General features: G+C 36.2%; 2 protein-coding genes and 2 pseudogenes across 3 annotated transcripts; all 4 read left to right on the plus strand.

Annotated features, from left to right (window-relative positions):
• Positions 1-2,656: 2,656 nt before the first annotated feature.
• On the plus strand, positions 2,657-10,149 carry ube2t (ubiquitin-conjugating enzyme E2T (putative)). Of its 2 annotated transcripts, none has more exons than XM_056449972.1 (7): positions 2,657-2,739; positions 2,912-3,025; positions 3,117-3,186; positions 7,697-7,802; positions 7,962-8,060; positions 8,189-8,272; positions 8,408-10,149. In XM_056449972.1, exons 2-7 carry the CDS (start codon positions 2,917-2,919, stop codon positions 8,522-8,524), a joined length of 585 nt encoding a protein of 194 aa, XP_056305947.1. In that variant the 5' UTR covers positions 2,657-2,739; positions 2,912-2,916; the 3' UTR covers positions 8,525-10,149. The 2 variants fall into 2 exon arrangements, with proteins under 2 accessions (XP_056305947.1, XP_056305946.1); XM_056449971.1 differs by having other exon boundaries at positions 2,663-2,752.
• Positions 10,150-11,667: 1,518 nt separating this feature from the next.
• LOC130217557 (uncharacterized) lies at positions 11,668-22,854 on the plus strand (annotated as a pseudogene).
• Positions 22,855-35,197: 12,343 nt separating this feature from the next.
• LOC130216823 (ubiquitin-conjugating enzyme E2 T-like) lies at positions 35,198-43,989 on the plus strand (annotated as a pseudogene).
• A 142-nt stretch (positions 43,990-44,131) lies between these two features.
• Positions 44,132-56,006, plus strand: zgc:194242 (uncharacterized protein LOC100005854 homolog). The gene is made up of 3 exons (XM_056449441.1): positions 44,132-44,300; positions 49,507-49,944; positions 54,187-56,006. The coding sequence occupies exons 2-3, from the start codon at positions 49,509-49,511 to the stop codon at positions 54,381-54,383; spliced, it is 633 nt and encodes a 210-aa protein (XP_056305416.1). The 5' UTR covers positions 44,132-44,300; positions 49,507-49,508; the 3' UTR covers positions 54,384-56,006.
• The last annotated feature ends 401 nt before the right edge of the window (positions 56,007-56,407 follow it).

Consider the following 56,407-nt stretch of genomic DNA (forward strand, 5'->3'; position numbering starts at 1 on the left):
AAATTTGCACCCATTACTGTCCTTGTCCTCAGCCCAATTGAACCAATACATCTACAATTGTTTTGTTATGCAAAAAATTGTTATTTAGAAAAAACAAAAAACTTAGTAGTAAGTAGTAAATTGTAAGTAATAGCAAGTTTAAGTTGTTATCGTTTACGTCAATTGATTTAAAAACATGAAATTATAAATAAATTCTACAAATAAATACTATTTTATAATTGTCCCCATGTTTCTGTCAGTCCTGTCACATTTTGCATTAAATTTAACATAAAATGCGTTACATGTTAAAGGATATGACTCAGAAGTGACATCATTTAATGAATGGGAAGCTGACCGTCATCAAGGATGCATTCTATTCATTAAATTGTATTTTATGCTTGTTTTTGTATGACTTTTTGAGGATGACAAGCTTAAGTCAGGCCCTATCACATTTTCTATAAGTGAAAATGTACGTTTCTGGTAGAATGTGCTCTTAAATCTCAGCAAAAACACACTTACACACACACACACACACACATAAATAAATAAATAAAAAACAGTAAAAAAAAAAAAAAAAAGGCCTGGCCTCTGGGAGTGAGCTACAATCTTCATTATGAGAAAATCGCATTTAGGTGAACCATTGTAAATATTTGGTCTTAAATGTGTGTACTATACATTTATGAATGGAAGTACCTGTAAAATCTTTCCTTTAGTAAGTCAGCCTGCCCTCTAGGAATATACTACGACATTTAAAATGAAAAAAGTACATTTAAAAAAATTACTGAAAATAATGTAAATAAATGGGAGATGGTAAAATAAAAGAGAGATGATAATGAAATCTTACCTGTAGTAAGTTAGTCAGGGAACTAGAAAACAATTTTTAACCATATTGAGATATTTAAAATTCAAATCTAAAACTAACTTTACCAAGCTTTATGTGGCCAAAGATTACAGTGTAGGCCAAGGCTAATTTTACCATATGGGCTTTTTTAGATACAAACGAGTGTATGGTAACAGACATGGCCAATAATAATTCAAACAGCCAGTTATGCCTTCACCACATGATTAAAAAAAATGGAATACTATCATAAAGGAAATTCACGCTAAATGTAAACCTAAAATTGTGTTATTTCATTCATTCATTTTCCTTCAGCTTAGTCCCTTTATTAATCAGGGGTTGCCACAGCAGAATGAACCGCAACTTACCCAACATATGTTTTACACAGCAGATGCTCTTCCAGCTGCAACCCAGTACTAGTAAAATCCATACACACTCATTCACATTATAATCATTACATATACTCTGGCCAATTTTGTTTATTTAATTCACCTATAACACATGTCTTTTGGACAGTTCTGTGTGAACTCCACGCAGAAATGCAAACTGACCCAGCCGGGACTCGAACCAACAACCTTCTAGCTATGAGGCGGCAATGCTAACCACTGTGCCACCGTGTCACCAATTGCTATTTTTACAAACGAAAACCCACAGCAAATGTGGAAAGTTATTGCGTATCATATTTAAAGTCCCCATGAAATCAATACTAACCATATGATTTTGTTAACTCACATTTTTGTGGTAAACAATTCATCTTTACATGTAATTAAAAGAAAAAAAAAGTTTGCCCTTGTAATCTTTAATGGAAATCTAAAAATGCAATTCCTGTTTTTTATTTATTTATTCATTTTTTTTTTTTTTTTTTTTACAGTTAAATAGTCAGATTATGTAGGGGGAGTCCGGTTATAATAACTCCCCAAACTGATCTTTCTGAACGAAATGCCTACATCCACTTAGCTTGCAGTAGAAAAAAACAAGCCACGCCTACTGTTTTCTCATTTAATATTCCATTTCTCTAGGAACTGTGCCACAATAAATAAATAAATGCTTGCAGCTTAGGCAGCTTGATGGCCCAGTGGGTAGCGCTGTCGTCTCACAGCAAGAAGGTCGTTCGAGCCTCGGCTTGGTCCGTTAGCATTTCTGTGTGGAGTTCTCCCTGTGTTTGTGTGGGTTTCCTCCAGGTGCTCCGGTTTCCCCCACAGTCCAAAGACGTATGCGCTATAGGTGAATTTGGTAAGCTAAATTGTCCATAGTGTATGTGTGTGAATTGGAGTGTATGAATGTTTCCCAGTGATGGGTTGCGGCTGGAAGTGCATCCGCTGTGTTACATATGCTGGATAAGTTGGAGGTTCATTCCGCTGTGGTGACCACACATTAATAAAAGGACTAAGCTGAAGAGAAAATGAATGAATGTTGTTAGCAGCCAGTTCATTTAGAATTTAACAAACAGTTTACCCCAAATTTAATGTAATTTTGCTCTCATGGATAATTGAATATTACTCAAATTATGTCATTACACTGAGGTGACGTTACCCTGTCCTTTACAACCATAGACATCATAAGGTCTAAAAACAATCTCAAGCACACACAGCGATCTCAGAACAGTTCATCCAGATAGTCTGATTATATCTTTACATCTCATTTGCAAATTTGTTTAAAGAAACAGATTAACCAGAGATTAGATATCAATCAAGTTTAAAAGATCAAGGATCTGCCAAATATCTTAGAATGTTTAAGCGACGTACCCAAGGTGTCAACAGAGAAAATAAAAAATAGAGGCACTTAAAAAACTACGATACCCATAAAGCATCTGGATACACCTCCGGCGCACAATGACGTGGAACATTTCGCGGGCAGGATCAAAACCACACAATTCAACCAGCGGGAGTTTTCAAGCAAAGCTACGCGGTGATAACATATAAGTAAGATATTAAGGTAAATACCTCATACAGCGTTGCATGAAATAATTTACTAAGTCGAACGTCGATTAGTATTGTTCTGCTAGTCATTATTAATGTGTATTGTGGATGCGACTAAATATTTTGAAATATTGTTAATAAATAATCTTGTGGTGCTGATGTGCACATTGCACAGTCGCCATGCAGAGAGTCAGTCGTCTGAAGCGAGAGATGCAGCTCCTCACCGCTGAACCTCCACCAGGAGTCTCGTGCTGGCAGACAGAGGGACGCCTGGATGAACTACAAGCACGTCAGTTTCTGTTTCTCTTTGTCGTCTCTTACTGAAACTAAATATGTCCAAATCTGACGCCCCCTGCTTTACTTCTGTGTTTGAAATATAGAAATTGTTGGAGGTGCAAACACTCCTTATGAAGGTGGTGTGTTCAAACTGGAAATCAACATACCTGAGAGGTGGGAATTTCACCTTCTTAATTTAGTTTCAGAGCAATAATCTTTGCCAGTTTTAAATAGGGAAATCATATTAGCAGCCAATGACTATCAAAGCACAACATCGTTCACAGTAAAATTACATGCCATTTCATACTTGATATTAAAAAAGCAGCGCTGTAAACAACACAGGTAGAGTTGTAACAATAAGACATTTGTCAAGCTATGATAATCGTGCCAGAAAAAAAAAAAAAAACACACACACACAAAAAACAAGGTTTCTGGTTGTATTAAAATTTTCTATCAGTAACAACGTCCATTAAAAGAATAATAATAAGTTTTTTTAGTGAACAGACTGTTGATCATTACAAACTTGAACAATTTTATTTAAAGTAATAAAGCCTTCCTGCTAAAACGTTTATTAAAATAAAAAAAATAGATTATTTATTATATGAAAAAAAACTACATCTCCCATAAAAAAACAAACATTTAGCTGACAAGGTGCCAAATAGTAGTATCATTGACCCATGATAATCTATTCTACATATAACTCTCAGTATGTTTGTGTGTGTTTTTATACAGTTTCTATTCTAATTTGTAGGTTAAGTAGAATTAAAGTCGAAATGTGGTATATGTACACAGAATTTTCATTTTTAGCCAGCATCAGGGCTTCTGGTGAACTATCTTTCCCTTTTAAAACTGCAATATTTAAGATCTGATTTCTTTAAAAATCTGTGATCTTCCCTCCCTGATAGAAAATGTAGTAGGTCTGAGACCGGAAAAGAAGCACTGCATTAAATTCCACTTTTCCCCACTTTAATATATATTTTTAATATATGACAATTTATTTTACCCCAGTATTTTCACTGGAATTTCTGCGCTAGCCTGCTGGTACTGACGACTCTAACATTTGTCTTCTTTCATCTCGTTTTACACTTGTACAACTAAATTAACGCTTACAGTATCAATGCTGTAAAAGGAACCTTATGACATTGGAAACGGTCACATTAAGATTTCACTGGAAGTTTATCATTGGTTGAAAAACACTAGATGTGCATGCAAACATAGACATGCAAAGTCAAAGTGTAAATGGCAGTAGTGAACAAATAGATTTTCCCTACCAGCAAATATTAATCCAGGTAAAAAAAAGACAAAATATAAAAGCGTGTCTGCTATTTTGAGCTATAACTTTGTCACTAATGACTAAATCTCTGAGGAGTACAGGGACATGAGGGTTTTGAATGACTGAAAAATAGTGCAGTTTCAGTATATGGATCACAAGTGCCCATAATTTACAGTTTGTGGTCTTATATGTTTCGTTCTGTTGATTTTTGTGATCCAAATATTTGTAGCTTGTAACGGATGGAAATTTGACCACTTTGTGCTGCGTTTCAATGGAGCTAGAATTTTTTTTTTGCTTACCAGGGGCCTCATGTATCAACACTGCTTACGCACAAAAACTTAATGTACGCCAGATTTCATGCTCACGTTTGGATTTACTAACGATGAAATTAACATGAGAATGTGCGTTGGTCCAAGCCAACTTCATGTCTGGCATACGTGCATTTCTTGTGTGTGTTTTGTTTTATTTCCATTGGCGAATCCTAGAGGCAAGTATGTTAAATTGCACACTACAAAGTCTCTTTGAGCCATGCAATGGCAGCTGTATGGGACGGGATCATCTGCATAATTATCAGGTATATAAGGTTTACATACCATGCTGTTGAACCGCGGTAAAGTTAGTTTGACGTTTGAAATTCATCAGACATTCGATTTTAAACCAATTAAATTCTTTGCTCATGTTAGTTTCAGCCAGAAATAGGTCAGATAGGCATAAATATATGCCCTTTATGTTGCACAAGGCTTAATTTCTCGATTAAAAAAAAAATGAACATACGAATGAATTAAACAATTCAACTATATGAAATTATACAATAAAACAACTTGAAGCAACTCTCTCCTCAAAGGGTGTTAGTTCAGCATCCCCTGTTTTCCCGCCTGTTCGGTCCACACTTTGATGGTGCGCCGCTGTTCTCCTCTTAACCTGCACCTTTACATCGGACGATTTCTTTTTTAATTCGTTCACAGTGCGATGTTCAGACCCCACTGCGTTAAATGCGTCAGCTAAACTCTCCCACTCTATTTTTTTCTTTTGTTATTAATTCCGGAGGACATACTTGCAAATAACAGGTTTTCTCCGGTCTACTTCTGATAGGAGCACCTCCAATTCACATTCTGTTAAATTTAGCTTCTTGCTTGCTTTTGCTATTGCTTTTTCGTTTGGTTTTGCCAAAGTAGAATCACTACCATATTTATTAGGGGGAGGAGGCAGGGAGGGGTTTTGCGCGCGTGCGCTCAGTTTTACGTTAATTCAGATGTACAAAGGGAATATGTGTGGGATTTCGCATACGCGGTGTTTCATACATCTGAATTTTTTACTGCATTGACACATTTACAGCTTTGTCCGTATGCAATGTTTTAGTATGAATTCAACGCAAGTCTTTGTACATGAGGCCCCACGTCTCCGCACAGGTCATGTGACTGACAACTATCAAGTATCAGGGCATAGATATATACACTAGATATTGCATACAGACCCTGAGCATGCATCAATGCCACCGGCATATTGTTCACTGCTCCCAGGAGTCAGGACAAAAGTCATTCACTAGTCAAAACTAAAACCAAACTGAAGATGCTGGACTTTTTACGCTGCATACGGGTGTAATAACGAGCAAACAGAGAAAACAAAGCTTAAAGGCATTACATTTTATAGGTAAGATTTCGTTTTTTTACGTTTTTGTATGTTACAAACGCTCAACAAGTAACCTTGTTCAGGATAATACAGTCACTTACTGCATTGACCATAAGGCAAGTAGCAGCTAAATTCTAGACCTATGCTAGTTTTGTTGAATAAAATCAGCAAACGATGTAAATAAAATGACAACAAGATGCTGCGGAGCCAGATACAAACTTGTATTATTGTCGGCTAAGTGGCATAAAACGGCTAGTTTTTGAAGTAACTTGATACCTGATCACATAACATAATAAGTGCCTGCACCTCAATGTGTATACTTTCCACCCTAAATTATTGACAATTAAAAATGTTATACCATCTAGATCATAAAGGTGGATATGCACATTGAGACGCAGGCATATCGATGGTTCACATGCATGAATCGTTCATAACGGAGATCATTCACTAAAAAATTGCTCCCTCCGCTAGAATTAGAAGTGAAAGCTGGAGAGGGAGAGGGGATGTTTCTGGACACGGATTCGATTTAACAGGGAAGGTGGACATTACATTTCCATGCACATAAACACACCCACTTTGTCGGCAATGCCCGTGCGGCCACTTGTCCATTGATGTAGAATAGTGATGTAAAGTTATAATTTTTGTAAATAGAATTTATTAGATGTTATTATTGATCACAATATCTTTTTATTTTATTTTATTATACTTAAAGTATTAAAATAATATAAAGTTATTATTATTAATACAATAAACGTTTTGATGACTTAAAAAGCTAATTCGTAGATGGTTCCTCACAGTAATGATGTAGTCGTAACCTCGCATGTTTATCGACTGTTTTAAAACAGTTAAATTTAAAACTATTTTTGAAACTGTTTTAAAACAGATATAATGTAGCCCTCTACAATGAAGTCACTGTGAAAGCATAACTTGAATATTGGAATATTGTTGTATTTATCATTAAGGATTTACATGTGCATATTATATATTTTTTTTAATGAATGCTTTCTTGTAAACTTTAATCAAAATGACTGGGCTGTATGCATGGGGCCTTTTCAGGGATGACAGTGTAGTATAATGAGAATCTATCATATGATGTAATTATATCACAGTATCATAATGTAAGATTGCCATTTTTCCAAATATCAGCTGTCAAGCAATCCAAGTGGTCTTAGCAATGTGAATTAAATAAACAAAAAAATAATAATCATGATTGTTGTTTCATGACAATTTTAAAATGAAACTAGCAATAATCATCTAACTGATAAATAAAAAATCTTCAAATTCAAATTTTATGCTGGTATCATATGTTATCAATATTATTATTATTGCACACCAGAGTACACCACAGTAGAGGATTATCATGTCTTAAAAAGACATTTCACTTTAAAAATGTGCTGCAAATATTCCTGTATCAGTTTGGCATAATACTCTGGCAAGAGTGCTGTTTTCCTGATACATCACACGCATGGTTCTACAAACAGTAGTTCAACAAAGTTCATATTTATTTAGTCATTTTACATAATGTTGTCTCTTTCCTCTATTTCACCATTGAAAATTGTTCCATATGAATCTGGATTTTTGTCTCAGAGTAAAGCTGTTTCTGAATCAATCTTTTGATTTAATAATTTGATTCAAAAATGCTAAATATAATAATTTATTTGTATATATTTATGGAAAATAATTTTTTCCTATGTAAGCCATTTTCAAGAATTTTATTGAAGAAGTTTAAATGATTATTTAATGATTTGAATGCCTGTTTAACATTTTTTAAAACTGTTTAAGGTATCCATTTGAACCTCCAAAAATGCGTTTCCTGACTCCCATTTATCACCCCAACATTGATAATGCAGGACGCATTTGTCTTGATGCTCTGAAACTGCCACCAAAGGTAGACGCTTAAAACAACAACACTCTAAATTTGCATTCTGTTTTGAAATATTTTGTTATTTTTAGTTGTATTAACTTAATAGACCTTTTTACACCTTTGTTGTGGTTGTAAAGTATTGATCTGTCACATGCCGATATTCATAAGCATTGTTTTTTAAAGGGAGCTTGGAGGCCCTCGCTCAACATTTCAACAGTACTCACATCCATACAGCTATTGATGGCTGAACCAAACCCTGACGACCCTCTCATGGCTGATATAGTGAGTTTTAGTTCAGTTACCCCTCAGTTTTTAAAAGTTATGTTTGTAACTTCTCAAATTATTATTATAATGTATTTGCATTTGTTTGCTTTTTACATATTCATCACAATTAATTGAATAACTTTCAGTCCTCAGAATTTAAATACAACAAACCACTATATCTTGAAAAGGCAAAGAAATGGACAGCTGAGCATGCAATTCAGAAGAACAAGGTAAAAGTTGGGGATATTGGGACTGTAATTTGTTCAAAATACACTTGTCTCATACACTTTTGAGCCACTGAGGGGAGACATTGTTATGATTATTATTATTAATCACAGCTTTCACTTTCTCTCTTATGTTTGAAGGGTTGCGTGGAGACGGATGGAAAGACTCCTGAGAATAAAAATCTGAAAACCTCACACAAGAGAGAAGCACTTAGTGCGCAGGAGAATTTAGAGCACACCAAAAAAGTGTGCTTGTAGCAACCCTATATTTCACTAATGACTGACACACACTTTTAAGTTGTTGTTTATTGTATTAATTGTTTCTCTTTGACTTAATTATTTTTCTTGTTTATAATTGATGTTGATGTAATAAAATATTTAAAATGGCAATTTAAAATATCAATAATTAGGTTGCAGGCTAATTACCTGTTTTCTTCGGCTCATATAATCCTTAATCAGAAAAAAGTTTGGACTGTGGAAAATGCAAAAAAATATAAAGCAATGATTTCTAAATTTACTTAGACTTGTATTTCATTGTAAACAATACAACAAACATTCTTTAATGTGTACCTTATGATTTTTTTTCTAAAATAAATACTTTCATTTCATTGTTGGTTCTTGCAACACATTTAAAAAATACAAGTTGGAAGAGTAAAGCGTTAATCACTTTGTAGTGTTGCCATTAATTTTTACAACACTTAAAAGACGTTTAGGGACTAAAGACACCAAGTGATAAGTGTAATTTTGTCCCAATTTTCCTCCAAACAAGTCTTAAAGTGGACAACAGCATGGGGATTTCGTTGTCACATTTTGCACTTCGAAATGCACCACACATTCTCTATTGGAGACAGGTCGGGACTGCAGACAGGCCAGTGAAGAACTTGTATCCTTTTCATCCGCTGCCAGGACTTTGCAGTGTGTGCAGAATTTGGTTTTCCATTGTCTTGTTGAAATATGCATGGACATCTCTTGAAAAGAAGACAACATATTGTGCTTTAAATTCTCTATGTACTTTTCAGCATGTCATAACTTTTCATGGTGTAATCACAAAAGTACTGACTAACCTCATACCATGACAGACCCTGGCTTTTGACTTTTCTGGTAACAGTCTGGATGATCCTTTTCTTCTTTGGTCTGGAGCACATGGAGTCCATTTCTTCCATAAATACATGAAATACTGAGTAATCTTACCACATTATAGGTTTCCATTGTGTGATAGTCCATCCCAGATTCCTCTGAGCCCAGAGAATTTGCTTCTGGAGACTGTTAACACAGGGCTTCCTTTTGGCACAGTACAGGTTTTATTGGCATTTGTGGATGAAACTATAAATTGTGGTACTTAACAAAGGTTTGCCAAAGTAGTCTTTAGTCCACATGGTTATATTGTTTAAAGATGAATGCCGATTCTTGGAGCAGTGGCGCCTGAGGAATCTGATATCATTGTAGTTCAGCTTAGGCTTGCGCCCTTATCCTTTACGCACTGAAATTCCTTTATATTCCATGCTTCTTTTAACTGTTATGCAGCCTTGAATGTGAAATATCCAAATCTTTCTTTGAGGAACATTGTTTTTAAACATTTCAATATTTTTTCCCCATGTATTTGTTGGCAAACTGGCAATCTTTGGTCCATCTTTGCTCCTAGAGGACTATTGTACTATCCTAAAGGACCTTTCTTGGATGCTGCTTTTGTTCCAAATCACCTGTTTGACAATCACCTGTTGACATCTTCTCTTTTAAATAACATCATTATTTAATCATTTTACCTGATTACCAGCCTTAACTTGTTCCTGTCCCAACTTTTTTTTAGAATGTGTTGCAGGTCTGAATGACAGAAAAGAATGTATGTTTACAAATAAAATGAAATTGACCAGACAAAACATGAATTTTTTTGTGTTCTTGTTTTGTGCAATGAAATAAAAGTCCAAGTAAATTTGGAAATCACTACTTTATTTTATTATTTTTTATTTGCACTGTTCATGCTGTCCCAACTTTATCTGATTTGGGGTTGTATTTATAATCTTTAAAGGAATTATTTAATAGTTTAATCAATGTTGTAAATGCTATAGGCTAGTTGAAAATATTTAACAAGGCCCTTAAATTAAGGCAATTCATTCTAACTTATATTCCAGCTTTGTTTCAGGCTGTATCACCAAGTGCTAAACGGATGCATGTGAAAACGTGAAAAAGATGCATGTAAAAAAAACAAAACATGTAATTTAACGATATGTATTTCATTTTGTTTGATAAGTGCTTATAGGTTATGGAAATTCAGGGAATTTGACATTTGTTTTGGGAACCCAGAGTTTACACACAGCTGATTTTTTTAAAAATAACCTAACCCCCTGTGAAAATATTTTTTAATACTGCATGGTATATGGTCTACTTTCTCTCTTTGTAATTGCTGTCCTTGATTGTTATTCTTGAGTCCCTTGTTTGATCTAAACCGTTATACTGACTGCTGTTCTTTAGAAAAATCCTCCATGTCCTGCAGATTCCTCAGTTTTCCAGTATGTCAACCCTCTGTGTGTTCACAAAGGACAATTAAGGGACTCAAAACTATTTAAATAAGTTCAAATGCTCAGTAGTCCCCAAAAAGGAAACACAATGCATTAAGAGGCATGACTGGATGCTTGGATGTGGTTATCCAAATTTGACTTATTTTGTTAATATATGAAGAGTTTAGATGCAAAATCCTCTAAATGCCGTCAGAATTTTCTCCTAAAATGAGCATTTTTTTTCAGCCTGTTCAGGGTATGTTCAGTTATTTCACTTTAAAGACAATGAAAATAACTTATTCTCACTATAAAAGTAAAATTACTCAGCATAAACACAGGAGTCTGAGAAGAAAGTTTAGAGGAAAATATCAAATGGCATTTAGAGGTTTTTGCATCTAAACGCTTCATATTTTGTAATGTATATAAACATGCATAGATACATATTGTCAGGGTTCTGTCTTATGTTTATTTAATTCTTAGCTTGTGACAGAACTCTGACACTCTTTTTGTTTTCTTTTCGTGAGTGCATTGGTTTGAGTTTGCTTGAACCATGTACTCTTTTCTGTGTTGTGAATGCAACAGAAGCAACTTGCATGTTTTCTGGAAGACAAATTAATGGCAATTGATTTTCAAATTCAAAAACTTTGAAATTTGTATATTTTTTTTATAAAAACTTTTTTTTTTTTATCTTCAGTGTTCAACGTCTTGTAAGTGAGCCCTTTTTACTTGTTCTGTAATGACCCCTTAAAATGTGTACTTTAGGGACACCCCTATGGGCTTACAGTCTTCAGAATAGGCTATAACATCTGATTCTAGTAGATTTTAGAATATAATTAAATAGTGTTCCATTTGTAGATAATCCACCCACTGGCAGCCTTTAGAATGGGTTTCATTGTGTGTGTTTTGAATGCAAGTCAGAAAGTATTTCACCCAGAGGGAGGAATTTGCACACGGTCCCTTATTACACAACTGCCGACCAGTAGCTACAACTAGCCTCAGCGCAGGCAGTAATAAGTTACAGGTAGGGTGGTTGTTTTTGAGTAAATCGGTTATGTTCGCGATACTGTAGGCTACCTGTGTTTTTGTTATACAATCATGCCATGTTATTACTTTCTAAGGAAGAATGGGGCAGCATGAAATGGTTAATCTGGGACAGTCATGAAGTGGGCGAAATGTGCATTTAAATACTTTATAAGTTTAATGACAAGGGTTAATATATGCCATAATGAGAAATAGGTATTAATGTGGACTGCTGGAGGTAATAGCATAAGTACATATTAGATATAAGCTATAAACCAGCTAGCTACAGAGATGGTACAATGTTCTGTACACAAACTCTCTCTCACACACATACATTCTCACGTACACACTTGTCAATCAATAGGCTCTCCTGGAAATTGGATGATAAGGTCAATGATAGGATTCTGACTAATGTTAAGGACATAAACCTGTCCTAAATGAGACAATGTTCCCATTTATTTTAAATTATGGTTATCTATTTGAGGAACAAAATATGTATTAAGTGTTGAAAATGTGTTTTAGAATTTTTTTTTCTTTCAAATATTTTTTTGTTGTCCCACAGTATTAAATATTTTTGAGAATATGGGGCAGTGCTCAAGTGGGAGAAATATGCATGGGAAAATTGCGAAAGTGTCCCAGATTGCAGCTTGTTGATTTAATTCTTGTTTCATATGTTGGTCCATACAAAGACCTACTGTAGCTCCACTGTCCTTTTTCAGTTATCAGAAATTTGTCATTTATCTGATTTCATGTTAAGCTTTTGCTTTGACATTCCTTTATTGTAAAGGAAGTGTAAAACCTAAATAGACAGTAAATAGATTAATCTACTTAATTTAGTGAGCGTATCATGATTGCCAACATGTTGTTAAACCCATAACACTTTACAATAACAGTACATGAATAATGATTTACAGTACTAATATGTAAACTAAACATTACTTTATTATGAACTAATAATGAGAAGGTGTGCGCTAATCAAGAACTAACTTTATCTACAATATGAGTTCATGTGTGAATAATGCAACCTTATTCAGTCCTGTAGCCAGCTTCTTTTTTTTCTATTTTGCCATTATTTGCCTCATTTTCTATTTAATTATGATGTTTAAATACTTATTTTAGTGATATTTTAAGCACAAACTCACTTTTTGATGAACCAAAAATATTTCCTACCATTTTGCCAAATTACTTTCCATACTATTTGATGTGTTCATTTACAAGTGTGCATTTAATTTGTAAGTTTTATATAACAGTTTTATAAATAGTTGATATTTTAAAATTTAGAATAAAGCAATATGAAAGGATTCTTATTTTTACATTAAATACAATGTTATTATAATCTATCATTAAATTGTTTTGGGGATCTTTTAAAACTTGTTTTAAATCAAAAACTGAAGCCTATACGCAAATAATAATCTGGCCAGTGCATTCAATTTGCCTCAGTCAGAATTTGGCCATTTGAATAATTCACATAATATTCAAACAAAATATTAATCCAACAGAAGATTCCTCTTGTTTTTAAAGCCTTTGATTTGTTAGTTTTAACAATTTATGATAGCTAAGAAATTAAACAATGGATAAATGAGCTTATATAGAGGACCAATTCTGGACCTTTGTCAGTGAAGCGTAGTTCTTTCGAACCACCTGAACCCCCCCTGGCTACAAGCCTGTTACTTGTTAGCAGTGATGTAAGTAAAGGTGCTATAAATCAATGCCTATACTTTATTAAGGAACGAGTAATCAAATGAGCTACTGTTTCCCCGTTATGACAGCAGCAGCGTCTCTCTCAGCCATTGGACCTCTCTTTCTCTGGGGTGTGTGCAGCGTTGCCAGATTGGAAATGTCAAAGTATCATACCAGAACCTCAAAATTATCGTATTTGGAGTAATCGTACACGAGTCAAACGGAGAGTGTACAGCTATTCTATAGACACATAGCGTTTTGTGCAAATTTGTGCAACAATGTGCAAATTACCACAATATGTTAAAAAAAACTAGGCATACCTTAAGCTACGGTCACACTGGGCTTTGTGTGTGCGAAATTCTGTCGTATGGGGCTGCGAAAAGGGGCGGGATTAAACAAGATGATTAGAAATTTAAAAAAGCTAGCGATTGCTTCATGTTTTAAATTTCTGCCCAGAGAGGTCCTGTTTTGATCCTCGATTGATCTCACGCAGTCAAGTGATGTGATTTTGCAGGTCAGAGTTTACCAAGCTTGAACTTTGCACCACAGCAACCTGCGAAACTTGACGCATGACCTTGCATTTCCGGTCTGACGCATTTGCGTGCATATGAATGGAAGTCTATGGGAAGAAAAGTCTAGTGTGACCGCAGCTTCAGTGGCAAGGTTCAAACTCCACCTCTGAGTTGCTGTTATCGAATGTTGCATGTTGAGGGATTCATTTTGCTATACAAATTGGATGCCGTCATGAACTACAAAATAGTGCTGGTTGGCTTGAAAGCAGTGCACCCTCCCAAATTTTGTTTAAAAAAAAAAACACGTTCACGTGATGAATTTGAATGGGAAAAATCAAGAACATCAAGGGAAAACTCCCCTGTCTTTCTCACCTTCCTTTACAGCACTAGTTGTTTTAACATTATTGCTTAAAAGGTCAACCTCAAACTGAAAACTACTGACATAACCACGGGCATGCGCAGCAGGAGCGTTAACTCGTGAGAGAGCCATTCTCCACGTTGATTGGCTGAGAAGAGGTAACATAAGATGAGATAGAAAACGTGCTTAACTCCACCTTTTCCTTACAGACAGTACATAAAAGATGCAGCTAGATCAATAAGAAGCCCGAAGATTACAACAAAATTTTTTTTAAATGCCATAAAATTCTGAAATTGTCGTACATTATAGGATTTTTCTCATTATTGATCGTACAGAGGTTAGAAAAATATCGTACAAATACGATAATTATCGTACATCTGGCAACAGTGTGTGTGCATGTCAGTGTTGCCAGATGTAGCCCATAAACTATCTAAAACCCGCCGAAATGCAAGAAGACCCGCCCAGTCATCTGGAAATCACGCTAAGTGGGGGGTGGGGTGTTGTAACGGTCCCCACGTTACAGGGGTAGGCGTTATGTTGCAAAACCGCCCAATTTTCCTATTGCCTGTGTCATTTTCCTATTGCCTGTGTCATTTTACACCCGCACAATTGTGTTCAAAACTGCCCGTGTGTGTGTGTGTGTTCGGAGTGGGGCAAGACACATAACCAACCAGCAATAATTGGTGTGTTTGTAAATGAGGTGTAACTGAGAACGTGATGATTGGCTTAGATAGAGGAGATTTCCATCATTTGTCAATCAGAGGCAGAGTACTGCCGGTGTTCACACAGACACACAATCAGTCACACACACCAACGACTAGGCATCAGAACGATGGAAAATCCAACAAATTCAAAGGTAGCTTTTGCAAACTGGAAATGTAAGCACTACTTTCTATTCATCTATTGTGTTTTATTGTGCAACTATAGTAGGCCTAATTATAATATTTATAATCATATGTTGAATTTGATGCTTGTCTCTTGCATTGTCCCACAACAACATTAAAATAGTGTAGATTAGTGTACAATGTTTTATATTTATTCTATAGTCATTTGACAAATTAGATTAAGTGATGCAATAGTTACTTCTTTTCTGGTAATTAGTTACTTATATAATTCTGGAACTCAGTTACAATTGTGAGCAGTAACTAGTAACTATATTACTTTAAAGAAACATGCCCAACACTGCTTGTTAGTACATGGTTGTTAATGAATGTATTAATTAACACTAGTTTAAACTGAATGTAACCAACATGAACTCATGAGCTAATAATATATGCTTATGTCTTGACTTTACTTGGAGGGGCACATTAGAATTAACTCATTCTTAACTACTCATGAACTCATTTTGATGTAGACAAAACACTTTTCTATGGACTTTCAATGTAGAAACTTACTAGAAATGTGTGCATACACATGTGTGTTAACACACAGGACTTCATGAATAATCAATGAGGTAATATATCCCAATTAAAGTGATCACAAAGATAACAGGTCATGAGTTCATGTTAGTAACATACCTAAACTTAAAGTGATAATTAAAACATTAGTTAGCAAACGTAACGAAATTAAGGTATTATTCACACATGGACTCATGGGACTCATGTTGTAGTTAAAATTATTTCTTGATTACATTTACATTACATCTCGCAGACACTTTTGTCCAGTGTGATTTACAATTGAGGAGGAATTTAGTGATTCAACAAGAAGAGGCAATGCATACAAGAAGTGCTACTTATACAAAGGAACTGTTTGTGCTCAGAGAATTTAGTGCTAGAGTTTTTTTTTTCTTTCTTTTTTGAGAGCAAGAGTGAGAGAGTATGTGTTTCTACAGGTGGTTTGTCAAGCCCATTCACATGTGTGAAGCACACTTCAAAAATGCCAATGTTTTTTGTGCATATTTATTTATTTTTTTATATGGAGTGATTGTAAAAATGTGTCTTGTGCAAATGTACAAAAAACTGGTGCAAGTGTCTGTTAAATTGTCAGTGGTTAGCACTGTCACCTCTCAACAAGAAGGTCACTGGTTCGAGTCCTGCCATGGCCAATTGGCATTTCACTGTGGAGTTTGTATGTTCTCTTCGTGTTTCCTCCATGCGCTCCGTTTTTCTCCACAGTCCAAAGACATTGATTATAGGTGAATTGGATGAACTAAATTGGCCGTGGCAGTGCAGTGGCGCAGTAGGTAGTGCTGTCGCCTCACAGCAAGAAGATCGCTTGTTCGAGCCTCGGCTGGGTCAGTTGGCATTTCTGTATGGAGTTTGCATGTTCTCCCTGTGTTCGCGTGCGTTTCCTCCAGGTGCTCCGGTATCCCCCACAGTACAAAGACATGTGGTACAGGTGAATTGGTTAGGCTAAATTGTCCGTAGTGTATGAGTGTGTATGGATGTTTCCCAGAGATGGCTTGCAGCTGGAAGGGCATCCGCTGCGTAAAATGTGCTGGATGATTTGGTGGTTCATTCCACTGTGGTGACCCCTGATAAACATGAGACCAAGCTGAAGGAGAATGAATGAATGAATAGCTGCAATACTTTTTTTTGTTTTCAATGGAATGGGAGTGTGGAGTACGAGTAAAGAAATGACAAAATGTGTGTGTTTATTTTCAGTTCTCTACTTATTTCATTGCAGATGTTCTAAAATAATAGTTTTTTTTTCTGTTGTGTGAATAGAAATGCTGCCAAACCAAGTGGGCAAACAATTGGGTCACCCCACATACTCCTTAACTGGATGGTTGGTAAGCAAGTTCTTTAAATGGCATAATCAGGTATTGGAGGAGAATGCGGTTAAATTATGCAACATTGAACCTAATAACACAGTTCTGGAGCTCTGTCATGGGCCAGGATTTGGTCTGCATTACGCCTCGCAGCTTCTCACGGCCCTGAAGGGAAACTGTTCGGTGTGGACCATTCACAATACATGCATGAAATGGCAAGCAAGCGCATGAAGGAGCAGATCTCCAGAGGAAAGCTTGTGCTGTATTGCAGTGATTTGATGTCTATGCGATAGAGGAAAACACTGTTGACAAAGTGTTTCACTGTAATTGTTATTACTTCTGGCCCGATATGAAGCAGGAGCCAGAGTGATTCACAGAGTGATGAAACCAGGTGAGAAACTTTTCTAAGATAAATGTTTTAGACAAAGACAAATTTGTTATGTTAGAGCAGTGTTGGGAACTTGAGAGCTTGCTTAGAGCTCAGTACATTGAGTATGTTTACAGGGACATCAGTACTCCAATTAAGGGTCTATCATGTAAACAGAGATTTTTGATTACCTTAATTCAGCTAATCAAAATTAAAGAGCCCCTACTTGAAATAGGATCATATTTTGGTTGTAAGGGTCTCCAGCAACAGACTAATATGCATGCAAGGTCAAAAACACTTTCATGGTCTTTTAATATGCATTTATTTTACCTAATTATCCCAGCGACTTCCATATAAATCGTTCAGTGATTCATTTGTTCCCAAACCCCTCCTTACCGCGAAGCTAATCTGCGCTGACTGGACCGATGACAGCCTGTTACGATTGGTCGACAGTGTTCAGCGCGAGACAGAGTGAAATGCACGTCTTATCAACAATATTGAAGTAGTCAGAGTGCATAGTGTATGTGTGAGCATACCTGCCACACTCCTGTTTTTCTCGGGAGTCTCCCTTATTTCAGACCCATCTCCAGCCACCCACCCATTTGTTATTATCACGGAATACTCCCGTAATTTCACCCCCCCCCCAACCGAGACACGCTTCATAGTAGTTATTAACACCATAGTACACATTTCCCAGTTCTCAACAGTGTTATCAGGGCCAGCGCGTTCATAGAGGTTACCTAGTTGGCCGCCATGGCCGGCAGAATAACCAGGGCGGCGTCAGCGAATCCCCTCGATCCTCACTTTCATCCGCGGACACCCATCCCCCTCTCTCCCGATCCTCACTTTCATCTGCGAACCGGTCACTTTCTTTTTTACTTTCGGGTTGAGGGCGTTCGCCTAGAGCACCATTTCAGCTGGCTCCGGCCCTGAGTGTTATTCAGACACCTCATCCCGAACCTAACCCCCCAGTCTCCTGGATTTTCAGGGACAGATGTTGGCAGGTATATGTGTGCAGTTAAACACCAGCATATTGCTCTAGTCTTAAGCATGACACACATTTAGTATTAATCCACACAGTGGCAAAAGCTGAACTATTCTGAACCTTGACCGCCGCACATGTGTAAGAACAGCTGACGATAGCCATAGCAACGACAAACAGCAGTGGAACGCAAGCTCACAAACGCATTTAAATTCGTAAACAAAGTGGCACGCGTCGCGTTTTCAACGGGGCGTTAAGACGTGATATGAGAATATAAAGAGTTAACCTGATACAGTACAAGCGGTTACAATTAACAGAACACAGTTAAATACATAATTTAGCAACCATTTTACTCGCACTTACTTACACTTGTGAAATGGAAGAAACTGATCCACTGATCCATGTACTGACAGTCCCTTAAATCAATAACATAAGTCTTATCTGATCCTTCCTTTAACAAACGGCTGATGAATTCTCCATTGTAAGCGTGTAGATTCCAGAAGCACTCGAACAGCACAAGGCTGGGCAATAATGCTGAGGTATTTTTGCAAAAATAAACCTCAACCACTGACTCTTCACAGTTTTATCTGGGTAGAGAAAGTAGCATTAACTTTCCCCTCACACTTCCAGTATATCCAGTTGAGACAGCATTGATTCAACCAGTGTCTGCTGACGTGTGTGTCTAGCCTCTTTTTCTTTGTGTACTGTGCTTGTGGACGGGACCGCAGATTTTAATTTTCCCAGGTTTGCGCACGCAACAACTGGGCAGGGCTTACGTTTCGTATCTACGTCACGCCGAATTGGCTAAAGACTCGTTATGAAGACGATTCATTTGAAGTACTCGGAGTCGACTCCTTTATAAATGAATCAATAGTTTTAAACACTTTCCACTTAAAGATTTAAGCCTTAGCTGGATATTTCACTTCACTTAGAACTGTGTAACACACTAATTGGAAGGTAATTCTCAAAAACCCATAACATGGGCTCTTTAACACAAATTAAGATGTGGAGTATTCCTATGTACACTAACTGACAAAAGGCTTGTCGTCAAGCCCAGTTATAAGAGCAAAAATAATAACTTGTTGATCATTTGGAAAAGTGGCAGAAGGTAGATTTTTTTTGGTTGAATCATCTGTTGAACTGCATCCCAATTATCACAAATACTGCAGAAGACGTACTTGAGCCTGCATGGACTCAAGATTCTCACAAATATCAGTCATGTTTGGTGAAGGAAAAATCATGGTTTTATTCACTATGGGGTGTGCCTAGATCTGTAGCGTGGATGGCAACATTAACAGCCTGAAGTATCAAGACATTTGTGCTGCCCATTACACTACAAACCACAGGAATGGGCAAATTCTTCAGCAGGATAGCACTGCTCTTCATACTTCAGCCTCCACATCAAAGTTCCTGAAAGCAAAGAAGGTCAAGGTGCTTCAGGATTGGCCAGCCCATTCACCAGACATGAACGTTGTTGAGCATGTCTGGGGTAAGATGAAGGAGAAGGCCTTGAAGATGAATCCAAAGAATCTTGATTAACACTGGGAGTACTGTCCTGCAGAGTTTACCTCCAACCCTAATTAAACACACCTGCCTTTAGCGTTCTAGGGATCTTGAAGACACTGCTTGGTGTCTTTGCTCAACACTTGGTGTCTTTGCTCAAAACTCTGTTGGACACCAGCCCTCCAGGGCAAAGTTTGCCCATCCCTGCTTTATATTCTATTAAGTGACAAGATTTTGTCAAAGCAAAGACAGACCTTGCTGTCCTAATTAAATAATTAAAAATCAAGGCATGATCATATTTTATTTTGGTAAAATAAGTCTAATCTAGAGGCCTTTGCTTTTCATAAAAGCCACTTCTGATATCAAATGATCAACTAGAAGTTTTTATTTATTGTTCCTTGCACTTGGATATTAACTTGGATAGGCGACAAGACTTTTGTTAGGTAGTGTACATGTAAGTGTACATGTAAGGTGTAGTGTACACCTTAATCAAACTATTACCATCATGTATGACTTTACCATACTTTTTTGGACATGATACACACATGGTCCACAGCAGTGGTTCGTTGTTTGACTCTGCATTCTCTGCATCTACCAATTCTGTACAGGACTACATCCAGACCGGCATCTCCTAGGCCACAGTATCATACACTATACATCACCAAACAAAGTTTTTAAAATGCTGCCTGGGACATGTGGATCTAAAAGTATAAATAAAAGTATACATCGCCTCTTGTCAGGTTAAAGTTGAGTGAGGTTTTTCATATTCAATAGGTTGTTCTCATCAGTCTTTCATATGAGATGTTAAACCAAGGTCCTGACTCTCTGCAGTTGTTAAAAGTCCAGGATGTCCCTTCGAAAAAGAGTAGGGGTTTATCCTGGCTAAATTTGTCCACTGGCCTCTGTCCATCATGGCCTCCAAACCATCCCCAAATCATAACTGGCTGCATCACTCTGTCTCCTCTCCAATAATCAGCTGGTCTGTGGTGTGCGGGCTGGCACAATATTGCTGCCGTCATGTCATCCAGGTGGATGCTGCACACTGGTAGTGGATGGAGAGATCCCCCCCCCCCCAAAATTTGTAAAGCGCTATCCAGAGTGTGCAGAAAAGTGCAACAAATTTTCCAGCAACAAATCAGAGCATGAGAACAAAAACTGAATTGATGAAACCAAGCTAACATTGATGTCAAGAGGGAACGCAAAGCTGTAATGTTGCATTTTCCAAATATTTGCAAAACATTATCAATTATTAAGGTCAGACATAATAAATAAATATCAAGCATATTTCACAAGCAAAAATCCCTCCATGGTTAGTGTATCTATTTTGAAAGTTGTACTAAAAGCTGCTTTGTTTACAGTTTGAATGTGTGTATCACAATTACAGTTTTCCTTTGTGGAATGAGAAAACAGACTATGCATCATAACCAATTCAGGGACTGGGGCCTTGTTTGACCAACTAGAGCCTTTTTTAGACATTTAAAATATTCTTACATTTTAAATTGCATAGATGGCTAATAAAATGTTTCATACTCAGCATAACATTGACAATGAATGTGTTTTAAGGTTTTATTATACTGTGTTTTGTACAGTCCCAAGCTGCATTAACAGAGAAAATCAAACACAACAAAAAACAGGATTGAGAGTACAAATAATGTCTGAGATTTTAGGACTTTTTTTTTTATATTTTTTGGATTATATAATAAAATAAACAAATAAAACAACTGATGCACAATTTCAAACAACATCTTGATTTTTTTCTTTCCCTCCAGATGGAATTATGGTCACGACTCTCAGGCTGGATAGTCTTAAAAGAACAGTTTCTAGGAGAATTCTCAATGGAAAAAATTTGGAATCCTGAGGTCTACATGGATGCGCTGCAGTCGTCCGGATTCACAGATGTTCGATTGGACGACAAAAGAGACAAACTAATCAATTTTCAAGCTATTTTTGCCACTGCTAAGGAAGTAATTTTTATTAATCAGGGCTTAAAATTAGCCTTGTCCAGAACAAGCTAATATTTTGGACAGGGGAGGTGAATGAAATCAGATAAATAACTTGATAAAATAGTGATTTGAAAAATAGTGAATAATAGTTATTTCTCATTTACTATAATCCCTCCAGGGCGGCATGTTCGATTGGACTACAAAAGAGACAAACTAATCAATTTTCAAGCTATTTTTGCCACTGCTAAGAAGTAAATTTTTATTAATCAGGGTTTAAAATTAGCCTTGTCCAGAACAAGCTAATATTTTGGACAGGGGAGGTGAATGAAATCAGATAAATAACTTGATAAAATAGTGATTGAAAAATAGTGATAATAGTTATTTCTCATTTACTATAATCCCTCCAGGGCGGCACGTGGGCTCAGTAGTTAGCACTGTCACCTCACAGCAAAAAGGTTGCTGGTTCCAGCCCTGCCTGGGCCACTTGGCATTTTTGTGTGGAGTTTGCATGTTCTCCCCGGGTTGGCGTGGGTTTCCCCCACAGTCCAAAGACATGCGCAATAGGTGAATTGAATAATGGGCTGTAGTGTATGAGTGCCTGCTTGATGTGAGAGTGTATGGGTGTTCCCAGTACTGGGTTGCAGCTGGAAGGGCATACGCTGTGTAAAACATATGCTGCAATAGTGGGCGGTTCATTCTGCTGTGGTGACCTCTGATAAATAAGGAACTAAGCTGAAGGAAAATAAATGATTGAATATGATCCCTCCCTCCAACAAATACGATCTTTACTGTCCGATTAGTTTCCTGTCGGGGTGAATGAGGCGAAAGGTTGGTTATTTATTATGCTTGTCAATCTTATGCTTAAATCAGCAGGAAACAGATGCAAGTGCTTTTACAGATATGTATGTATGTACATATTCTTGTTAATATGTCATTACAGGGCTATCTGGAATCCTTGATTCTGTTTGGTCAGTTAGTGAAATTCTATGGTATGTTCTTTCGATATTGCAACCACTGAATAACCCAAGCTCACCCGGGTACTACAAATGATCTTGATCATTAGTGGATATGTTTCACATATACACTGTAAAAATAATGCTGGTTCCACACAATCGATTTGTGTTAGGACAACATGAAGGAAATTAGCGTTACCTTATTAGTTTTTACAAATTTAAGTGCATTGAAACATAAACAACAAAAAGTTGTCGCAAAAAAAAAAAAAAATGTTTCAGTTCTTTTTAAATAAGTAGTTTGAACAAACAGTAAACATTATTTTTTGAGTGTGTTTGTCCTGCAGCAGTTTTTGACTGCTGGGCACCATCTGTGACTGAATAGTATGTAGGCTAATTTAGTGAATCCATCAGCTCTATTCAACCACAGGAATTATACTTGTTGAAGAAAAAAAAAAAAAACATTGATTCAAGTTAAGTACTAATATTTCAATGTTTAATCAACATCATCTGTTCATGTTAAATCAAGGTTTCAGCCAATCAAGGTTTAACATCCTCCAGTGTTGAGATAATGTGGTGTTATCACATGGAACTACTGTCCAGAATTAAATCATGTTTAACTATGACTATTTTGAATGCACTTACTGAGCTGCTTATATAGCAATTAAACAAAGTATTTTGATTTCTGTCATGTAGTTTGCTTCATTTTTTGTGCCATTCTCACAGTGCATTATGGGTATTTTCTATACTTTATATACTAAATTAATTTGGAAAGAGCTGTGCTGTTCTAGGAGGATGTTTATGGATTGTTGTGACCAAACAGAAGCTTTAGAAGGCATTTTAGAATGACACAACAACATTCAGATGTTTTACAATGTGGACGCTGATGGTACGCTGATTTGTCCATTAATGCTGTCCCATTGTGCCCATTATTTTTGTAAATCACATGCTTTTTGATCGCATGCTAGAATTTATTCTGTGTGTCCATTTAGTTTTTACCTTATTGGATAAGTATTATCCTACTTTAAAATTTTTGCACATCTTGGCGTTACACAAAGGAATATAAAATTAAGTAGCTACTGTGTGAATTAAGTACTAGTATCTAATGAGCAGTATTGGGAAAGTTACTTTGAAAGTAATACACTACAATATTGAGTTACTCTCCAAAAAAGTAAACTAGTAGCATTACTTAGTTACTTTTATGGAAAGTAATGAGTTACAATAATTTTGAGTTACTTTTTTCTACCTGCCTCTTTTTATTTTTTTATATTTTTTATATTGGAGCTCTGCATTTAACGACACAATGTATAACATACACCTTCATACCTTTTTAAAAAATTCTAATAATAAAAATAGAATAATGTTACCTTCTGAGAACTTTCTGACGCCATACATGCTGTATATACAGATTAATGAAGTTGATAGCAATGTTTTTGCTACAGTAAGTTTGTATGTTGTCTTATTAGTTCAGTAAAATTACTGTCCATTGAGACAATCCCCTTTTCTTCCATGTGTTCAAATAATGAGAATACTTCCATCACAGAAATGAAAAGCTCTGCCGTCTTGGTTTCTGTCTTTCCCACATGCAACTCATTCTCTCATGAGTGTGCTGCAACATGATTACACTAATTGATTTGCCATATTACCCATTTGACAAACAAGAACAATTATGCAAAATCCAACAGCCAGGTGATCACATTTAGTTTGTATTTTGTACTTTCCAGTGCTCAGAATTTAAATACCAAAACCACCGTATCCGGAGATGGCACAACATATCCAGAGAAATTAATCACTGAACATGCAATCTAGTATGAAGGACAGGAGTGTCAGTTAGAAATAAAAGAAGAATCAAATGATCAATTTAATAGTTGAATCAAAGCGAATAATTTCAGTATTGGTATTTGGTTAAGTTCAGGTCTTTGGCACTGTGCTGCAATAGTTTATGAGCTGCCCAACAAAAGTTGGCTATAATGACCGCATGCTTTTAATTTTTTGGCCTGACCACAGTAACATCACACCTCAACTGTAAAACTTTTTTTATACAGACAGTTATAGTTTTAATTCAGATAATAATTTATATCCCTGAAATTAGCTAAAGCTAATAAATCCTCCACAAACTGTCTCCAAACACGTTCCGGTGTACTCTTACATTTGAGTGCTTCGCTGATCTTTAAATTCCCGCTCAAATAGCTATTTTCTCTCTGCCCAATGACATTTGCACGTTTCATTTTATAGCTTGGCTTGAATGCCGCAGTCACACTAGAGTTTGTGCATGCAAAATTCTGTAGTATGGCGCTGCGAAAATAGGCGGGATTAAACACGATGTTTAGACATTTAAAAAAGCAAGCGATTGGTCCATGTTTTAAATTTCAGTACAGAAAGGTCATGTTTTGATCTTCCATTGGTCTCACACAATCATGTGATGCGATTTTGCAGGTCAGAGTTCACCAAGCTTGAACTTTCCAACATAGCCAACTGCCAAACTAGCGTTTCCAGTCTGATGCATTCGCGTGTGTATGAATTGAAGTCTATGGGGAGAAAAGTGCAGTGTGCACAGCTTGAGGCGAAAGTTGAGGGGGTTGCTGCGACATGTGGACTTTCCAATTTTTACTCGATTTATTTTCAACTCAAGAAAAGCAAGTGGCAAAAGCAATTTGTCAAATACCTTTTTAAAAGGGTATTTAAATTGTGCTTTTAAATGCATTTAAAATGATCTATAAATATGTTTTTATTGTTTGATTAATCAGAGTTTTAAAACATGAATGAAATAAGTCTCTATAAAATTATATATTTATTAATACATTTAAAAGTAATTTTTTAAATGCATTGTTTCATTAATGAGATTTAAAAAACACGTTTAAATATGTCTTTTTATTTGTCCATTATTTATTCATTTAAATTGTGATTTATTTATATGCATTTTTATGCTTCAATTATAATTGATAATTTGATTCTTTATCGTATCTTATTTCTAACTGGCACTCCTTGTCCTCCATAATCCAGAAGGACAAGGTATATTAATTGCTTAAGTACATACGTCTTAATAAAAATATTTTTTGAAAAGCGCAGCATCGGGTACCCAATGGCAAAATAAATCGTGCTAGAGACACGAAAATGATTTCCTCTTGAAATACATTGGATGGAAATTCGTGCAGGGTGGCACGAAAAAAAGAGGGAAATTCGTGCCCATGAACACGAATCAATAGATTATATTTCGTGACTATTTCACGAACTGCCGTGAGACTAGGTTGACGTCTCTTAGCTCCCAACTCAAGCTTATTATCATTGCAGATCTCAACCACTGCGGGGAGCCAGTGCTTTTTTATTATTCAGTCCTCTCTCCCTAAATTCATTTTATACGTATTGCCGGTGATAAGAACATCGTAAATGATCTAAAAGTGCAAATTGTCATTCAGTTCAGTAGTAATCAAACCATACATTTATGAAACTAATAACTTTATTAAATCATTCTTTATCACATGTATACAGAAATATGAAAATATTTACATCCAGAATAGTCTGTTGTACAAAGATCTTAAAATTTCAATATAAAAATTACATTTTAATATACATTTAATATAAAAAGAATAGAAATCAATAAGGATAAAAAAGGTATAGCATGCTAGATCAGAGGTAGTTATATTTTACAACACAATAGCTAGCCTACTTTACAATCTGTAAAAGATCCGGACCAAGCTTTATTACAACCTAATCAAATCACTCAGTTCTTTTCATATTTTCAGTTTATAGCATGTTCAATATATATTCACGTTTTCATTTATGAAGAATAAAAAAGAAATACAATGTTGTGAGGCTCAAACATACTCTATGCAAGTGCAGAAGTGCTAATGCTTCTAGCTACGCAAGCTTGATTTTTAGTATTTAGATATTTCTTGTATTGCATTCTCAGAGTTCCTCTCAGGTTATGGTTTGAATTCAATCCAGTTCAATTAATCTTTATTTCTATAGCGCTTTTACAATGCAGAGTGTGTCAAAGCAGTTTAACATAGAAGTTGTAGTAGATTGTGTCAGTAGAGTTTTCAGAGTTGAAGTTCAATTTTCTAAATTACCACAATGAAACATTTTTGTATAGAACATCTTTCCTGGTGGAACAGCAGTAGATAATTACAACAATGGAACATTTTTGTACAGAATAACATCTTTCTTGGTGGAATAACAGTAGGAGACAAATCAATCAGATAAAATTAGTCGTCAACATGTTTATAGCTTGCTATCTGAATCATGACATTTCTTACCTCAGTTGCCAAGCTTGCCTTCTTCCTCACTTGCATATTCAAACTTTGTTGCAAACACATGCAGATATGAATATATTCTTTTAAATACATGTTCCAAAAAGCTTGTTTTCACAGTGATGCCACAGAAGAGCTATTTCTGGTTCCCCAAAACTCACCAGTGTTCCTTTTCTTATTAAAAGATAAAAATTTCCTGGTCTAAAAATTATTTTCGTAACATAAAGAACATTTTTATACCATAAAGAAAGGTTTTTTATGGAACAATTAGCGTCGATAAAGAACCTTCATTTTTAAAAGTGTGTAGGGATCAATATTTACTGGTGTATATTATGATCAGTGTGACCTGATTAAAGCATTCCAGGGTTTAGACATGCGAAAATCCCTTTAGAATATCTGGCAACTGATCAGTGTGCAGCTTGGACATTCTTCTAAGCATCTCCCATTAAAGACAATGTTTAAAATGATGTTAAAAATAAGTTTGGATGATTTTGTCCTTTAATGTATGTCATTGTGGTCTGTATGATTTAAATGTGATCACAGTGAAGTTTTGTTTAAAAGGAACGTACGTAATCGTCCAGGTAGTTTGCACAGTTCTTCAGGCACTGCCTCAGACACGGAGGGAGGTTCATTCTGAGGGTCGGGCAGAGTTGGGGAGCAGACTGAAGGTTTGTTTCCATTACAGCCATGCTAAAGATTGGAAGAATGATTTGGAATTACATCTTTAACAGTGTACATATTTTCAAAAAGTCATGTCTCAATAACAATGCATTTATATGAATAAAGCAGAAACTACAATGTCTCATAGCTAGATCTCAAAACAGTAAAAGTGAAAGTAAATTTGAGACAGTTTTTATTTTCAGTTTTGCATTGCTTACTAAACTGTGAATAAAATAATTGTGCCTTAAAATTTGCACTGATATTTTATTTATTATGTTTTGTGATGACATCTGAGAGTTATTATATATAAATAAAAACTGTCCTTTCTTTGTTTTGTGTGATTTTTAAGTTACTGGAGTATATTGCTATTAAGAAACAAATAAAAGCATTGACTATACTATCTAAAATGTTTTCTAGTACCACATACTGTACTTTTTCAGTGAGCGTGTTGTGTGTATCAGAGAACTTACCTTTATTAAAGGTGGCGGTGAAGAGGCGTCACTCATGTTCTTTAACCTTGACTTGACACACTCTTCTAAAAAATGCGCTACGATAATATTAACCGATTATAATATCAGTAAATGGTCAATATATACACACCAAAAAAATCATGTAGAGTAGTGAAAAGTCGTAATCTTGCTCAGCGGACCTTTTGCTTTTCTTAAGCGCCTGCAATATACAGAATCCTTCCGGGAAATGAAAACGAAAGAGAACCGATGTCTGTCAGACTGTGTGCACTAATCTCTCAAACACTGCAGGGAAAGATCGAGTATGACTCTCAAGCGGCTTGTCTGGTGTTTCCTGAAAGCCCAGAAAGATTGAATGAATTTAATGCGAAGAAAACAAGGATGTTTTATTAGGCTTTAAAGTTTCTATATTAGTTTCCAATTTATCAAACGGTTTCTATATTACCTACTGTAAAGCGTGAGCTCTGCAAAACAATAAAGATTGCCTGTTTTATATATGTGTTATATGCACTTATCAAATGTAGGATGAGGAGCGTTTTACGCAATAGTTTATTGTAATAAGGCGCCCCTAAGAACGTGAGGGCTTATTAACCACATAATTTGAATGAAGGATGGATTAATAATAATAATAATAATAATAATATAATATAATAATATAATATTATTATTATTAAATTATTATTATATTAATAATAATTTATTATTAATTATTATTATACATTTTTATTTGTTTTAATTAGACTTTTTATTTATACTTATACTTTACATAATGTATGAAAATCAAAATAATGTATTACTGTCAGTTTTCAAAAGGAAAACCAAAAGCAAGCAATGAAACATTATTTATTTAACAAAAAGTGAGGAAATCAAACAGTCAAAGTCAGCCTTCTTCTGGACGACACAGAATTTGAACAACCAGAAAATACTCCTCCAAAAACAGGCCTCCAATATTCAGAGAGGAGATGACAGACCACAACTCAAGGCTGATGAGATATGATTTTTTTTTAAGCAAGTTCCAAAAAGCCTGTTTTCACAATGATGTCACAGAAGAACTATTTCTGGTTCCCCCAAAAAAACACGAAGAACCTTTTTTAACAGTTTGTACTAATAAAGAACCTTCATTTTAATATAGCAGGGGTGCCCAGTTCTTTTTCAGGAGATCTACGGAGTTTAGCTGCAACCTTTATCAAGCATATAACAGTCCTGTGATCCACAGGACTCTCCAAAGAGTAGGCTCTCTCATATAGGCTGCAGACAGAGCAGAGATGCAGCAAAATGTCTTTACGACACAGAGACAAGACGCGATGATAGACAAGAGTACAGTTTCTACAGCTATAAGTTACAGACATACAGTATTATACTTTTACTGTAGTAAAGACTAAGGTGCATAACATTATTTACTACAGTTTATAAGTTTACAATAGTTAATACTATAGTATGCTGTAGCATTAATTAACATAGATATATAAAAGGGTTGGACAGCATTAATTAACATAGATATATAAAAGGGTTGGACAATGAAACTGAAACACTGCTGGCCAATTTAGTGTTGGGAGTTTTATGGCTAAATTTTACCAACCCAGTGGCCTTTGTTGCTTGCACATTCCACCAATAAGAGCAGAGTAATGGCACAGTTTTGCTTAAAATATTGCAATGCACAAAATTACGGGGGACAAATCAGAGTTCAATAGAGGCCATATTGTTGGTGCGCATCTTGTTGGCACTCCGATCTCTCAGGCTGCACTGAATCAAGAATGGTTATTCCTACTCAATATCAACACATGGGCTCAGGACTACTTTGGCAAACCTTTGTTAAGTACCACAATACGTAGTTACTTCCACAACTGTTATGTGCCAAAATGAAGCTCTATGTTAACAGTGTCCAGAACCGCTGTCGACTTCTCTGGGCTTGGAGGCATCTGGGATGGATATCACACAGTGGAAATGTACTGTGGTCAGATGAATCAGTATTTCAGGTATTTTTAAATTTATTTTTTAATTTTTTAGAAGAAATGGATGCCGTGGGGTCCAGATCAAGAAAAAGAGCATCTATACTGTTACCAGCAAGTCCTGGCTGGAGAGAAAGAGGATACAAGTACTGTATTTCACTGACTGCCTGCAATCCTGACCTGTCTTCAATAGAGATTGTGTGGCGCATTTTGAAGCGCAAAATGTGACAACAGAGACACTGTACTGTTGCCCACCTTAGGACTTGTTGCAAGAAGAATGGGACCAATTTACACCTGAAACACTTCATCACTTGGTGTCTTCAGTCCCTAAACATCTTTTACTGTAAGTGCAATTCAAAGATACAAATAATTTGGGGAAAATGAATCAAAAACTACAGAAACCTGTTAGTTAATGGATATTTTTTTAACACTGTAGCCAATATTTCTGGAAAGTACAAAGCCCTGAATGGCTTAGCTCCCCAATATTTGAGAAAGCTCCCATAGTCTACTAGCTGAATTGTTTCTGGACAATTGATTATTTCTAGAATATCAAAATTGACTGCAGGTGGCAGATCCTTCTCACACTGTATCTGGCACCTAAAGTCTCAGCCTTTCTTAGTACAGTTCAGAAGGCAGACACTCTCTTTCAGCATAGCAAGTTGGATATGTCCGACTGCATTTTGTGTGTAAGATAATCGCTACAGGGCAGGACACCGCAGACAACTTCTGTTCTTTTTTGCTGTACTGCTGACCGCCTACCTCCATATGGACAACTTTCCGGCACAATCAGTTTGCTTGGTATCTTGCCTGGCACTGTAAAATTATTTGATGACTCAGTTTGTTGTATTGACATAATTCTTAATAATAAAAAAAAAACTACTTAATAAAGTTTTTTCAACTTAAAATGTTTAGTTGACAGAGTTAAATTGTTATTTCAGTTTTAATAGGTTAACTTACATTATCAAGTTAGCATAACTTGCAAAGTTTAGTTTCCTTCAGCTCAGTTCTTTATTTATCAGGGTTCGCAACAGCAGAATGAACTGCTAACTATTCCAGTATATGTTTTTCGCAGCGCATGCCCTCCCAGACGCAACCCAGCACTGGGAAATACCTATACACTAAGGCCAATTTTGTTTACCCAATTCACCTGTGACTGTTGGAGAAACCAGAGCACACAGGAAGAAATCCACGCAAACACTATGAGAAAATGCAAACACGAGAAAACTCCATACAGAAATGACTGGCCCAACCGGGACTCAAACCAGTGAACTTCTTGCTGTGAGGTGACAGCACTAACCACTGAGCCACCGTGCCGCCTAGTTAAAATACATTAACTTACATTTTCAAGTTCATCTAGGACATTTTCTCAATAAGAACCAGACAACGAAATACATTACACATTTTATTTAAAGAGCCCATATTATACATGAAATAGGGTCATATTTTGGTTGTAAGGGTCTCCAACAACAGTCTAATATGCATGCAAGGTCAAAAAAACACTTTCATGGTCTTATAATCTGCATTTATTTTTACCTAATTATCCCAGCGACTGCCATATGAATCGCTCAGCATTTGTTCCCAAACCCCTCCTCAGCGCGAAGCTAATCTGCGCTGATTGGACCGATGACAGCCTGCTGCGATTGGTCGACACGGACAAGGCTTCAGCGCGAGACAGAGTGAAATGCCCAGCTGCTAATCAACAATATAAAAGTAGTCACAGTGCATACACGCTTCATAGTGGATTTTGGCTGCCAGTGGGTGAATGTAAACACAGACGATGGACTAGAAAATACTGACGACTAACTATTTTATTGAGCAAAAAGTCCAAGAACTGGCGAGGAGATCTAGCCTGTCACAGTCTTCTTGCTCTTTTCACACACACACACACACACCACACACACACACACACACACACACACACACACACACACACACACCACTAAAGCTGAAAGACGTAAACACAACATGAGGACACCAAATCTTATTTACCTACATATCATTACTTGCAAAATGGCACTACTTCAGCGCTTAGTGTTGTATGACAGTTCAATTCATTGACTGGTTGTGTTAGCAGTACTTGCAGCTCCATGGCAAATGCCCGCACTGCTTGAAGTAATTATATGAGGGTAAAAAAAGTCAACAAACACACATTAAAAAAAAATTGTGTGCACAATCAAGAAATAAAAATTTATTGATTTTTTAAAAAAATATTTGTCGACTGTTTGCACATGACAGGAGATATTTCTTAGGGACATTCTATCAGAAAAGTACATTTTCAGTCCCTGAAATAAATACAGTGAATTAAATGTATTTAATCCAAGGAATTTTTCAAATGGACTGATGGTTGATTTCTGTGAGTTGTTCTGTAAGAGAATATGTCATTTATTTAGTTTTCAGAATTTTTTCTTAATTAAAAGCACTTTACAAATTTGCACCCATTACTGTCCTTGTCCTCAGCCCAATTGAACCAATACATCTACAATTGTTTTGTTATGCAAAAAATTGTTATTTAGAAAAAACAAAAAACTTAGTAGTAAGTAGTAAATTGTAAGTAATAGCAAGTTTAAGTTGTTATCGTTTACGTCAATTGATTTAAAAACATGAAATTATAAATAAATTCTACAAATAAATACTATTTTATAATTGTCCCCATGTTTCTGTCAGTCCTGTCACATTTTGCATTAAATTTAACATAAAATGCGTTACATGTTAAAGGATATGACTCAGAAGTGACATCATTTAATGAATGGGAAGCTGACCGTCATCAAGGATGCATTCTATTCATTAAATTGTATTTTATGCTTGTTTTTGTATGACTTTTTGAGGATGACAAGCTTAAGTCAGGCCCTATCACATTTTCTATAAGTGAAAATGTACGTTTCTGGTAGAATGTGCTCTTAAATCTCAGCAAAAACACACTTACACACACACACACACACACACACATAAATAATATAAAAAACAGTAAAAAAAAAAAAAAAAAGGCCTGGCCTCTGGGAGTGAGCTACAATCTTCATTATGAGAAAATCGCATTTAGGTGAACCATTGTAAATATTTGGTCTTAAATGTGTGTACTATACATTTATGAATGGAAGTACCTGTAAAATCTTTCCTTTAGTAAGTCAGCCTGCCCTCTAGGAATATACTACGACATTTAAAATGAAAAAAGTACATTTAAAAAAATTACTGAAAATAATGTAAATAAATGGGAGATGGTAAAATAAAAGAGAGATGATAATGAAATCTTACCTGTAGTAAGTTAGTCAGGGAACTAGAAAACAATTTTTAACCATATTGAGATATTTAAAATTCAAATCTAAAACTAACTTTACCAAGCTTTATGTGGCCAAAGATTACAGTGTAGGCCAAGGCTAATTTTACCATATGGGCTTTTTTAGATACAAACGAGTGTATGGTAACAGACATGGCCAATAATAATTCAAACAGCCAGTTATGCCTTCACCACATGATTAAAAAAAATGGAATACTATCATAAAGGAAATTCACGCTAAATGTAAACCTAAAATTGTGTTATTTCATTCATTCATTTTCCTTCAGCTTAGTCCCTTTATTAATCAGGGGTTGCCACAGCAGAATGAACCGCAACTTACCCAACATATGTTTTACACAGCAGATGCTCTTCCAGCTGCAACCCAGTACTAGTAAAATCCATACACACTCATTCACATTATAATCATTACATATACTCTGGCCAATTTTGTTTATTTAATTCACCTAAACACATGTCTTTTGGACAGTTCTGTGTGAACTCCACGCAGAAATGCAAACTGACCCAGCCGGGACTCGAACCAACAACCTTCTAGCTATGAGGCGGCAATGCTAACCACTGTGCCACCGTGTCACCAATTGCTATTTTTACAAACGAAAACCCACAGCAAATGTGGAAAGTTATTGCGTATCATATTTAAAGTCCCCATGAAATCAATACTAACCATATGATTTTGTTAACTCACATTTTTGTGGTAAACAATTCATCTTTACATGTAATTAAAAGAAAAAAAAAGTTTGCCCTTGTAATCTTTAATGGAAATCTAAAAATGCAATTCCTGTTTTTTATTTATTTATTCATTTTTTTTTTTTTTTTTTACAGTTAAATAGTCAGATTATGTAGGGGGAGTCCGGTTATAATAACTCCCCAAACTGATCTTTCTGAACGAAATGCCTACATCCACTTAGCTTGCAGTAGAAAAAAACAAGCCACGCCTACTGTTTTCTCATTTAATATTCCATTTCTCTAGGAACTGTGCCACAATAAATAAATAAATGCTTGCAGCTTAGGCAGCTTGATGGCCCAGTGGGTAGCGCTGTCGTCTCACAGCAAGAAGGTCGTTCGAGCCTCGGCTTGGTCCGTTAGCATTTCTGTGTGGAGTTCTCCCTGTGTTTGTGTGGGTTTCCTCCAGGTGCTCCGGTTTCCCCCACAGTCCAAAGACGTATGCGCTATAGGTGAATTTGGTAAGCTAAATTGTCCATAGTGTATGTGTGTGAATTGGAGTGTATGAATGTTTCCCAGTGATGGGTTGCGGCTGGAAGTGCATCCGCTGTGTTACATATGCTGGATAAGTTGGAGGTTCATTCCGCTGTGGTGACCACACATTAATAAAAGGACTAAGCTGAAGAGAAAATGAATGAATGTTGTTAGCAGCCAGTTCATTTAGAATTTAACAAACAGTTTACCCCAAATTTAATGTAATTTTGCTCTCATGGATAATTGAATATTACTCAAATTATGTCATTACACTGAGGTGACGTTACCCTGTCCTTTACAACCATAGACATCATAAGGTCTAAAAACAATCTCAAGCACACACAGCGATCTCAGAACAGTTCATCCAGATAGTCTGATTATATCTTTACATCTCATTTGCAAATTTGTTTAAAGAAACAGATTAACCAGAGATTAGATATCAATCAAGTTTAAAAGATCAAGGATCTGCCAAATATCTTAGAATGTTTAAGCGACGTACCCAAGGTGTCAACAGAGAAAATAAAAAATAGAGGCACTTAAAAAACTACGATACCCATAAAGCATCTGGATACACCTCCGGCGCACAATGACGTGGAACATTTCGCGGGCAGGATCAAAACCACACAATTCAACCAGCGGGAGTTTTCAAGCAAAGCTACGCGGTGATAACATATAAGTAAGATATTAAGGTAAATACCTCATACAGCGTTGCATGAAATAATTTACTAAGTCGAACGTCGATTAGTATTGTTCTGCTAGTCATTATTAATGTGTATTGTGGATGCGACTAAATATTTTGAAATATTGTTAATAAATAATCTTGTGGTGCTGATGTGCACATTGCACAGTCGCCATGCAGAGAGTCAGTCGTCTGAAGCGAGAGATGCAGCTCCTCACCGCTGAACCTCCACCAGGAGTCTCGTGCTGGCAGACAGAGGGACGCCTGGATGAACTACAAGCACGTCAGTTTCTGTTTCTCTTTGTCGTCTCTTACTGAAACTAAATATGTCCAAATCTGACGCCCCCTGCTTTACTTCTGTGTTTGAAATATAGAAATTGTTGGAGGTGCAAACACTCCTTATGAAGGTGGTGTGTTCAAACTGGAAATCAACATACCTGAGAGGTGGGAATTTCACCTTCTTAATTTAGTTTCAGAGCAATAATCTTTGCCAGTTTTAAATAGGGAAATCATATTAGCAGCCAATGACTATCAAAGCACAACATCGTTCACAGTAAAATTACATGCCATTTCATACTTGATATTAAAAAAGCAGCGCTGTAAACAACACAGGTAGAGTGTAACAATAAGACATTTGTCAAGCTATGATAATCGTGCCAGAAAAAAAAAAAAAAACACACACACACAAAAAACAAGGTTTCTGGTTGTATTAAAATTTTTATCAGTAACAACGTCCATTAAAAGAATAATAATAAGTTTTTTTAGTGAACAGACTGTTGATCATTACAAACTTGAACAATTTTATTTAAAGTAATAAAGCCTTCCTGCTAAAACGTTTATTAAAATAAAAAAAATAGATTATTATTATATGAAAAAAAACTACATCTCCCATAAAAAAACAAACATTTAGCTGACAAGGTGCCAAATAGTAGTATCATTGACCCATGATAATCTATTCTACATATAACTCTCAGTATGTTTGTGTGTTTTTATACAGTTTCTATTCTAATTTGTAGGTTAAGTAGAATTAAAGTCGAAATGTGGTATATGTACACAGAATTTTCATTTTTAGCCAGCATCAGGGCTTCTGGTGAACTATCTTTCCCTTTTAAAACTGCAATATTTAAGATCTGATTTCTTTAAAAATCTGTGATCTTCCCTCCCTGATAGAAAATGTAGTAGGTCTGAGACCGGAAAAGAAGCACTGCATTAAATTCCACTTTTCCCCACTTTAATATATATTTTTAATATATGACAATTTATTTTACCCCAGTATTTTCACTGGAATTTCTGCGCTAGCCTGCTGGTACTGACGACTCTAACATTTGTCTTCTTTCATCTCGTTTTACACTTGTACAACTAAATTAACGCTTACAGTATCAATGCTGTAAAAGGAACCTTATGACATTGGAAACGGTCACATTAAGATTTCACTGGAAGTTTATCATTGGTTGAAAAACACTAGATGTGCATGCAAACATAGACATGCAAAGTCAAAGTGTAAATGGCAGTAGTGAACAAATAGATTTTCCCTACCAGCAAATATTAATCCAGGTAAAAAAAAGACAAAATATAAAAGCGTGTCTGCTATTTTGAGCTATAACTTTGTCACTAATGACTAAATCTCTGAGGAGTACAGGGACATGAGGGTTTTGAATGACTGAAAAATAGTGCAGTTTCAGTATATGGATCACAAGTGCCCATAATTTACAGTTTGTGGTCTTATATGTTTCGTTCTGTTGATTTTTGTGATCCAAATATTTGTAGCTTGTAACGGATGGAAATTTGACCACTTTGTGCTGCGTTTCAATGGAGCTAGAATTTTTTTTTGCTACCAGGGGCCTCATGTATCAACACTGCTTACGCACAAAAACTTAATGTACGCCAGATTTCATGCTCACGTTTGGATTTACTAACGATGAAATTAACATGAGAATGTGCGTTGGTCCAAGCCAACTTCATGTCTGGCATACGTGCATTTCTTGTGTGTGTTTTGTTTTATTTCCATTGGCGAATCCTAGAGGCAAGTATGTTAAATTGCACACTACAAAGTCTCTTTGAGCCATGCAATGGCAGCTGTATGGGACGGGATCATCTGCATAATTATCAGGTATAAGGTTTACATACCATGCTGTTGAACCGCGGTAAAGTTAGTTTGACGTTTGAAATTCATCAGACATTCGATTTTAAACCAATTAAATTCTTTGCTCATGTTAGTTTCAGCCAGAAATAGGTCAGATAGGCATAAATATATGCCCTTTATGTTGCACAAGGCTTAATTTCTCGATAAAAAAAAAATGAACATACGAATGAATTAAACAATTCAACTATATGAAATTATACAATAAAACAACTTGAAGCAACTCTCTCCTCAAAGGGTGTTAGTTCAGCATCCCCTGTTTTCCCGCCTGTTCGGTCCACACTTTGATGGTGCGCCGCTGTTCTCCTCTTAACCTGCACCTTTACATCGGACGATTTCTTTTTTAATTCGTTCACAGTGCGATGTTCAGACCCCACTGCGTTAAATGCGTCAGCTAAACTCTCCCACTCTTTTTTCTTTTGTTATTAATTCCGGAGGACATACTTGCAAATAACAGGTTTTCTCCGGTCTACTTCTGATAGGAGCACCTCCAATTCACATTCTGTTAAATTTAGCTTCTTGCTTGCTTTTGCTATTGCTTTTTCGTTTGGTTTTGCCAAAGTAGAATCACTACCATATTTATTAGGGGGAGGAGGCAGGGAGGGGTTTTGCGCGCGTGCGCTCAGTTTTACGTTAATTCAGATGTACAAAGGGAATAGTGTGGGATTTCGCATACGCGGTGTTTCATACATCTGAATTTTTTACTGCATTGACACATTTACAGCTTTGTCCGTATGCAATGTTTTAGTATGAATTCAACGCAAGTCTTTGTACATGAGGCCCCACGTCTCCGCACAGGTCATGTGACTGACAACTATCAAGTATCAGGGCATAGATATATACACTAGATATTGCATACAGACCCTGAGCATGCATCAATGCCACCGGCATATTTGTTCACTGCTCCCAGGAGTCAGGACAAAAGTCATTCACTAGTCAAAACTAAAACCAAACTGAAGATGCTGGACTTTTTACGCTGCATACGGGTGTAATAACGAGCAAACAGAGAAAACAAAGCTTAAAGGCATTACATTTTATAGGTAAGATTTCGTTTTTTTACGTTTTTGTATGTTACAAACGCTCAACAAGTAACCTTGTTCAGGATAATACAGTCACTTACTGCATTGACCATAAGGCAAGTAGCAGCTAAATTCTAGACCTATGCTAGTTTTGTTGAATAAAATCAGCAAACGTGTAATAAAATGACAACAAGATGCTGCGGAGCCAGATACAAACTTGTATTATTGTCGGCTAAGTGGCATAAAACGGCTAGTTTTTGAAGTAACTTGATACCTGATCACATAACATAATAAGTGCCTGCACCTCAATGTGTATACTTTCCACCCTAAATTATTGACAATTAAAAATGTTATACCATCTAGATCATAAAGGTGGATATGCACATTTGAGACGCAGGCATATCGATGGTTCACATGCATGAATCGTTCATAACGGAGATCATTCACTAAAAAATTGCTCCCTCCGCTAGAATTAGAAGTGAAAGCTGGAGAGGGAGAGGGATGTTTCTGGACACGGATTCGATTTAACAGGGAAGGTGGACATTACATTTCCATGCACATAAACACACCCACTTTGTCGGCAATGCCCGTGGCGGCCACTTTGTCCATTGATGTAGAATAGTGATGTAAAGTTATAATTTTTGTAAATAGAATTTATTAGATGTTATTATTGATCACAATATCTTTTTATTTTATTTTATTATACTTAAAGTATTAAAATAATATAAAGTTATTAATTATTAATACAATAACGTTTTGATGACTTAAAAAGCTAATTCGTAGATGGTTCCTCACAGTAATGATGTAGTCGTAACCTCGCATGTTTATCGACTGTTTTAAAACAGTTAAATTTAAAACTATTTTTGAAACTGTTTTAAAACAGATATAATGTAGCCCTCTACAATGAAGTCACTGTGAAAGCATAACTTGAATATTGGAATATTGTTGTATTTATTCATTACGGATTTACATGTGCATATTATATATTTTTTTTAATGAATGCTTTCTTGTAACTTTAATCAAAATGACTGGGCTGTATGCATGGGGCCTTTCAGGGATGACAGTGTAGTATAATGAGAATCTATCATATGATGTAATTATATCACAGTATCATAATGTAAGATTGCCATTTTTCCAAATATCAGCTGTCAAGCATCCAAGTGGTCTTAGCAATGTGAATTAAATAAACAAAAAAATAATAATCATGATTGTTGTTTCATGACAATTTTAAAATGAAACTAGCATAATCATCTAACTGATAAATAAAAAATCTTCAAATTCAAATTTTATGCTGGTATCATATGTTATCAATATTATTATTATTGCACACCAGAGTACACCACAGTAGAGGATTATCATGTCTTAAAAGACATTTCACTTTAAAAATGTGCTGCAAATCTTCCTGTATCAGTTTGGCATAATACTCTGGCAAGAGTGCTGTTTTCCTGATACATCACACGCATGGTTCTACAAACAGTAGTTCAACAAAGTTCATATTTATTTAGTCATTTTACATAATGTTGTCTCTTTCCTCTATTCACCATTGAAAATTGTTCCATATGAATCTGGATTTTTGTCTCAGAGTAAAGCTGTTTCTGAATCAATCTTTTGATTTAATAATTTGATTCAAAAATGCTAAATATAATAATTTATTTGTATATATTTATGGAAAATAATTTTTCCTATGTAAGCCATTTTCAAGAATTTTATTGAAGAAGTTTAAATTGATTATTTAATGATTTGAATGCCTGTTTAACATTTTTTAAAACTGTTTAAGGTATCCATTTGAACCTCCAAAAATGCGTTTCCTGACTCCCATTTATCACCCCAACATTGATAATGCAGGACGCATTGTCTTGATGCTCTGAAACTGCCACCAAAGGTAGACGCTTAAAACAACAACACTCTAAATTTGCATTCTGTTTTGAAATATTTTGTTATTTTTAGTTGTATAACTTAATAGACCTTTTTACACCTTTGTTGTGGTTGTAAAGTATTGATCTGTCACATGCCGATATTCATAAGCATTGTTTTTTAAAGGAGCTTGGAGGCCCTCGCTCAACATTTCAACAGTACTCACATCCATACAGCTATTGATGGCTGAACCAAACCCTGACGACCCTCTCATGGCTGATATAGTGAGTTTTTAGTTCAGTTACCCCTCAGTTTTTAAAAGTTATGTTTGTAACTTCTCAAATTATTATTATAATGTATTTGCATTTGTTTGCTTTTACATATTCATCACAATTAATTGAATAACTTTCAGTCCTCAGAATTTAAATACAACAAACCACTATATCTTGAAAAGGCAAAGAAATGGACAGCTGAGCATGCAATTCAGAAGAACAAGGTAAAAGTTGGGGATAATTGGGACTGTAATTTGTTCAAAATACACTTGTCTCATACACTTTGAGCCACTGAGGGAGGACATTGTTATGATTATTATTATTAATCACAGCTTTCACTTTCTCTCTTATGTTTGAAGGGTTGCGTGGAGACGGATGGAAAGACTCCTGAGAATAAAAATCTGAAAACCTCACACAAGAGAGAAGCACTTAGTGCGCAGGGAGAATTTAGAGCACACCAAAAAAGTGTGGCTTGTAGCAAACCCTATATTTCACTAATGACTGACACACACTTTTAAGTTGTTGTTATTGTATTAATTGTTTCTCTTTGACTTAATTATTTTCTTGTTTAATAATTGATGTTGATGTAATAAAATATTTAAAATGGCAATTTAAAATATCAATAATTAGGTTGCAGGCTAATTACCTGTTTTCTTCGGCTCATATAATCCTTAATCAGAAAAAAGTTTGGACTGTGGAAAATGCAAAAAAATATAAAGCAATGATTTCTAAATTTACTTAGACTTGTATTTCATTGTAAACAATACAACAAACATTCTTAATGTGTACCTTATGATTTTTTTTTCTAAAATAATACTTTCATTTCATTGTTGGTTCTTGCAACACATTTAAAAAATACAAGTTGGAAGAGTAAAGCGTTATCACTTTGTAGTGTTGCCATTAATTTTTACAACACTTAAAAGACGTTTAGGGACTAAAGACACCAAGTGATAAGTGTAATTTTGTCCCAATTTTCCTCCAAACAAGTCTTAAAGTGGACAACAGCATGGGGATTTCGTTGTCACATTTGGCACTTCGAAATGCACCACACATTCTCTATTGGAGACAGGTCGGGACTGCAGACAGGCCAGTGAAGAACTTGTATCCTTTTCATCCGCTGCCAGGACTTTGCAGTGTGTGCAGAATTTGGTTTTCCATTGTCTTGTTGAAATATGCATGACATCTCTTGAAAAGAAGACAACCTATTGTGCTTTAAATTCTCTATGTACTTTTCAGCATGTCATACACTTTTCATGGTGTAATCACAACAGTACTGACTAACCTCATACCATGACAGACCCTGGCTTTTGACTTTTCTGGTAACAGTCTGGATGATCCTTTTCTTCTTTGGTCTGGAGCACATGGAGTCCATTTCTTCCATAAATACATGAAATACTGAGTAATCTTACCACATTATAGGTTTCCATTGTGTGATAGTCCATCCAGATTCCTCTGAGCCCAGAGAATTGCTTCTGGAGACTGTTAACACAGGGCTTCCTTTTGGCACAGTACAGGTTTTATTGGCATTTGTGGATGAAACTATAAATTGTGGTACTTAACAAAGGTTTGCCAAAGTAGTCTTTAGTCCACATGGTTATATTGTTTAAAGATGAATGCCGATTCTTGGAGCAGTGGCGCCTGAGGAATCTGATATCATTGTAGTTCAGCTTAGGCTTGCGCCCTTATCCTTTACGCACTGAAATTCCTTTATATTCCATGCTTCTTTTAAACTGTTATGCAGCCTTGAATGTGAAATATCCAAATCTTTCTTTGAGGAACATTGTTTTTAAACATTTCAATATTTGTTCCCCATGTATTTGTTGGCAAACTGGCAATCTTTGGTCCATCTTTGCTCCTAGAGGGACTATTGTACTATCCTAAAGGACCTTTCTTGGATGCTGCTTTTGTTCCAAATCACCTGTTTGACAATCACCTGTTGACATCTTCTCTTTTAAATAACATCATTATTTAATCATTTTACCTGATTACCAGCCTTAACTTGTTCCTGTCCCAACTTTTTTTAGAATGTGTTGCAGGTCTGAATGACAGAAAAGAATGTATGTTTACAAATAAAATGAAATTGACCAGACAAAACATGAATTTTTTGTGTTCTTGTTTTGTGCAATGAAATAAAAGTCCAAGTAAATTTTGGAAATCACTACTTTATTTTATTATTTTTTATTTGCACTGTTCATGCTGTCCCAACTTTATCTGATTTGGGGTTGTATTTATAATCTTTAAAGGAATTATTAATAGTTTAATCAATGTTGTAAATGCTATAGGCTAGTTGAAAATATTTAACAAAGGCCCTTAAATTAAGGCAATTCATTCTAACTTATATTCCAGCTTTGTTTCAGGCTGTATCACCAAGTGCTAAGACGGATGCATGTGAAAAACGTGAAAAAGATGCATGTAAAAAAAACAAAACATGTAATTTAACGATATGTATTTCATTTTGTTTGATAAGTGCTTATAGGTTATGGAAATTCAGGGAATTTGACATTTGTTTTGGGAAACCCAGAGTTTACACACAGCTGATTTTTTTAAAAATAACCTAACCCCCTGTGAAAATATTTTTTAATACTGCATGGTATATGGTCTACTTTCTCTCTTTGTAATTGCTGTCCTTGATTGTTATTCTTGAGTCCCTTGTTTGATCTAAACCGTTATACTGACTGCTGTTCTTTAGAAAAATCCTCCATGTCCTGCAGATTCCTCAGTTTTCCAGTATGTCAACCCTCTGTGTGTTCACAAAGGACAATTAAGGGACTCAAAAACTATTTAAATAAGTTCAAATGCTCAGTAGTCCCCAAAAAGGAAACACAATGCATTAAGAGGCATGACTGGATGCTTGGATGTGGTTATCCAAATTTGACTTATTTTGTTAATATATGAAGAGTTTAGATGCAAAATCCTCTAAATGCCGTCAGAATTTTCTCCTAAAATGAGCATTTTTTTTCAGCCTGTTCAGGGTATGTTCAGTTATTTCACTTTAAAGACAATGAAAATAACTTATTCTCACTATAAAAGTAAAATTACTCAGCATAAACACAGGAGTCTGAGAGAAAAGTTTAGAGGAAAATATCAAATGGCATTTAGAGGTTTTTGCATCTAAACGCTTCATATTTTGTAATGTATATAAACATGCATAGATACATATTGTCAGGGTTCTGTCTTATGTTTATTTAATTCTTAGCTTGTGACAGAACTCTGACACTCTTTTTGTTTTCTTTTCGTGAGTGCATTGGTTTGAGTTTGCTTGAACCATGTACTCTTTTCTGTGTTGTGAATGCAACAGAAGCAACTTGCATGTTTTCTGGAAGACAAATTAATGGCAATTGATTTTCAAATTCAAAAAACTTTGAAATTTGTATATTTTTTTATAAAAACTTTTTTTTTTTTATCTTCAGTGTTCAACGTCTTGTAAGTGAGCCCTTTTTACTTGTTCTGTAATGACCCCTTAAAATGTGTACTTTAGGGACACCCCCTATGGGCTTACAGTCTTCAGAATAGGCTATAACATCTGATTCTAGTAGATTTTAGAATATAATTAAATAGTGTTCCATTTGTAGATAATCCACCCACTGGCAGCCTTTAGAATGGGTTTCATTGTGTGTGTTTTGAATGCAAGTCAGAAAGTATTTCACCCAGAGGGAGGAATTTGCACACGGTCCCTTATTACACAACTGCCGACCAGTAGCTACAACTAGCCTCAGCGCAGGCAGTAATAAGTTACAGGTAGGGTGGTTGTTTTTGAGTAAATCGGTTATGTTCGCGATACTGTAGGCTACCTGTGTTTTTGTTATACAATCATGCCATGTTATACTTTCTAAGGAAGAATGGGGCAGCATGAAATGGTTAATCTGGGACAGTCATGAAGTTGGGCGAAATGTGCATTTAAATACTTTATAAGTTTAATGACAAGGGTTAATATATGCCATAATGAGAAATAGGTATTAATGTGGACTGCTGGAGGTAATAGCATAAGTACATATTAGATATAAGCTATAAACCAGCTAGCTACAGAGATGGTACAATGTTCTGTACACAAACTCTCTCTCACACACATACATTCTCACGTACACACTTGTCAATCAATAGGCTCTCCTGGAAATTGGATGATAAGGTCAATGATAGGATTCTGACTAATGTTAAGGACATAAACCTGTCCTAAATGAGACAATGTTCCCATTTATTTTAAATTATGGTTATCTATTTGAGGAAACAAAATATGTATTAAGTGTTGAAAATGTGTTTTAGAATTTTTTTTTCTTTCAAATATTTTTTTGTTGTCCCACAGTATTAATATTTTTGAGAATATGGGGCAGTGCTCAAGTGGGAGAAATATGCATGGGAAATTGCGAAAGTGTCCCAGATTGCAGCTTGTTGATTTAATTCTTGTTTCATATGTTGGTCCATACAAAGACCTACTGTAGCTCCACTGTCCTTTTTCAGTATCAGAAATTTGTCATTTATCTGATTTCATGTTAAGCTTTTGCTTTGACATTCCTTTATTGTAAAGGAAGTGTAAAACCTAAATAGACAGTAAATAGATTAATCTACTTAATTTAGTGAGCGTATCATGATTGCCAACATGTTGTTAAACCCATAACACTTTACAATAACAGTACATGAATAATGATTTACAGTACTAATATGTAAACTAAACATTACTTTATTATGAACTAATAATGAGAAGGTGTGCGCTAATCAAGAACTAACTTTATCTACAATATGAGTTCATGTGTGAATAATGCAACCTTATTCAGTCCTGTAGCCAGCTTCTTTTTTTTCTATTTTGCCATTATTTGCCTCATTTTCTATTTAATTATGATGTTTAAATACTTATTTTAGTGATATTTTAAGCACAAACTCACTTTTTGATGAACCAAAAATATTTCCTACCATTTTGCCAAATTACTTTCCATACTATTTGATGTGTTCATTTACAAGTGTGCATTTAATTTGTAAGTTTTATATAACAGTTTTATAATAGTTGATATTTTAAAATTTAGAATAAAGCAATATGAAAGGATTCTTATTTTTACATTAAATACAATGTTATTATAATCTATCATTAAATTGTTTTGGGATCTTTTAAAACTTGTTTTAAATCAAAAACTGAAGCCTATACGCAAATAATAATCTGGCCAGTGCATTCAATTTGCCTCAGTCAGAATTTGGCCATTTGAATAATTCACATAATATTCAAACAAAATATTAATCCAACAGAAGATTCCTCTTGTTTTTAAAGCCTTTGATTTGTTAGTTTTAACAATTTATGATAGCTAAGAAATTAAACAATGGATAAATGAGCTTATATAGAGGACCAATTCTGGACCTTTGTCAGTGAAGCGTAGTTCTTTCGAACCACCTGAACCCCCCCTGGCTACAAGCCTGTTACTTGTTAGCAGTGATGTAAGTAAAGGTGCTATAAATCAATGCCTATACTTTATTAAGGAACGAGTAATCAAATGAGCTACTGGTTTCCCCCGTTATGACAGCAGCAGCGTCTCTCTCAGCCATTGGACCTCTCTTTCTTGGGGTGTGTGCAGTGTTGCCAGATTGGAAATGTCAAAGTATCGTACCAGAACCTCAAAATTATCGTATTTGGAGTAAAGTTATTGTACACGACTGAAACGGAGAGTGTACAGCTATTATCGAGACACATAGCGTTTTGACTCAATGTGCAAATTACCACAATATGTTAAAAACAAACTAGGCATACCTTAAGCTACGGTCACACTGGGCTTTGTGTGTGCGAAATTCTGTCGTATGGGGCTGCGAAAAGGGGCGGGATTAAACAAGATGATTAGAAATTTAAAAAGCTAGCGATTGCTTCATGTTTTAAAATTTCTGCCCAGAGAGGTCCTGTTTTGATCCTCGATTGATCTCACGCAGTCAAGGGTGATGTGATTTTGCAGGTCAGAGTTTACCAAGCTTGAACTTTGCACCACAGCAACCTGCGAAACTTGACGCATGACCTTGCATTTCCGGTCTGACGCATTTGCGTGCATATGAATGGAAGTCTATGGGAAGAAAAGTCTAGTGTGACCGCAGCTTCAGTGGCAAGGTTCAAACTCCACCTCTGAGTTGCTGTTATCGAATGTTGCATGTTGAGGGATTCATTTGCTATACAAATTGGATGCCGTCATGAACTACAAAATAGTGCTGGTTGGCTTGAAAGCAGTGCACCCTCCCAAATTTTGTTTAAAAAAAAAACACGTTCACGTGATGAATTTGAATGGAAAAATCAAGAACATCAAGGGGAAAACTCCCCTGTCTTTCTCACCTTCCTTTACAGCACTAGTTGTTTTAACATTATTGCTTAAAAGGTCACCTCAAACTGAAAACTACTGACATAACCACGGGCATGCGCAGCAGGAGCGTTAACTCGTGAGAGAGCCATTCTCCACGTTGATTGGCTGAGAAGAGGTAACATAAGATGAGATAGAAAACGTGCTTAACTCCACCTTTTCCTTACAGACAGTACATAAAAGATGCAGCTAGATCAATAAGAAGCCCGAAGATTACAACAAAATTTTTTTAAATGCCATAAAATTCTGAAATTGTCGTACATTATAGGATTTTTCTCATTATTGATCGTACAGAGGTTAGAAAAATATCGTACAAATACGATAATTATCGTACATCTGGCAACAGTGTGTGTGCATGTCAGTGTTGCCAGATGTAGCCCATAAACTATCTAAAACCCGCCGAAATGCAAGAAGACCCGCCCAGTCATCTGGAAATCACGCTAAGTGGGGGGTGGGGTGTTGTAACGGTCCCCACGTTACAGGGGTAGGCGTTATGTTGCAAAACCGCCCAATTTTCCTATTGCCTGTGTCATTTTCCTATTGCCTGTGTCATTTTACACCCGCACAATTGTGTTCAAAACTGCCCGTGTGTGTGTGTGTGTTCGGAGTGGGGCAAGACACATAACCAACCAGCAATAATTGGTGTGTTTGTAAATGAGGTGTAACTGAGAACGTGATGATTGGCTTAGATAGAGGAGATTTCCATCATTGTCAATCAGAGGCAGAGTACTGCCGGTGTTCACACAGACACACAATCAGTCACACACACCAACGACTAGGCATCAGAACGATGGAAAATCCAACAAATTCAAAGGTAGCTTTTGCAAACTGGAAATGTAAGCACTACTTTTCTATTCATCTATTGTGTTTTATTGTGCAACTATAGTAGGCCTAATTATAATATTTATAATCATATGTTGAATTTGATGCTTGTCTCTTGCATTGTCCCACAACAACATTAAAATAGTGTAGATTAGTGTACAATGTTTTATATTTATTCTATAGTCATTTGACAAATTAGATTAAGTGATGCAATAGTTACTTCTTTTCTGGTAATTAGTTACTTATATAATTCTGGAACTCAGTTACAATTTGTGAGCAGTAACTAGTAACTATATTACTTTAAAGAAACATGCCCAACACTGCTTGTTAGTACATGTTTGTTAATGAATGTATTAATTAACACTAGTTTAAACTGAATGTAACCAACATGAACTCATGAGCTAATAATATATGCTTATGTCTTGACTTTACTTGGAGGGGCACATTAGAATTAACTCATTCTTAACTACTCATGAACTCATTTTGATGTAGACAAAACACTTTTCTATGGACTTTCAATGTAGAAACTTACTAGAAATGTGTGCATAACACATGTGTGTTGACACACAGGACTTCATGAATAATCAATGAGGTAATATATCCCAATTAAGTGATCACAAAGATAACAGGTCATGAGTTCATGTTAGTAACATACCTAAACTTAAAGTGATAATTAAAACATTAGTTAGCAAACGTAACGAAATTAAGGTATTATTCACACATGGACTCATGGGACTCATGTTGTAGTTAAAATTATTTCTTGATTACATTTACATTACATCTCGCAGACACTTTTGTCCAGTGTGGATTTACAATTGAGGAGGAATTTAGTGATTCAACAAGAAGAGGCAATGCATACAAGAAGTGCTACTTATACAAAGGAACTGTTTGTGCTCAGAGAATTTAGTGCTAGAGTTTTTTTTTTCTTTCTTTTTTGAGAGCAAGAGTGAGAGAGTATGTGTTTCTACAGGTGGTTTGTCAAGCCCATTCACATGTGTGAAGCACACTTCAAAAATGCCAATGTTTTTTGTGCATATTTATTTATTTTTTATATGGAGTGATTGTAAAAATGTGTCTTGTGCAAATGTACAAAAAACTGTGCAAGTGTCTGTTAAATTGTCAGTGGTTAGCACTGTCACCTCTCAACAAGAAGGTCACTGGTTCGAGTCCTGCCATGGCCAATTGGCATTTCACTGTGGAGTTTGTATGTTCTCTTCGTGTTTCCTCCATGCGCTCCGTTTTTCTCCACAGTCCAAAGACATTGATTATAGGTGAATTGGATGAACTAAATTGGCCGTGGCAGTGCAGTGGCGCAGTAGGTAGTGCTGTCGCCTCACAGCAAGAAGATCGCTTGTTCGAGCCTCGGCTGGGTCAGTTGGCATTTTCTGTATGGAGTTTGCATGTTCTCCCTGTGTTCGCGTGCGTTTCCTCCAGGTGCTCCGGTATCCCCCACAGTACAAAGACATGTGGTACAGGTGAATTGGTTAGGCTAAATTGTCCGTAGTGTATGAGTGTGTATGGATGTTTCCCAGAGATGGCTTGCAGCTGGAAGGGCATCCGCTGCGTAAAATGTGCTGGATGATTTGGTGGTTCATTCCACTGTGGTGACCCCTGATAAACATGAGACCAAGCTGAAGGAGAATGAATGAATGAATAGCTGCAATACTTTTTTTTGTTTTCAATGGAATGGGAGTGTGGAGTACGAGTAAAGAAATGACAAAATGTGTGTGTTTATTTTCAGTTCTCTACTTATTTCATTGCAGATGTTCTAAAATAATAGTTTTTTTTTTCTGTTGTGTGAATAGAAATGCTGCCAAACCAAGTGGGCAAACAATTGGGTCACCCCACATACTCCTTAACTGGATGGTTGGTAAGCAAGTTCTTTAAATGGCATAATCAGGTATTGGAGGAGAATGCGGTTAAATTATGCAACATTGAACCTAATAACACAGTTCTGGAGCTCTGTCATGGGCCAGGATTTGGTCTGCATTACGCCTCGCAGCTTCTCACGGGCCCTGAAGGGAAACTGTTCGGTGTGGACCATTCACAATACATGCATGAAATGGCAAGCAAGCGCATGAAGGAGCAGATCTCCAGAGGAAAGCTTGTGCTGTATTGCAGTGATTTGATGTCTATGCCGATAGAGGAAAACACTGTTGACAAAGTGTTTCACTGTAATTGTTATTACTTCTGGCCCGATATGAAAGCAGGAGCCAGAGTGATTCACAGAGTGATGAAACCAGGTGAGAAACTTTTCTAAGATAAATGTTTTAGACAAAGACAAATTTGTTATGTTAGAGCAGTGTTGGGAACTTGAGAGCTTGCTTAGAGCTCAGTACATTGAGTATGTTTACAGGGACATCAGTACTCCAATTAAGGGTCTATCATGTAAACAGAGATTTTTGATTACCTTAATTCAGCTAATCAAAATTAAAGAGCCCCTACTTGAAATAGGATCATATTTTGGTTGTAAGGGTCTCCAGCAACAGACTAATATGCATGCAAGGTCAAAAAACACTTTCATGGTCTTTTAATATGCATTTATTTTTACCTAATTATCCCAGCGACTTCCATATAAATCGTTCAGTGATTCATTTGTTCCCAAACCCCTCCTTACCGCGAAGCTAATCTGCGCTGACTGGACCGATGACAGCCTGTTACGATTGGTCGACAGTGTTCAGCGCGAGACAGAGTGAAATGCACGTCTTATCAACAATATTGAAGTAGTCAGAGTGCATAGTGTATGTGTGAGCATACCTGCCAACACTCCTGTTTTTCTCGGGAGTCTCCCTTATTTCAGACCCATCTCCAGCCACCCACCCATTTGTTATTTATCACGGAATACTCCCGTAATTTCACCCCCCCCCCAACCGAGACACGCTTCATAGTAGTTATTAACACCATAGTACACATTTCCCAGTTCTCAACAGTGTTATCAGGGCCAGCGCGTTCATAGAGGTTACCTAGTTGGCCGCCATGGCCGGCAGAATAACCAGGGCGGCGTCAGCGAATCCCCTCGATCCTCACTTTCATCCGCGACACCCATCCCCTCTCTCCCGATCCTCACTTTCATCTGCGAACCGGTCACTTTCTTTTTTACTTTCGGGTTGAGGGCGTTCGCCTAGAGCACCATTTCAGCTGGCTCCGGCCCTGAGTGTTATTCAGACACCTCATCCGGAACCTAACCCCCCAATCTCCTGGATTTTCAGGGACAGATGTTGGCAGGTATGTGTGTGCAGTTAAACACCAGCATATTGCTCTAGTCTTAAGCATGACACACATTCAGTCTTAATCCACACAGTGGCAAAAGCTGAACTATTTTGAAACTTGATCACCGCATGTGTGTAAGAACAGCTGACGATAGCCATAGCAACGACAAACAGCAGTGGAACGCAAGCTCACAAACGCATTTAAATTCGTAAACAAAGTGGCACGCGTCGCGTTTTCAACGGGGCGTTAAGACGTGATATGAGAATATAAAGAGTTAACCTGATACAGTACAAGTGGTTACAAGTAACAGAACACAGTTAAATACATAATTTAGCAACCATTTTACTCGCACTTACTTACACTTGTGAAATGGAAGAAACTGATCCACTGATCCATGTACTGACAGTCCCTTAAATCAATAACATAAGTCTTATCTGATCCTTCCTTTAACAAACGGCTGATGAATTCTCCATTGTAAGCGTGTAGATTCCAGAAGCACTCGAACAGCACAAGGCTGGGCAATAATGCTGAGGTATTTTTGCAAAAATAAACCTCAACCACTGACTCTTCACAGTTTTATCTGGGTAGAGAAAGTAGCATTAACTTTCCCCTCACACTTCCAGTAATATCCAGTTGAGACAGCATTGATTCAACCAGTGTCTGCTGACGTGTGTGTCTAGCCTCTTTTTCTTTGTGTACTGTGCTTGTGGACGGGACCGCAGATTTTAATTTTCCCAGGTTTGCGCACGCAACAACTGGGCAGGGCTTACGTTTCGTATCTACGTCACGCCGAATTGGCTAAAGACTCGTTATGAAGACGATTCATTTGAAGTACTCGGAGTCGACTCCTTTATAAATGAATCAATAGTTTTAAACACTTTTCCACTTAAAGATTTAAGCCTTAGCTGGATATTTCACTTCACTTAGAACTGTGTAACACACTAATTGGAAGGTAATTCTCAAAAACCCATAACATGGGCTCTTTAACACAAATTAAGATGTGGAGTATTCCTATGTACACTAACTGACAAAAGGCTTGTCGTCAAGCCCAGTTATAAGAGCAAAAATAATAACTTGTTGATCATTTGGAAAAGTGGCAGAAGGTAGATTTTTTTTGGTTGAATCATCTGTTGAACTGCATCCCAATTATCACAAATACTGCAGAAGACGTACTTGAGCCTGCATGGACTCAAGATTCTCACAAATATCAGTCATGTTTGGTGAAGGAAAAATCATGGTTTTATTCACTATGGGGTGTGCCTAGATCTGTAGCGTGGATGGCAACATTAACAGCCTGAAGTATCAAGACATTTGTGCTGCCCATTACACTACAAACCACAGGAATGGGCAAATTCTTCAGCAGGATAGCACTGCTCTTCATACTTCAGCCTCCACATCAAAGTTCCTGAAAGCAAAGAAGGTCAAGGTGCTTCAGGATTGGCCAGCCCATTCACCAGACATGAACGTTGTTGAGCATGTCTGGGGTAAGATGAAGGAGAAGGCCTTGAAGATGAATCCAAAGAATCTTGATTAACACTGGGAGTACTGTCCTGCAGAGTTTACCTCCAACCCTAATTAAACACACCTGCCTTTAGCGTTCTAGGGATCTTGAAGACACTGCTTGGTGTCTTTGCTCAACACTTGGTGTCTTTGCTCAAAACTCTGTTGGACACCAGCCCTCCAGGGCAAAGTTTGCCCATCCCTGCTTTATATTCTATTAAGTGACAAGATTTTGTCAAAGCAAAGACAGACCTTGCTGTCCTAATTAAATAATTAAAAATCAAGGCATGATCATATTTTATTTTGGTAAAATAAGTCTAATCTAGAGGCCTTTGCTTTTCATAAAAGCCACTTCTGATATCAAATGATCAACTAGAAGTTTTTATTTATTGTTCCTTGCACTTGGATATTAACTTGGATAGGCGACAAGACTTTTGTTAGGTAGTGTACATGTAAGTGTACATGTAAGGTGTAGTGTACACCTTAATCAAACTATTACCATCATGTATGACTTTACCATACTTTTTTGGACATGATACACACATGGTCCACAGCAGTGGTTCGTTGTTTGACTCTGCATTCTCTGCATCTACCAATTCTGTACAGGACTACATCCAGACCGGCATCTCCTAGGCCACAGTATCATACACTATACATCACCAAACAAAGTTTTTAAAATGCTGCCTGGGACATGTGGATCTAAAAGTATAAATAAAAGTATACATCGCCTCTTGTCAGGTTAAAGTTGGAGTGAGTTTTTCATATTCAATAGGTTGTTCTCATCAGTCTTTCATATGAGATGTTAAACCAAGGTCCTGACTCTCTGCAGTTGTTAAAAAGTCCAGGATGTCCTTCGAAAAAGAGTAGGGGTTTATCCTGGCTAAATTTGTCCACTGGCCTCTGTCCATCATGGCCTCCAAACCATCCCCAAATCATAACTGGCTGCATCACTCTGTCTCCTCTCCAATAATCAGCTGGTCTGTGGTGTGCGGGCTGGCACAATATTGCTGCCGTCATGTCATCCAGGTGGATGCTGCACACTGGTAGTGGATGGAGAGATCCCCCCCCCCCCCAAAATTTGTAAAGCGCTATCCAGAGTGTGCAGAAAAGTGCAACAAATTTTCCAGCAACAAATCAGAGCATGAGAACAAAAACTGAATTGATGAAACCAAGCTAACATTGATGTCAAGAGGGAACGCAAAGCTGTAATGTTGCATTTTCCAAATATTTGCAAAACATTATCAATTATTAAGTTCAGACATAATAAATAAATATCAGACATATTTCACAAGCAAAAATCCCTCCATGGTTAGTGTATACTATTTTGAAAGTTGTACTAAAAGCTGCTTTGTTTACAGTTTGAATGTGTGTATCACAATTACAGTTTCCTTTTGTGGAATGAGAAAACAGACTAATGCATCATAACCAATTCAGGGACTGGGGCCTTGTTTGACCAACTAGAGCCTTTTTTAGACATTTAAAATATTCTTACATTTTAAATTGCATAGATGGCTAATAAAATGTTTCATACTCAGCATAACCATTTGACAATGAATGTGTTTTTAAGGTTTTATTATACTGTGTTTTGTACAGTCCCAAGCTGCATTAACAGAGAAAAATCAAACACAACAAAAAACAGGATTTGAGAGTACAAATAATGTCTGAGATTTTAGGACTTTTTTTTTATATTTTTTGGATTATATAATAAAATAAACAAATAAAACAACTGATGCACAATTTCAAACAAACATCTTGATTTTTTTCTTTCCCTCCAGATGGAATTATGGTCACGACTCTCAGGCTGGATAGTCTTAAAAGAACAGTTTCTAGGAGAATTCTCAATGGAAAAATTTGGAATCCTGAGGTCTACATGGATGCGCTGCAGTCGTCCGGATTCACAGATGTTCGATTGGACGACAAAAGAGACAAACTAATCAATTTTCAAGCTATTTTTGCCACTGCTAAGAAGTAAATTTTTATTAATCAGGGCTTAAAATTAGCCTTGTCCAGAACAAGCTAATATTTTGGACAGGGGAGGTGAATGAAATCAGATAAATAACTTGATAAAATAGTGATTGAAAAATAGTGAATAATAGTTATTTCTCATTTACTATAATCCCTCCAGGGCGGCATGTTCGATTGGACGACAAAAGAGACAAACTAATCAATTTTCAAGCTATTTTTGCCACTGCTAAGAAGTAAATTTTTATTAATCAGGGTTTAAAATTAGCCTTGTCCAGAACAAGCTAATATTTTGGACAGGGGAGGTGAATGAAATCAGATAAATAACTTGATAAAATAGTGATTGAAAAATAGTGAATAATAGTTATTTCTCATTTACTATAATCCCTCCAGGGCGGCACGTGGGCTCAGTAGTTAGCACTGTCACCTCACAGCAAAAAGGTTGCTGGTTCCAGCCCTGCCTGGGCCACTTGGCATTTTTGTGTGGAGTTTGCATGTTCTCCCCGTGTTGGCGTGGGTTTCCCCCACAGTCCAAAGACATGCGCAATAGGTGAATTGAATAATGGGCTGTAGTGTATGAGTGCCTGCTTGAATGTGAGAGTGTATGGGTGTTTCCCAGTACTGGGTTGCAGCTGGAAGGGCATACGCTGTGTAAAACATATGCTGCAATAGTTGGCGGTTCATTCTGCTGTGGTGACCTCTGATAAATAAGGAACTAAGCTGAAGGAAAATAAATGATTGAATATGATCCCTCCCTCCAACAAATACGATCTTTACTGTCCGATTAGTTTCCTGTCGGGGTGAATGAGGCGAAAGGTTGGTTATTTATTATGCTTGTCAATCTTATGCTTAAATCAGCAGGAAACAGATGCAAAGTGCTTTTACAGATATGTACTGTATGTACATATTCTTGTTAATATGTCATTACAGGGCTATCTGGAATCCTTGATTCTGTTTGGTCAGTTAGTGAAATTCTATGGTATGTTCTTTCGATATTGCAACCACTGAATAACCCAAGCTCACCCGGGTACTACAAATGATCTTGATCATTAGTGGATATGTTCACATATACACTGTAAAAATAATGCTGGGTTCCACACAATCGATTTGTGTTAGGACAACATGAAGGAAATTAGCGTTACCTTATTAGTTTTTACAAATTTAAGTGCATTGAACATAAAACAACAAAAAAGTTGTCGCAAAAAAAAAAAAAAAATGTTTCAGTTCTTTTTAAATAAGTAGTTTGAACAAACAGTAAACATTATTTTTTGAGTGTGTTTGTCCTGCAGCAGTTTTTGACTGCTGGGCACCATCTTGTGACTGAATAGTATGTAGGCTAATTTAGTGAATCCATCAGCTCTATTCAACCACAGGAATTATACTTGTTGAAGAAAAAAAAAAAAAACATTGATTCAAGTTAAGTACTAATATTTCAATGTTTAATCAACATCATCTGTTCATGTTAAATCAAGGTTCAGCAATCAAGGTTTAACATCATCCAGTGTTGAGATAATGTGGTGTTATCACATGGAACTACTGTCCAGAATTAAATCATGTTTAACTATGACTATTTTTGAATGCACTTACTGAGCTGCTTATATAGCAATTAAACAAAGTATTTTGATTTCTGTCATGTATGTTTGCTTCATTTTTTGTGCCAATTCTCACAGTGCATTATGGGTATTTTCTATACTTTATATACTAAAATTAATTTGGAAAGAGCTGTGCTGTTCTAGGAGGATGTTTTATGGATTGTTGTGACCAAACAGAAGCTTTAGAAGGCATTTTAGAATGACACAAACAACATTTCAGATGTTTTACAATGTGGACGCTGATGGTACGCTGATTTGTCCATTAATGCTGTCCCATTGTGCCCATTATTTTTGTAAATCACATGGCTTTTTTGATCTGCATGCTAGAATTTATTCTGTGTGTCCAATTTAGTTTTTACCTTATTGGATAAAGTATTTATCCTACTTTAAAAATTTTTGCACATCTTGGCGTTACACAAGGAATATAAAATTAAGTAGCTAC

This window comes from Danio aesculapii, chromosome 23, assembly GCF_903798145.1.
Source record: "Danio aesculapii chromosome 23, fDanAes4.1, whole genome shotgun sequence".
Classification (NCBI taxonomy): Eukaryota; Metazoa; Chordata; class Actinopteri; order Cypriniformes; family Danionidae; genus Danio; species Danio aesculapii.

Excerpts from the sequence above, each read along its gene's own strand:
- ube2t (XM_056449972.1), top strand. The coding sequence starts at position 2,917 with ATGCAGAGAGTCAGTCGTCTGAAGCGAGAGATGCAGCTCCTCACCGCT. Across the intron at positions 3,187-7,696 it reads GAAATCAACATACCTGAGAG|GTATCCATTTGAACCTCCAA; the intron begins GTGGGAATTTCA and ends AAACTGTTTAAG. Across the intron at positions 8,061-8,188 it reads ACCCTCTCATGGCTGATATA|TCCTCAGAATTTAAATACAA; the intron begins GTGAGTTTTAGT and ends AATAACTTTCAG.
- zgc:194242 (XM_056449441.1), top strand. The coding sequence starts at position 49,509 with ATGCTGCCAAACCAAGTGGGCAAACAATTGGGTCACCCCACATACTCC. Across the intron at positions 49,945-54,186 it reads TCACAGAGTGATGAAACCAG|ATGGAATTATGGTCACGACT; the intron begins GTGAGAAACTTT and ends CTTTCCCTCCAG.